Source organism: Miscanthus floridulus, chromosome 6, assembly GCF_019320115.1.
Source record: "Miscanthus floridulus cultivar M001 chromosome 6, ASM1932011v1, whole genome shotgun sequence".
Lineage (NCBI taxonomy): Eukaryota > Viridiplantae > Streptophyta > Magnoliopsida > Poales > Poaceae > Miscanthus > Miscanthus floridulus.
Genome location: NC_089585.1, coordinates 129,395,604 through 129,467,075, shown reverse-complemented (window position 1 = coordinate 129,467,075; position 71,472 = coordinate 129,395,604). Strand labels below are relative to the sequence as shown.

Below are 71,472 nucleotides of genomic sequence, written 5' to 3'. Positions count from 1 at the left end.
CATTAGCACTTTCTTTGGGAAACATCTCAAAAGAATTTAGCTTTTTAATCACAAGATGATAGCGTTCCTCACGCTCACTCTTGGTTCCCTCATGGAGCGCACAAACGTCCGACCATAGTGCATGGGCGTCTTTGTGGTTCCTTACACGATTGAACACCTCTTTGCAAAGGCCTCTAAAAATGGTGTTGCGAGCCTTTGCATTCCATTTTTCATAATTTACTTCATCGCCTTGAAGTTGGGCGGCATTCCTAGGTGCGGGGAACCCTTGGGAGGCGGCTCTAAGAATTCCAACATCTAGAGCTTCTAAGTATGCCTCCATGCGGATTTTCCAATATGGAAAATCATCTCCCTCAAAGATAGGAGGAGGACCATCCCCGTGAGACATCTTGCTCTAAGCGTTTAAGCTTAAAAACGTGAGCACGAGGCTCTGATACCAATTGAAAGGATCAAGATGCCCAAGAGGGGGGGTGAATTGGGCTAATTCGAAATTCTCTTGCAATAAACAAATCCTACGGATAGCCCAATTAACCCCTTGTGCCTAGAAAAGTATTTCTATCAAACTAATGCACAACGAACTCACCACCTATGTACCAACCTTACTCAAGCAAGCAATTCTATGGATGTAAAACAAGTATTGAATTGCTTAAAGTAAATACTCAAAGTAAGTGCTCAAAGTAAATAGGGAGAGAAAGGAACGCGGCGATGTTTTGCCGAGGTATCGAAGAGTCGCCACTCTCCACTAGTCCTCGTTGGAGCACCCGCGCAAGGGTGTAGCTCCCCCTTGATCCGCGCAAGGATCAAGTGCTCTTTACGGGTTGATTCTTCGACACTCCGTCGCGGCGAATCACCCAAAGCCGCTCACAACTTTGAGTTGGGTCACCCACAAGCTCCGCCGGGTGAACACCAAACTCCCAATCACCACCAAGCCGTCTAGGTGATGGCGATCACCAAGAGTAACAAGCACGAACTCTCACTTGACCACGCGAAGCCTAATGAGACGATGGATGCACACTTGGCTACTCTTGATTTGCTAGTGAGGCTACTCTCTTGGATTCTCAACTCACAAACACCTCACTAGGAACTTGCTCTTCTTGGCACTCACAAACGTGTTTCTCAGCTGTTGGAATGAGCAAAAGTTACTCCACTCACGAGTGGAGCTTCTATTTATAAGGCAGCCTGAAAAACTATCCGTTATGAGCTTCTGCGGGGTGACCGGACGCTCCGGTCGTGATGACCGGACGCTCCGGTCAGTTCTACCCGCGAACCAGTATTTAAAGAGTCGACCGGACGCTGGCAGGGTCCGGTCAGCACTGACCGGACGCGTCCGGTCGCATAAAACCCTTACTGGAACCTTACTGGACTCGACCGGACGCTGAACCCTCAGGGTCCGGTCTCACTGACCGGACGCGTCCGGTCACACTTTTCCAAGTCTGGACCCTTACTGGAGTCGACCGGACGCTAGCTCTCAGCGTCCGGTCACACGACCCTCCAGCGTCCGGTCACAACAGACTTAACCACCTCAGTCAAACGAACTGACCGGACCCTGCGGCCAGCGTCCGGTCGCACCGGAGCCAGCGTCCGGTCAGTGTTTGACCCTCCATTCACTTTCAACTCTCGATCATATGTGAATGAAGTTTGCTCCAAAGGATCTTAGGCATTCATAGGAGCTACCTAGAGCTAGTTTTAACAAGTGTGCACCACACCTAACTCACTAGACTCAACTAGGTCAAGCTACCCGTTCATACCCCCCTTCATAGTACGGCCAAAGGAAAAACAAAGTCCTAAACTACTCTAAGTGTCTCTCCAACTCCAATCGACACTTAGAACTAGTTATCCTTAACCTTGTCGTCCATCCTCTGAAAACCGAAACGATTTCCATCGTAGGGGCATGACAACCTCGATTGCCCAATCGATTTCCATTACCATGACCTAACTTAATTGCCTCTGCAAAACACACGTTAGTCATAGTAATCTTGTATTGACATTAATCACCGAAATCCAACTAGGGGCCTAGATGCTTTCATAGGTATCTTTACTCTTGCTCGTACTCCTAGCGGCGGCGTACTTCTTCTTCATGGCGACCAAAGTGGCATTCATCGATACGTCGTCGTGCATCTCAGAGATAGTTGAGGTGCACTCGGACATCCTAGTCGACCTCCTAGTCAGGTTGGCGGTGATGTTCAATGTGGTTGCCCCTAGCTCTGCCCTAGTGCTGGTCGGTGAAGTGACTTGGGCGGCAATTGGATCTTGTGGCGACTGATCGACGAATCGATGTTGTGGAGTAAGAGGGTCTTTGATCCTAGCAGATCTCATTGACCTAGCAATGCGCTGCTTTAAGCATTGCGGTGACCTTGGTGACCTTCGATGTCTGCGGGAGCCAAGCGAGCTCGTTGGCAGCCACGGCCAGGTTGGCGCTTGGGGTCTTATAGACATCATGGCCATCAACATGGACAAACTCATTGTTGAGGTTGCGTTGGAGTGGTCTTCCTTGCGAGTCAAGCTGCTGCTCGGCCCTCGCAAGGACAATCTCATTTGTGCGGCACTATGCATGGTTGACATTTTGGTTCTCGTGGGTGGCGCGTTCCTCTTCGGTTTTGCTGTTCCGAGGGGGGCTGTCGGTGCTGACATTGAAGGGGGAAGAAGTAGCTCGGTGGTCATTTTAGCGATGGTCTCCATAGAGACCTAGGACTTAGAGTCCGGATTCTCCTCTGGGATGGTCTAGAGGGACGCTCTGGAGCGTCGGCCAACGTGGAGCATGTTAACGACGGACGAAGGCTGGTTGGCAATCTGGTCAGCGGAAGGATGGACATCTCTAGCCTAGTCGGCAAATCTACCCCTTAGGGCATCTTGGTAAGCAGCGACGGCATTGGTGAACCCAAAGGGTAGGGCCATAGCCTCTAGAGTTTCTTGAGCAGCCTCCGATAGATCTAGATCGGAGGGTGGTCGGCATTGAACTAGAGTGTCTAGAGCCGATTCGGCAATGGAAAGACAATCGGTGACCTTTAGACCAACCTGATCGATAGATGCAATCAGATTGTCATTGTTGATCTGCCTCCTCTGGTAGCGAGAAAGCGGACGGTGGGTTGTCAATGAAGGTGACCTCAGAGGTGGTTCTGAGATCGGATCTGCAATTGCAGGTACGGGGGTGATCAGCATAGAACTGATCTACACCGGTTTGAGGAGCTCTCTGACTCTATCAACGTTGATGATCCATGAGATCGAACTGACCGTGAAGATCTAGTTGAGCTACGGGAGGGACGAAGAGCCTGCAAAAAAAGCCATCTTGTTCGACAAGGGAAACAGCACGCAATCCCCTACCTGGTACGCCAACTGTCGATAGAATATCATCGGTAGTCCTCCGAGGGGTATCCTACGAAGGTAGATTAATTGGTAGAAAAGCGTGTGATCAAGAACAAGAAGGCAACAAAAACACATGAGTTAGATAGGTTCAGGCCGTCAATATGACGTAATACCCTACTCCTATGGTCTGTTGGTTTGTATTAGTTATTGTATGATATTACATGAGTTTAGAGGGGGTCCCTGTCCGCCTTATATAGTCCGGGGAGCAGTGTTACAAGTCGGTTAGATCTGAGAGATAACCAAAAAGTAATAATAGATTACAGAAATCATGGAATCATATGTATCCTAATAGATCTCATAGTATCTTCAGGATATCTTTCCGGTGTCTTGCGGGAGGCGCTGAGTAGAGTCATGCCCCGCAAGGCTTTATCCTGTGGGCTGGGCCACCCCTAGGGGCGCAGCCCATCTGGTCTGCCATGGGTATCCGGGGTCGTACCCCCCATAGGTTGAGAAATCTATGAAGTGTTGACTGACAGTGTCGCATGAATAACTTGAACAAACTACGGAGCTAAAGGAAGAGGAAACACATGATATGCATGATGGATTTTTTCTATGACAAGTCTACTAAAATTTAAGGAATGGTAGTCTACTACCTACATGCACGCAGGCGGCCATGCATATGCACTACCAGAAATAGTAGATTTGCCGAGTGCAAAAATATTTGCCGAGTGCATTCCATCGGGCACTCGGCAAAAAAGTTGTTTGGCGAGTGCTGCAAAAATCACACTCGACAAAATAATGGCACTCGGTAAACAATCTCTTTGCCGAGTGCTTAAAAATCACTCGGCAAACCAGGAAAAAATACTCGGCAAAAGAGAGACACTCGGCAACAAACCGTCATGTGGACATCCATCAGTTAGTGTGTCGGTCGTTAGGAGTTTGCCGAGTGTCCGTTAGTGGCACTCGACAAAGAAGTAAGTTTGCCGAGTGTTTTTCTTTAGCACTCGACAAAGAAATAAGTTTGTCGAGTGTTTTTTTGCACTGAACAAATAAATAAGGTTTTTTTTCTCTTTTGACCTTGAAACTTTTTCTACTCTCCACATACAACATGTGGTACTCCATGTTAAGATTTGGTACATTTCTAGATCTGTTTGCTATATTTAATTTATTTATTACATTTCAAGGAATTTTTTGGTACAAGTCAAATTTGAACCGCAAGTGATTCAAATAATAGAATAAAATGAGTAGAAAAATGATATTCATGTTATTGAGTCTAGTGTGAGGCCTTACCTAGGAAATAAAAAGAAATTTCGAACATCTTGTTCAGGAAACACGACCACTAATGTGTGGCCGAATTGAGAACAAACAAAGTCTAAAAATCATGAGATTTGTCAAGATCTCATGATATCATACATGGAGGTTGTGGTAAAAAAATTGAGAAGGTTTCGCATAATCTATCATGTATGATGTTTACAAACCGAAGCATCTCAGAAGAAGAATCGTAGCGTTGAGAAGGATTCGGTAAGATTTGGAGTCAAAGTGACGGTCAAATTAGGGTTTGGCTTCAAAACTTTTTGCATAGGCAATAGAGAACATAGATTGTTTTATGTGAAATTTTGGTAATTTTTTGGACCCATTTGATAATTTTAATTTATTAAGTGCAATTATAGAATTTTAATTGATATAAATTAAATTCGAGCTGTAACTGCATAAAATAATGGAATAATAGTCCTAGAAAACTCAAATATATATTGTTGAGTCAATTTGACAAGGTATTTTCAAAGTACATCGGAACAAATTGAGAAAAACACGTCCTAAAAAAGAAGGAAAATAAAAAAATAGGTTTATCGAGTGCCCATTATCTGGCACTCAGCAAATCTGGCATTTGCCGAGTGCCAACGTGGGACACTCAACAAACCCCCTCACCCAGCCCCACACATGCATAGTAGTCTAGGCTTTGCCGAGTGCTGGATCATGGGCACTCGGCAAACACATTTTTTTTATTTTTTAACCCTAAACTACTGTGCGTGTGTGGGCCAGGTGAGGGGTTTACCGAGTGTCCCACGTCTGGCACTCGGCAAGCACCAGCTTTGTCCAGTGCCAGATCATGGGCACTCGGCAAAGTGTCTTAATTTAGTAATAAGCGTCGTCACTCACACGCACCTTCACACACACGTGCGCGCACTACCTTGGTCGCACCCGCCGCTCCCTCAGCTGCACCGTGCCCCTATGCTGCTGACACCTCCCGCGCCCCTGCGTCGCCCCATGCCCTGATAGCCCCAGCGCTGCCCCATGCGCCACCCATGTGCCCTCCCCCCGACACCCTGCCCCATGGTCACCGACCCCTACGCCGCACCCGCTGCCGCCTCGCCATGGCCACCAGCCCCCTGCCCTAGCCCCGCCGCCCCCTGCGCCTCGATTAGGTAAGCACCCTAGGATTCTAGAATGACTAATCATTACAACATTATTTTGTAAGCACCCTGTTTAGCAACATAACCTTATCTAGTAACACTAACATAGCAATGTGCCAATGTTAGTACCCCATAATAGTTGCTGGAAACATAAATATGTTATTGCTCTTAAGGCACTGCTTTCGCACTTTGCAGCCAATTGAATGCACTGGAATTTGATATCGTTGTGTGAGCATCATTTATTTAGCACAACTCCATCTGTTTTCACGTGAAAAAGTTACATGTTTTGGATCATATGATGTGTCAAATGAGGATGATGCTATATAGCAAATGCTAACATGATTTTGTCTACTGGGATACACAATCTCCCTGCCAAGATATGTTGTTCTTCGGATACACAATCTCCCTACTAGGACGTGTATTTGGAGAACAATGGGGAGGTGCTGCCGAAATTCTATCTCGGATAGGAGTAGAGCATGGAAACTAACCCTATCTACACATCCTCGGGTGGGATTAGGACCTATCTTCACCTATTAGACCGCCATGTAGGAATCTGTAGATGCAATTGATTTATATATTACTTGCTGATATGTTAGATGATGGATGACCATGAGTGGATGTACACGGGCCGCTCTAGTCAGGGTTCGTTCACCAATGAATGGATTGAGAACACCGATGCTTTCTTAAAACTAGCATTTGCAAGGGTTAAAGGAGCATGTGCCACTTGGTGTCCCTACAGCATTTGTGCAAACACGCATCGACAAACAAAGGTGGTCATGGGTAAACATCTTTGCAAGAATAGATTTATGGTAGACTATACCCGATGGATCTACCATGGTGAATCCGATCATGTGAGAGACGAGGTAGTAAGACAACGCATCGAGGATTATGATGCCGATGCAGGGGTAGGAGACATGTTAAATGACTATCATGAAGCACACTTTGATGAAGAACTAGGGAGGAGGAGCCAGAGGCAACCGCAAAGGCGTATTACTATATGTTGTCTACGGCACAACAAAACCTTCATGGGCATACCAAGGTTTCTCAACTGGATGCCATTGCACGCCTAATGGCTGTAAAGTTCCAATTTAGCTTGAGTAGAGAAGCCTTTGATGTTATGCTAATAGTTTTTGGTAGCCTACTCCTGGATGGTCACATCCTACCAAAGAGCATCTATGAGGCACAAAAACTTTTTCATGCACTTAAGATGCCATATGAGCAGATACATGCTTGTCCGAAGGGATGCATCTTATTTAGAAAAGAACATGCGGAAGCAAAGTATTGTGTGAAGTGTAAATCCTCTAGGTTCCTGGAGGTAGACTCTAGTGATGGTCAGAAGAGGTAGCTCACCGTCCCCATGAAGATCCTACGGTACCTTCCATTCAAACCGAGGATCCAACAGCTTTATATGACTGAGGAATCCACAAAATAGTTGACATGTCATAAATATGGACGTCGATACAATCCTAAGAAGCTAGTGCATCCATCCAAGGCATACATTCTGGAGGAGGTGTCAAACTTCACAACAAAATACTATGCTGACAACCTTCCTAACGTGCATAATCCACCCACTCGTTATAATGCTGGTGAAGATGAATCAAACCTTGCATTTTCTGAGGGCAACTAGGAAGTGCAAGTGGTGCGACTAACAAGACCTTGAAACATGAAGAGTGACGCACTATTATGCTATATGTGTTGACCAACCTATCCGAAGTGGAGCCGTACATGATGTAAGTTCTCAACAAACTTTTTCTCAAGTAGTCACAATTCTGTGTCCAACTTCCTTGTTTCTCATTGGTATAGGGAATTTCATGAACAATTCTGGTGTGAATCAAGGGAACCTACCATGCAGGAAACTTCGACCCTCCTTAGAGAGGGTGTAGGAAATGGAATACCCGATTTCATTTCTTGGTTCAAACAGAAGGTACTATCCAATTTGGCTCGTACTTAGTTTGACATTACAAGTTGCTCGTATGTGTGACTAATATAATGAACTACCCTACTTGAACTTGTAGGGACAAACCGACGCGTCTATAAGTGCTGAGTTGAGACAGGTTGCCGATGGTTGTGCTTATAGGGTCAGGTCATTTACCGGTTATGACGTGAATGGATATCACTTTCACACAACAAGCCGCGAGCAGAGTCAGCCCAATCGAAGAACCACAAATACTGGAGTCTTTACGCAAGGCTTAGATGGAGTTGAGTATTACGGAAGAATTGAAGAAATATATGAACTCATGTTTCATGGTTGCAAACCTCTTAATTCCATTATATTCAAATGACATTGGTTTGATCCTAAAGTAGTGAGGCAGACCCCTAATCTTGGGCTAATCGAAATTCGATAATCACCCGCCTTACCAAGAGACGATGTTAATATTGTGGTTCAACAGGCCATGCAATTTTATTATCTCTCATACCCATGCCAAACCATAGACCGTCTTAAGGGTTGGGATGTTGTGTATAAGGTATCGCCACATGGTAAACTACCTATCCCAAACAATCAAGATTACAACATAGACCCCAAAACATATGATGGAGAGTTCTTTCAAGAAGATGGTCTTGAAGGGAGTTTTGAGATAGACTTAACCGAAGCTCATGGTATGGAAGTAGATAATGAAAGTGGTGCTGACGAGGACACCGGAGATGAGGTTCAAAATGTGAAGGACTTAGAATTACTTCAACGATTACATCTAAGTAATGACAGCGATGACGACATTCCTCCTTCGGAGCACGGGGATGATTATATCGACATGCGTGATAATGATGATGAGACTTATGATCTAGCTAATCCTGATCATGATGATTATTTCTAATACATGTATGATTCATACTAATTGATTTATTATTTGTCATACCATGTTATTTTCTAAGTATGTTTTGTTTATTTTGCATCTATTTCAATGTATTATCTGTGCTAATTGGTTTACTCTTTTTAATTGCAGGTGATTGAACAATGGTGGGCGGTATGAAGAGGATAACGTCGCTTTACTCAAAAGCAACAGCGACGCGTAAAGGGTCCAATGCAGCTGTAGGGTCCGATGTAGCTAAGGGGTCCGAGAAGAGACCTCAGGGTAGACCTAGGGGTCAAGGGAAGGGTGGAGGCAAGACGAGGCCACCATCGCCTATACCTTTATTGTCGTCTGAGTTACCTTTCGCTCACTCATCCTCTGAGGAGGAGGAGGTATAGGTGGAGGAGGAGGTAGGGGTGGAGGAGGAGGAGGCAGGGGTAGAGGAGGAGGCAGGGGTGGAGGAGGAGATAGGGGTACCTCTTCCTCTACTTCATCGCGTGTGTGGTTGTGAGGTCCCTCGACCCTCCCGAGGTGACCGATACCTCTTGAGAGACGCCCGCTGATTCGACCCGATGGAGACAAGTAAGTAACTTTAGATGTTATCACTATTTTTCATTTGATATGTTCAAAATTATAATAGAAACTAATAATTTATCTTAATCACTTGGGTAGGGGTTGGAGGAAGGTCGGTGGGGGTGATCACACACGCTATGTGAACGGCATCCTTGGTCTTTTGATCAAGGAAAATTTCCCTGGCCTGGTGCAGTTCAGCGAAACTATCGAGCCGGCCTACACATGGGCCCACTATGCCGCCGTCCTCGATGCCCCTGATTGGGATGGCAGGGTATTCACCGACAAGGCGCAGCGTGTCAAGACCGAGCTTTAGGTAAGTCTTTCTCGCACTACATTGCTTAATACTTCGTATTAATTGGACATTCTTGAAATAATGACTGGATACATCGTGTCTATATGTAGGATTTCTTTAGATGCGAGGAGCGATACGAGGCCAAGGCGGATGTTGTGGCTAACAAAGCCACCAAGAAACTCGTCAAGGACATGCACTATGAGGCGCACATCCAGGCCATGATCCAATACCATACAGAAATTCTTAGAGTGAGGCTCCCTAAAAGTGCGGCAAGAACCATGGGGCTGACCCCGGAACAATACCTGAAGGTAAATATAGAACATTAATACTTATTTTTTCTGAGATTAATTACGCTTAATTTCATCTTCTTATATGTCATATACTTGATGACGTAGGTGCCTCCGTGGTGGTGCGCCTACGATTTGTAGTGCTGGGCCTAGATGGTGGACAGGTGGTGCGACCCCACGTGGGAGGAGAATCACAACGCTTACCGAGAGCGGCGTTTGCTGATGCTGGGTGCACCACACCATCAAGGCAACCTCAACCTCTCAGAATACACGGCTAGATGGGTACGCGAATTTATTTCTTTATTCTAACACTCAATTCTGCATAATTTCTAATCATATTTTTTTTTGTAGACGGCGACACATGGTGGCGAGCCTTGCTCTAGGTTCATGGCATATGCTTTTGCCCACAAGGGCAAGACGACGACCGACGTCGCCTACAACCCAGAGGATCACCCTCAACATATAGCAACGAGTCCATCCACAGCCGCATCGATGGATACACATTGATGGCAAGAGCGGTCCATGGCGCAGAGTACGATCAGAGCACCCATGACCTTGGTGGAGAAGTGGTCATGAGGGCGGGAGGAGACAAGAAGCATGGCCGGTTCTGGATTGACGACGACACAATCGACACAGCCAATACTCCCACTCTCTCCTAGATTTGAGCATGGAGCACGAGTTTTAGCCCGACGATACGCCCACGACCGGACTCTACACGGTTCCAGATAAACGCACTCCAGGTTATTTCTGTTTTATTCATCATTTATTGATTTTTACATACTTTTGCATTGCATTATAACATTGGGATGAAATATTGTAGGCTCGGCTAGAACAAGAAACGAGGCGCCGGGAGAAGCTAGAGGCGAAGATGGAGGCAGAGCGGTAGAGGATGGAGGCAGAGTGACTGCAGATGTTTGAATATAAGAGGGGTGTTTGCGCTGCAATCAGTCAACCTCCGCCACCGATGCCAGTCCCTCCTCCTCAACCTACTCCAAATACTGTTTCAGGCACTATGAGTCACTTCACAACCTTATAATCACCGTTTCTAGTTTATGCAGAATCAATCTTACAAAGATGCCCAAACACTAGAAACTAGAAACTAGAAATAAATTAAAAACTAGAAACTAGAATGATTTATCTCTTTTTCTTTATGCAGAATCAATCAGCGACATCGAATGAGCCTCATGACCTAGCATGGTCACAGTGGACACCGTGGCCTCCTCAGTGACTACTTGTAATTTTATTTGCATTTGGATTTATGGATTACTTGTGACTACTCAGTGACTACTCAGTGGACACCATTACACTTAGTGAATTTTATTTGCATTTGTGATTGTGAATGAATCTACTTGTGATTCTGAAGTTTATTTGCATTTATGTGTTGTTGATATATCTATATGAACTATCGATGATACTTATTATGAACTATGTGTGATGCCTCTAATATTTATTTGAGTGGGATACGTTATACGTGGCCGAACCATAAAAATTGGAAATATATGGTCGATTTGCCGAGTGTTACACTCGGTAAAGAGACCTTTTGCCGAGTGCCAAGGTAAAAACACTCGGGAAAGAGAATACATGGCCAAAATCTGTACATTCTGGGCCAGTCTTTGTCGAGTGTCCAAAATTTAACCCTCGGCAAAACAACCATATTTGCCGAGTGTCTAGAATTTGACACTCGGCAAATCAGCCATGTTTACCGAGTGTCAGTGCCTGGACACTCGGCAAACCAGGGCATATTTGCCGAGTGTCAGGGCTTGGGCACTTGGCAAACGTGACTGCTTTGCCGAGTGTCAAATCCTAGACACTCGGCAAACGTGCCGTGACCGTCTCTACGCCGTCACGTTACTTTTTTTTGCCGAGCGTCGGTTTCAGCTCTCGGCAAAGTATTTGCCAAGTGCTCGATAAAAAACACTCGGTAAATAGATGTTTGCCGGCACTGTAGATGCCATGTGTCGTTTGCCGAGTGTTTTTTAGGCTATGGCACATGATAAAGCTACTGTTTCCGGTAGTGATGGGTCATGGATGCATACCTTGCTTAGGGCGAATAATGTGGTTAACCAAAGGTAGTGCTGATCAATTCCAGCAATTAACAGGTCGTGCTAACATCATTTCTAGAACTTCCGTCCACTGGTCTTGCTCATTTCTAGGATCGGAGTACCTATATATCCGAAATCAAACTAGGAAATTATGGTAAGTCTGGCAATGGCTATTTATATAATGAGTAAAATGCATCGGAGGTCTATTAATTTTTGTTGGGATATCATATAGGTCTATTAACTTTGAAACCGTATTTTTAGGTTCATAAACTTTTAAAATGGTTCACTACATGTCTATGTCATTTATTTAACCTTAAATCCAACGTACATTTGCAGAAAACCCTCCTACCTTTCTTTATCTTCAGAACCCGCCGCCTCCTACTGGCGCAGGCGCGCAGCAGAGCAGAAACGCTCATTGGTGTGGTGGCTGGCTACAGTGCGACCATCTATAAGCAGGCCACGAGCGCGCGCTGAGTTGTCGAGCCATCACCACCACCGCAACCGACAGCTCGCCACACTCTTGCTCACCCCACCCATCTCCCGTCCATCTCTCCCATCTGATGCAGCTATGGCGTCGCCTCCGCCCCACGTGGACCTGGGTTTTCTACAAATGTACGTTGAATTTAAGGTTAAATAAATGGGTATGAACCTGCAGTGAACCATTTTAAAAGTTCATGAACCTAAAAATACAGTTTTAAAGTTGATGGATCTATATGACACTCCAACGAAAGATAATGGACTTCTGGTGCATTTTACTCTTATATAATCATCAACATAAACTTTATGCACCGAATGTGTAAGGCACGCATACATAATTTAGTGCTGCGCAAGTACTACTAGTTGATGCCTCTCCTTTCCTAGAGGGCTCGATGGATTCAGCTTGCCATTTCGCCACAAAGCTCTCTACAATGCAAAGCACATCGTCATCCTGGACCTGGAGACCTGGAGTGTTTCAAGAAGCAGCTTGCTCGTATTGCAAGGCTCGCTGCAACTTTAGAACCTTTATCTATTTTGAGACGACGGCGTACGTGATCTCGGCCTCTCAGGTCCATCGGGACCAAAAGACATCTTGTTTCAACCTCCAAGAAAAAGAAATGCAGGGGGTGGTGGCACATGGATTCATGTTCAGGTCACCAGTGCAATGACTGCGACATGCAGGGCATGTTGAAATGAGGCGTGTCAACACTTTGATTTCGACAGAAGATATATGCTCCAGTTTCAAGCACAGTTACAGAACCCCGTTGATATCTGTCCTGCTTTCAAAACCCTGTGACAGTATTATTTTCCTTTATTGCAAAAAAAAAAAAACTCACTCCATCCAAAAAATAACTACATACTCGCTTTTTAAGGAGTATTTTTTCAGAAAAATAGATTTATAAAAATATTATCAACATCTTTATCTTCTAATAGTTTTTTCTAAAATATGTATTATATTATTAATCTAATGATAATTATTGCATATCGTAAATATATTAATATATTTTTGTATGTATTTAGTTAAACTTCATTTTTTTACTTCTAAAAAAACAAGCGATTTCTCAAAAAACGAGAGGTGCAACTATTTTAGGACTTAGAGAGTATATCTAAGGTGGTGTTTGGTTGCCCTTACTAAATTTTAGTCGTTGTCCCATTGAATATTTAGACACATGCATGAAGTATTAAATATAGACTAATTATGAAACTAATTGCATAGTTTACGACTAATTTACGAGACGAATCTTTTAAGCGTAATTAGTCCATGATTTGACAATGTGGTGCTACAATAACATATGCTAATGACGAATTAATTAGGCTTAAAAAATTCGTCTCGTACAGTACTGATGGATTATGTAATTTATTTTTTATTAGTATCGAGAACAATTCTCCTAAATTTTAGGCACGGTATCCAAACACCATCTGAGTATAGCACATGACAAGTCATGGTTCGACAAGACACCTCAACAGGACACCTGGCAGTAGTTTCACTGCACTTGACATCCTTTAGCCTGGATTGGGGGCCACATGAATGTAATAATGGAGAGGTCAATTGCATCCACCCAACCTTTGCCTGAATCTTGCATAAACTTCCTCCGTTGCTCAGGAAAGAGTCCATTGCTATGAATAGGTGCATGATGTGTGAAGGAATGGACCTTTGTGCTAGGAGATGGACAAGGACCCCGGCCTCCACCTCCCAGCCCTACCCAATTTTTGGGCGCATGTGGGTCATCTGATGCAGTGTGCTCTGTCCGAATTAGCAACTCCATCGGGCAAGTAAAGCTTTCCAAATCAATTACCTTTTGCTTATCTAGAGAGTAGCAAACGCAAAACAGTACTACATGGGCAAGATATATTGTGACATCATATGTGTATGACACTCCAGGTTTCCATGCCCTTCCATCAGGAAAACATGTACGTTATTATAAGCCAAGTAAAAACAAGTTAATAGTTTTTTTATAACCACTGAATAATTGGGCAATAAATAATGAGGATGGAAGTGCAACACCTGCAAACGCAAGACAAAAAAGGGCAAAGAAATTGGTGACACAGAGTCATCTGGATGGAGGCTTTGCTTTCAGGTTGCCATTGGCGAGGGATGGGCAGACCTCCAATGAATGCTTCCTTTCAACAAGTGAATCAGCAGGTTCGTTGGTTGTTTTTTAAGCTAATAAGTTCGGCTGATGCTGATTTATTATGAGAGAAAAACACTGTTGGTTGACTGATAAGTCTTGACTGAAATCAATAAGCAAACACACTGAATGAATGCATGAACGTGCGGGCTTGCTCTTAAAAGTGAATGGCACACACTGCAAATTTATCTGAGAGAAAACACTATTTGTGATTGAGTTCTTGTTACGCAGAGATGAAAGTTGCACTTGGTAGTACGAGGTTGAGAGACAAATAATTAACATTAATTAAGGAGGACCTCCTATTTAATTAATTCAGACATTCGGTTATGTTAGTTCTGGCAAATTGATCGTAACTCAGTTGGTTGGGTTCCTTGTGGTGGAACCTGTCTACCCGGGTTTAAGTCTTCGACGGCATGGGTGTTTGCATTTTACTGGATTTAACGGTGCTATGCTTTCAGTGGTAGACGACGTCCCTATCGACAGCGAGGCGTCTGTGATGATTTTGTGAATCTCGAGATCTTGTTCACATTGTACTGTGTAATGCTAAAAAAATTGTGAGCTTCATCAGATTAATAAACACTATATAAAGTATATAGCATGTCTTAAGCAGTTGGTCCCGTAGCTCAGTCGGTCAGAGCGTGGCTCTTCGAAGGTCGCGGGTTTGAACCATCTGCTCTTTGTCTATTTTTTTTTCTTTTCACCATTCTTATTTGCCTGCACACCATCTGCTCTTTGTCTATTTTTTTCTTTTTTTTCTTTTCACCATTCTTATTTGCCTGCACACCATCTGTTCTTTGTCTATTTTTTTCTTTTCACCATTCTTGTTTGCCTGCACACCATCTATTTTTTTTCCTTCTCACCATTCTTATTGGCATGCACACCATCTGCTCTTTCTCTATTTTTTTTATTTTTATTTTACTTTTCACCATTCTTATTTGCCTGCACACCATCTGCTCTTTGTCTATTTTTTTCTTTTCATCACTTGCATTTGGTCCATTCTCTGCACACCATCTGTTCTTTGTTTATTTTTTCCTTTTTTTTCTTTTCATCACTTGCATTTGGTCTATGCACACCATCTGTTTCTTTGTTTATTTTTTTCTTTTTATCACTTGTATTTGGTCTGTTCTTATTTGCCTGCACAACATCATGTTATTTGCTCTTTTTCCATATGTGCTTTGTCTATTTTTTTCTTCTTTTCATCACTTGCATTTGTTTTATTATTATTTGCCTGCACCGTTCGGCCTGCTAAATTTTGACTGAAACTGACTGAAAAATACTGTTCTGGCTGAATTGTTGTGAGAAAAAAAACACTGTTCCGGCTAAAAAAAGAAGCCGAACAAGTCGGCTTCTGGGTAAGCCGAACAGGGCCGATCATGTTATTTGTTATTTTTTTCTTTTTTAATCATCACTCGCATTTGGTCTATTATTATTTGCCTGCACACCGTCCCAATTCTTTTCTTTTTTAAGGAAATATCTAATACATCTGGTCTATTCTTAGATGCATAAAAGCAATGCGTAATATTTCCCTGAACGACACTTAGTTCGTGGTAATGGACATTATTTTCATTTTTGGAAGAAGACATCCGAAGGCATTTGGTCTATTCTTACCATGTAAAAGCAATGAGTTATGAGATTTAGGTAGTCACTATTACAATGAGACTACAAAGCCAGCTAGGGGACTATTAAGTATTAACCAATCTATCTATCATCTTAAATTATAAATAGCTTCCAAAGAAGAACTTAAACTGATACATTTTATGATAATTTAATAACTTAGATTAAACCATTGAATTAATGGTAAATATAATTAATAAATAGTAAGATCTAGAAAAGTACAAGATTACAAAAGAAGAAATATACATCTGAATTTTCTAATGTTCTAGCAGTTTATGCTAAACCAAATCAATGATCTAAAGGCTCGGGTGAAGCCGTGTAGTTCATACCTACAGTTAATAAATAATAAATTTGAAATAGGAGAAACAACTTAATGAAAAATAACACCTAGATAAAAGAGTACATGTAAAACAAAATAAGTAAATGCAAATTGAATACAAACTATGAAAGTTTGATCTCTCCAAATGAATAGTAAAAAATGAAATAAACACTCCATATAAATTATAATTAATAAATAGCTAAGTTCAAATTTTAAATTATAGAAAAATGGTAATTTGATTCCATTAGAATATGTAAATAAAAATTTAGTGTATTACAAGTTAAAGAGAATAACATGTGCTCTCATGAGATAAAAACTACGACATTTATCATATAGACCCTTTCTCGTTCTTATTAAGCGGAGGGGCTGTAGCCCGGTTGGTAGCATCCCAGCGGTGAGAAGTCTCATGTTGGGAGTTCGACTCCCCAGCAGAGGTCCAGGTCCGGGTCAGTCTTACGCGAGCTACGGTGTACCTGTGTATAGGTGGGACAAGGAGTTCGGGTGTTTTTTAGGTTTTCGTGAGAAGATCATGTTCTATCTTAGGCTACTTTGGAAACCGGAATCCTATTGGAAAAAAGGGTGGAAAATATATGGAATATCATTTGAATAACTCATTTAGTTTTGTGTCTCCCCTTGCTTCTAAATTAGGCCTTAAGCAGAATGCCTAGGAATTGTTTACCCCGCGGATCTGGGTTTATTTTCATTCTTATTAAGGGCTTAGTTCGTCTAGCCCTCATTTCACCTGGATTCATTCAATGTGATCAAATATAGCATATATTAACACAACATTCCTGGTTGGAATCATTCCGAGCTCCATTCCGAACATGCCCTAATTGATTATTAATTGGAATAGCATAATCGGTAAACCACATAGGGACCCAGTGCTTGCGTGTTTATTTCCACTCCGGATCCGAACTTCCGAAGTCCGGACGCCGTCCCAGTGTCCCACCCACCGGCCTCCACGCAGCCACGGGCATGTGGGCCCTCAACCTGAAGGCCGGTGGGCCTTGCCTCACGCCGAGGCATCCCCAGCCGGCGGCGCGGTCCCCGCTGGCCGCCGGTATCGGCTCGCTGGCTGTGGGGCCGACGAGGTGGCCGAGGTTGGCGGTGAGCGCGTCGGGGAGGAAGGGCAACAACGGCCGAGAGGACGGCGACGAGCCCAGGAAGAAGGCCTCCTCTTCTGGTAGGTCCTCTTGGCCGAGCTCCTGATGCTTTGTCGATCTGTGCGATTGGAGCAGGATCTAGGTGATTCGCATGTGGGAAGCGGTCAACGTTTGTGGATTGGGTGCGGATTGAAATTATTGGCGCTCGGTGATGAAATTGTTTATGTGGCCTTTGCATCGAGGTCCTGTTGGTTACTGTACGATTTGTGATGTAAAGGTGTACATGTCTCACTGGATTTCTAGTTGTTATGGTGATATGGAATTTGGGTATGTTTTGAGCTCGATGGTTATTCTTCAGGGTCCATTTGGAGTTTGAGACACTTTTGGTGCACTTCATAATTGAAAACTACTTTACTGCAGTAGCTGTACTGATCTCGAATTCTGTATATAGAAATCGTGGGGTTCCCATTGCTGCATTTGAATTTTCCAGCCGCAGTGTTTCATTCATGTGTCAATTGCTTAATCAGAATTTTAAGGATTTGATATCTCTACATTTCAGTAGAAAGTACATCACCAAGTGCTACTTCTATGTAATGCATAATTATTAACTTTTGGCTATGCACTGTTGGCATTTTCCATGTTTTGTCTACATCAGATATATAAATTTATTAAGATACTACATAGTTCTTTGTTGATGTGTCTTAAAATGTTGGGTACAAAGGCTGTATTTGAATTTCCCTGTAGTATGTGTTGCGCTGGTGAATTCTGACACCTCATTTCTGCATGCAGGAAAAGGTGATGCATCTACTCCCAGTGGAGATGCTGCAAATGGAACAAGCCAAAATCAGGATGAACCAAAATCAAGTGACACGATGTATATACCTAGCAACTTGTCATATTGGCGAGATGTGAGAGCAAGCTTCGTGATTCCAAAGTTGGTAAGACCAAACTTTCTGGTCTTTGCTATTTCATCTGTACTAGAAAGTTTGACAAAAGATTTTGACAGGCACCTTCAGTATAGCTTATTTAGCGATTATGTAGGAATGCCGTTAGAATCTAAAATGAAATTTCATAAAAGCTCGGGCTACCATTTTTCCTCAGTTACTTTCATTTGTTAGTGTCATAAAGGAAAGAAGACAATGGGTCAATTTCTGAAGATTGACTTGCACTTTATAATCCCCTAACATTGTACCTACATGTTACAACCTCTGAAACGAACACATGAGACTTTGGAAACTTAAGACTGTCCATGGTACAAAATGTGTTTTATTCCACAGTCAGTTTTTCAACTTAATGAATATAATTCTTCTCTGCTGTTCTGGTGTTTCCCTCCTTTTTGGAGAAAGTTGAAATTTGAGACTTGGCCATCCTCAACTCCTCAGTTAATTGAAACATTTTTTCTCACTATCATCTATGTGCTGATCCTGTACTTCTATTTAGGACTTCTTTATGGTTCTCGCTGCAAGTATTCACTATTCCACATTACGTTAATCCTCTTATCTAGCGTTGTATATAGATAGACAAAAATGTGAATTTCTTCACCTCAAACAACATCAAACTGCTAGACTGTCTCCATCATGTAGTGTAACAAGATCTTCAATGCCCTGTTTCTAATACATCCCAATGTCTTATGCACATTTTTGTTGTCCCAATTACATTTGACCAATTTACAGATCAGATCCCTTTTTATTCTCCTTTAGCAAAGAGTAGCATGTCTCTGCCTGAAGCTAATTGGTGTTTTTGTTAAGAAACTCTCATTGACCTGGTCCTAATTATTTTTCCCTAACTTGTTATTTATCATGCATCCAAACAAGGAGCAAACAGATGCAAATAGTCCACAACAGACAGCTCAGGATGGAGCAGCATATCATCTTCCCCGGAAGTGGGCTCATTCTATTCCTATGCCAGAGTCTGGATGTGTGTTGGTCGCCACTGAAGAGCTTGATGGCAATGGAACCTTTGAGAGGACTGTCATCCTTCTCCTAAGACTAGGTTCAAGAGATGCCTACGATGGCCCGTTCGGTATCATCCTGAACCGTCCACTGTACACTAAGATGAAGCATGTGAACCCATCCTTCGGCGAGCAAGCGACCCTTTTTGGTGATTGTTCCCTCTTGTTCGGAGGCCCTGTCGACATGAGTATATTCCTGATGAGGACGGCTGAGGGAAGACCGATCAAGGGGTTCGAAGAGGTGGTACCTGGCATCTGCTTTGGCTTCAGGACTGACCTGGAGAAGGCTGGTGGTCTGATGAAGAATGGCACGGTTAAGCCTGAAGACCTGAAGTTCTATGTTGGGTACTCTGCTTGGGAACATGACCAGCTGCTGAGTGAGATCGATGCAGGATATTGGGTGGTGACTTCCTGCAGCTCAGGCCTGATAACCGACGCGTTGACGATGGACCCCTCCTGCTTGTGGACCGAGATTTTGCAGCTGATGGGTGGCCAGTACTCAGAGCTGAGCCAAAAGCCGAAGCAAGATGGAATGTAAACTTTGTTCGTTTGCATCCTAGCCATTTGGGATGGTCTCCCTGTGGCCAATCTTGTACATAATTTGAGTAATCCTCGGCTGCTTGTAGCCAGTGTGGTTGCTCTGCTCGATGTAATTGCGTGTGTGGACTGCTTTGACTTGTTTTTACCTAGTGAAAGAACGATGCAGTACTTGAGCATGGCAACGCCTGCCTGCCTACCTGCTGTGCCCAAAGCTGAAACTTTATCTGGTGCGCGTGCTGGCATCTGATGAGACGTTTGATATTATTATGTACAGTACGTATGATTCGGCTTGTGCATGGTCCAGAAACAGATGTTTCAGGCATGCAGCATGCTTAGTGGCAAGCAGCCAACTGATACAGTTCTGAGTACCGGTACGATATGATCCGAGCGACCGTGTGCTCACCATTCACCGAAAAGGGATTTGCCTTTGTTTGGTCAACCATGAAGGCACTTCGTTTGAGCCCATGGCATGCTGACTTGCTGAGCGCGTAAGGCCGGGTGCTCGGGAGATCAGATGGCGACATCCGACATCGGCCGGAGTTCAGAAAGGCACCCGGATGCGTTTTTGTGTTCGTGACCTGCGTGCCGGTATGCGCGTGCAAGTCTTGATGACTGTTCAATTCAACGCTTCTTGATGACTGTTACTGCATCCTCTGTGTCACTGTGCTCCAAATAAGTCCACACCCAGGTTGATGCAGCAGGATACTGTGATGATACATACACCACGCAGTCAGGATTCCAATCGTCGACTTGCCTTCTCTAGAAACTGCAACGCAGCCTGCGGTCGTTTCACAGTCACGACCGAGTCAAGGACCAGAAGTCCAAAACTACGGCAGCCGCCACGAGTATGTCACCGTCACCGTCAGTACATCGCCGGGGACGGTAAACAAGTATGTCAAGGCTGCACCAGCCACCAGCCAAGTCAAAATTTACCGTCGTCAGTTGGGGTTAAATCCTTTTCCGCCTGCCAACGAACTGTTGCATTTGGTCTCGATGGGTTCGTTTCAGACTCCACCGTTGATAACACTGCATTTGCTGACTTGTATTTGCATTGCACGCCAGGCTCAGCAAAGAGCGAGCCACAAGTTATTTGTTTGACTGATAAGCCATGGCTGAAAGTACTTTTGACTAATTTGTTGTGAGAGAAAATACCATTCGTTAATTTAAAAAGTATGGCTTATAAATCAAACGAACAGGACGATTGCTGGGTCTCTGCGGCTCTGCCATTGGCAATGGCACTGTTCGTTAAAAAAGATGTTTTATTGCATCCGCTAATTTCAGTACTACCATCTTCTTCTTTTTTTGCGGGCAGTACTATCAATTTTTTTGTTATATTAGTTACATCAGAATCTCCATGTCATCCACGCTAATCTCCCCGGAGACAGCAGGTTGCTCCCTTCCCGCGCCCGTACTGTGAAGGCTAGCGTGCGCACGGCCGGTGTACGCGTCACCAGCATCCTGATCGCGCGGCCGGGCGCTGACGCCACCGCCGTGCGCGCTGCCGATGATGCCAATGCCGGTGCGATGGGCGTGCGCCAGCGCGGGCGCGGGCGCGCTCTCCCGCGCCGCCACGAGCTGCGCGTCGGCGGCCATGCCGGCGTCGGACGCCACGCGCTGCACGGACCGCGGCGACAGCCGGCCCCCGGCTCCGGCGCCGTCGCCGTACGCCGCGGCCGCGCGCTCGGGGTAGTTGAGCGCCGCGACGTCGCCGGTGCCGCCGCGGAGGAAGTAGACGGCCGTGTCGTGGGCGACGGCGGCGGCCTCGGGCGTGGCGTACGAGCCGAGCCACAGGCGCTCCCGCGTGCCGGGCACCCGGATCTCCGACACCCACTTCCCCCACCGCCGCCGCCGCACGCCCTTGTAGCTGCGCCGCCGCTCCGCGTCCGCCTCGCCGACCGCCTCCGCGCGCCTCATCACGGCGCGCCCCGCGCGCGTGCTGTCCCGAAGCTCTTCGCTTCGGCCTCGAGCCACCTAGCTAGGCGGCCCGCCCAGCCTCGTGGCTCCGGTCCTCCCTGCTGAGATGGCTCTCAGCTGACCTCTCTTGAATGAATGAAGGCTTCAAGTTCAAGCAAGGCTCGTGACTGGCGTTCGCCCTCGAGGAGATGGCAGTGGCACCGGCACGGGCACGGGCTGACCTTGGCGGTGCACGGACTGCGCGCGTATTTATAGGTATGGGGATGGGACCATGGAGGTCACCCCCGGAGCAGAGTTGGCCTCGCCCGATATGGTTTTGGTTTTGAGTTTTGACCGCGAATAAAAAAACCACTAAAAAGAAGAGAAGCAGCTGGAGAGTGGAGGAAGGCCGGCGCGGTGACATTTCTCATTTCTGGTGGTGGTGGGCGGTGTCCGGTATGCAATTGCATGGCAGGCAGGTCGGTAGAGGAGTAACGCCAACGCTGCAGACTGCAGTGGGGTCAAAACTTTCAGATGCCCGCCCGGCCGGCCCAGTCAAACTGTGTGCCTCGCGGATCTAACGGTCAGTCGTTTTTTCCGGCTTGTTTTTTGTCCTAGGATTTTCTGAATTCGCATTACTGATGAACTTGGAAACAAGGGGAATTACCGTGCTGATTGTTGGCATCCAACAACACAGTACTTTCTTACAAGTTGTTTGATCGATGGTTTCTGCGGCTGATAAGTCAGCTGAAGCTGATTTGTTGTGGGACACTATACCATGGCCGATAAGTTTAAGCGAACAGATACGTTGGAAGAAGCCTTGTGATATGGGCGGATGGAGAGTAGAGAATTATCGATGTTACTAGTGTTAAGTTCATAATTATTATTATATTTGCCTTCTCTTAGATCGTCAACAACAATTTAGATTTGGGTTTTAAAATCCATTGAGAGCATCAAAATGTCCCTGCTGCGCCCTGCTATGCTAGTTTCTGTTTTCGTTTCGACGACTGCATCCTCTCAAAAGCGGACGATCCTTTGAGGGTTTGACCACCGTTATCTTGGTGCCCTGACGATCCTTTGACCACCGTTATCTTGCTTTGGTGCTGCAGCAATCTTCCAGACCGCCGAGAGTGCATCTTGGACCCCGTAACCGTCTGGTTTGCCGTGTGGGTGATCCGTGTCTCTTTCACTTTCAGTGACAACTGACAAAAGGGACGCAGCAAACGCACTACGACGGGCCCCAAAGGGCCACGTTCATTTCATTCAGGCAAGCGCCATTCACATGACCATACTGCATATCTGAAGCATGGTCTGATTGGCCATCACCAACTTTATTTCCGTGCCACGTACACGAAACGTGTGCAAGTGCAAATAAAACGAAACACCGTGCTGTGCATGGTCAGTTCTGAGCTATAGCTAGGTCCTCTGGGAAAGCCGGTCAATTTTCGTTTGTAAGAAGATATGGCGTATGTACTCGACGGGACGACACCGTCCATTTCGGCTCCGGCCAGTCGTGCCTTCGAATATATATATATATATATACTCTGCAGCTGGCTACAAAATAACTTATTCTGTAGCCACTTTGAGTTACGATAATTACTATGTTAATTTACGATATTACAGTAACTCCATACTAAGTGGTTTACAATAACGTTATGGTAAATATCTCCATGTGTTATAGCAACCCAACTATCGTAAATATGTATTGACATTATCGTAAATTAGTATATAAAATTATCGTAAATGAAGGTGGCTACAGAATAACTTATTTTGTAGCTGGCTACTGAATATACTCTCCCTATATATATATATATAACTTTCTGTAGCCACTTTGAGTTACGATAATTACTATGTTAATTTACGAGATTATAGTAACTCCTTACTAAGTGGTTTACTATAACGTTATGGTAAATATCCTCATGTGTTATAGTAACCCAACTATCGTAAATATGTATTGACATTATCGTAAATGGAGGTGGCTACAGAATAACTTATTTTGTAGCTGGCTACTGAATATACTGAGCTACTGAGTATAGAAAATGCACCATATATATATAGTTTTCCATTTCTTTTTCCTATTCCGCTCTTTTTAGTTGACTTTCCTCGGTCGTCTTCTTCTGAGCTATCGTTTCGTTAATTCTTCAGGTTAATTGTCGTTAATTTAAAACTATAGTTTACAAATTACTCTCTCTATTTAAAATATAAACCGTTTTAGTTTTATCCTGTATATGTCAAACTTCTCAAATTTTGACCTAGCTATTGAAAAAAAAGTACACAAAGATCAACCCAATCAAGCTAAATTCATTAAATACTCCATGAAATATATTTTGATAGTGCATTTATTTGATATTATAGATATTAATATAGAATATTGGATCATAGTTGGACAAGTTTGTCACATGACAAAGCTAAACCAACTTACAGTTTCAAAAGTAGGAAGTATTTGTTATGTGCTTACTTTAGATATTTGAAGTTTGAACAATAACTTTGTATCAAATATGTCATATAAATATCTTATGAGCAAAAGTATCGGGTCACTTATCTGTGATGAGAGAGAGAGAGAGAGAGAGAGAGAGAGAGAGAGATAGTAAGACAGAAAAATGCTATAACAGCTACAACTTAGACAAGTTCATGTATTTGTGTCAAATGTTCTGTATAAAACGGGTGAAGATGGACTTTTGTGTTATAACCAGCGGTATAGGGAAGATATTTGTTGTGCAACTTTTATATAACCTAGAAAAAAGGACCAATGTTGTAACTCGCCACAAGTCCACAACCCTTGGGCAGCTAGCGTCATGGTTAGAGGGAAAAGCACCCTCAAGGTTTAAAATTTCACAAATTTCGTAATTTCAGGGGTGTCCGCAAGAAAATTCTGAAATTTTGTATTACACTAACACTTATGTTATATTGTAAATATATAACTCCTCTAAACTCATTTTTTCTATTGTTTATGTTACATATTTTTCTACCCAATAGACATTTAGTTCTATATCATGCTAATATTTTGTTTAGATCTAAAAAATTAAAAAAATCATATCTTTTGTTGAAATCTCAAAAGAAGATGACAAAGTTTCATGAATTTCTCGGTAGTTTTGATGGTGGTTGGAAAATTTCAAATACTGGAACCAAAATATGTCTGAGGACATAGCTTAGTCTTTGACCGAAGCTCGTTAGAAAGAACCATTCATTCCAAGCCCATTGCCTAGTTATGCTTGTACTCTCTCTGTCCTATAAAGAAACGTCATTCTCATTTTCTGAGAAATCAAAAATTTTAAACTTTAACCAAATATATAAGAAAATATTAATATTTATGTTGCATAATCAGTATCATTAGATAATAGCTGAATATAGTTTCGTAATAAAAATTATTTGGATATAAATGTTGCTAATATTTATTTTCTATAAACCATCGGTCAAAAATTATTTTCTATAAATATAGTTAGACTTAAATTTTATTTTTCGACGGAGGTAGTATCATGATCCAATATATCCGGCTCTTCCGTCAGTGTGCACGCGCCGACGCGGCTAAAGTCGGCAGCATATTTGAAGAGTAGATTGGCGCCCTCCAAATTCTGCCAGACATATGTTCGTTTCTGGCACCAACCCGTAGATACTGATATATACTCCACGAGATCGATATGATGGCTTGTTGACCGTTTGTTGTTATGTTCTTCTGCTGTTGCAATTTCTAGGATCCAGGCATCAGCCAACACACGAGATACCAGAAGGGCGAGAAGATATCAAACTTCAGCTGTCACGTGTTGAGCTGACCACACGTCTTGGAAGAAAGTTTCCTGTTGACTTGCACTAGGGTTCCTTGGGATATAGCCATATAGGACTAGATGTTTTTTTTCTTCTTTTTTTATTTCAAAGACCACTTGATGGTTAACGACGGCCTGATGTCGGTCTCAGGGCCGGCAGTTTCTAGGCTGGATGCCGGTGACTATTATTGTGCCACGTAAATTTCTCTCTTGTGTGACGAAATATATGCTACGATTGCACACAAAAAAAAGTGCCAAGTAAGTCTTTATAAAAAACTTTTCCTGAAAAAATAAGGATTTTTTCTCATATATTTGTGACGAAAAGGATATATATTCCTCTTTATTTTTAATAGTGCACATATGGTGAACTTCTTTTTTACAAAAAAAAATATTCTTTGTGTCAAATAATGTACTTGTAGTAATCCACAAGCGTGCGGCTTTGATCTCTGTCCCTCTGCACGCTATCGATCTAAACAACTTCGCAGGACATCTACAGGAAACCCTTTGGTCTCTTTAATCCAATTGTTAAAGCTTTCTAATATATTGTTATTCACATAATCAATCTTGCACTTCCCTGAGAACTTAGCTAAACCTGCAATTTCTTTGCTCCCAAGTCTGGGCTGACCTTAAGTACCTCCTTGGCCCTGTCAGCAACTCAAGCTTTGCTGGCCTCCTTTCCCCTGACTTGGCTGGTGCTAGCACAAGTATGGCTAGAACCAGCTGACACAACCTAAAAATAAACAAAAGATATTAGATATTAATTTAGTGTTCAAATATAGAGAGAACACGAAAAACAATGCATGATGTACATTCTAAAAATAATATAGAGAAAAATAATACATGTTGTACATTCTAAAAATAATAGAAAGAACAATAATACATGTTGTATATTCTAAAAATGATACAAAGAAAAATAATACATGTTGTACATTCTAAAAATAATACAAAGAACAATAATACATGTTGTACATTCTAAAATTATGGGTAGAACATGAAAACAACAATTAGTATACCATAAAAGTGGGGCAACCAAGAAGTTTCTTTGCATGAACTTTCCATCCACACTCTGAATCTGCACATCTTGCCCTATATCTTGATTTATCGCTATGCTCTACAAATGTTTGAAACTCTTTTTTATGGCATATTGCTTAATCATCAGTATGAATGCCTTTTTGTCAGTAAATGTCGAACCTTCCTTTATACCAGGGTTGTCTCTGTCATATGTAGTGTGTGCAACATATGGAGCATCTCGCATCATGGTGGCTTCATCACCTGGTACAGCCTCAGGATCTGTAGTTTCAGTTACATTCTTGCTGCTCTCTGTTTTCTTCTTTTCTTGCTGCACTTTCTCATTGCTTTCTACTTCAGGTACCTTCCGAAATACCTCCACTCTTCATCCACTTTAATCGGATCATCTCCCTCATGGTCAACACCTGGCTCCATATATTGGTCACCTTCCTCCTCCGCCTCTACTCTAGAAGGACCGTAACACCAAGTTGAGGTTCCATGGCCCATTCTAGACCATCCAATTTTGCACTCACATATATCTCCTTGAACTTTTCATTGACCTGAAGTTGTAGGTCATTCTCTTCATCTGTCACTTGTCCTTCATTCTCACTCAAAACCATATCAGCATGCTCACATCTATCTACAGTCATGATAAACTCCACCATTTTTTAGGCTCGCAGCAAAGTTAGAAGCTCTTGGTCCGTACCAAGACGAATTGTTAGATTATTCTAACCCACAAACCAAAAATTTGCCTCCTGATAACTAGCCCAACTGAAGTGCTTGAACACATCTTTCTCCATATCAATGATGGAGTACTCTTCTGCATCCACCCACCAGTCAAGCATTTGCCCTTTTTGTACACAGATCGACCATCCTCATCAGTTAAGTAGGAAGAAACATCAATCACTACTCGACATGCATTGTTTGGATCGATCCTGAAATAGTAGCAGTGCAAAAAAATAGCACTGCTGCCAAATGTCCTTTCTCATTGGTGACCATCCTCGTACCAGGTGAAATCGCACACACAAATGAACCGGATAACATAGAAACAATCACAATTCGTAACTAATTTCAGCTGTACTACGAACCATGAACAAGTAGATAGCTAGGGTTTCATTCTTACCCGTCAGGGATCTCATATCGATGCATTGTTCCACCACATGTGCACTAGAGGAGGAGGAGGAGGCGGCGGCCGACGGAGGCGCCGCAGTTTCAGCGTGAGGAGCAGCCTGCGACGGACGGCGCGGGCAACGCAGCCTTCGCACAAGGAGCAGCCTGCGGTGGATGGCATGGCCTCCACGCGGGGAGAGGCCTGCGCGCAGGGAGCAACCCGCGGCTGCCGGCACAAGAGGCCTTCGGAGCTCGGTGGCCGACGGAGTCGGAGCGCGGCGCGGCTGCTCCTGTGCGTGCGACCCTTTCCTAGGTGCCTGAGTCCCTTTCACGTATGAGGATAAGGCAAGGGCAAAAAGGTCACCAAAATTTTGGAGTTTATGTCAAATTAACGCTTCTGTGTGTAAAAATTGACGGAGTGGTATTTTCAGTTCACGGTGGCAACTTTCAGTGCTATTTTACGGGGCTCAAATCTTTCAGTGGTATTTTACGGAAGTCGCAACCTTTCGATGCTACAGAACCAATTTTCCCTCTGGTTTTTGGTGTGCTGGAAAAATCCAACAGCAAAAAAAAAAACAGTTTTGAAGTCAAATTAAAAGCCCAAAGCTGTAGCTCAAACAAACATGCCTTAAGTGTAAACTCAAATTTATAATTGTCAAGTAGCAGGCTACTCCACTGATATCATTGTCTTTGAGCAACAAATTGCTTAAGTCAGATTTGTATATATATAACTCAAATCCTTAAAACCCCAGCAAAGCTATGGATGAGGACATTGGCAACCTTCCTTAGTTATAAAAAAAAAAAACTTCCTTAGAGCGTCAAGTCAAAGAAATGTTGGATGCTGAGTTAATTACACAGAGCCATAGTTCATTTGCATCCCAGTAGTCTTGGTCAAAAACAAAGATGGGACTCGATAGTTTTGCATTGATTACATGAAGCTCAATGATGTTACGATGAAGAATATGTTATCTATGCCTGTGATTGATGAATTGTCTGGTGCAGAGTACTTTGCAAAATTGGATATGAAGTTTGGATTTTACCAAATCAGAATGCTGCCTACGGATGAGTTCAGACAACATTTAAAACACCCATGGCTATTTCCAATTCAGAGTCATGTCTTCTGGATTGACCTATGCGGCTATGCCCCCAACCACATTTCAGTGTTTAATGAACTCTATTTTTGGGCCATATTATAAGGAAGCTTGTATTGATATTGATAGATGGTAAGTATTTTCATTTACAGTCCTACCTTGTATGTTGTTCCCTCATACAAAGCATCTCAAACTGATGTTTTACATATTATAGAAACACAAAATGGTGGCCAAGTAAAGCTAATGCACGATTTGCTCAAATAGTTCGAATACTGAGGCTACATTATATTGTTCAAAAAAGATGTGGCAGTTGATCCAGCAAAGATCGATGCTTTGCTCAGGGCACCTGTTCCTACAAATTTCAGTAACTCGAGGGGAATTCTTGGACTTACCCAGATGCTATAGGAAGTTTGTAAGGAATTAGGGAATCATAGCAAAACCGCGGAATATGTTACTACAATAAAATCAATCCAAGTGGTTTGAATCAGCGCAAGTAACTTTTGGAATCTTGAAATAAACTATGGCCACTACAACTGTTTTGCAACAAAATCAGTTCAAGTGGACTGAATCAGCACAGGTAACTTTTGAAGTCTTCAAAATAAGCTGTATGACCACTACTATATTGTTTTGTCACTACCTAGCTTTCATGAACCATCAGAGATTGAAACTGATTCCTATGACCACAACCACCTAGCTTTCAGGAACAGAGACTCTTGGACCACGTTACTCTTCATCTCACTCAATTGATCAAACGATATATAATATAACAGGACCGTAATTAAGACACAAACAAAACTTGTTTCTACTGACGACAACGATTACTTATAAGTAGTAACAGGGAAAGCTATATATCTTGATGGGTAGGCAGCACCCAGAAAGGATTCCGAAGAAGCTCCGGAATGTCTGGGCACGGCCGCACAGCCTCCAAGCTCTGCTCATCCAGGTCGTAGGTGCAAAGCAGCCCACCGTCCCTCTCCTTCAATACATTGTGACTGAAGTAGACGCGGTTCCCCTTGATTCCGTACTTGCTCGCTGACACAAGCAGCTGAAAGTTGGGGCAGCTCAGCAGGAACGCCCTATCGCCCAGGTCCTTCACCTCACGCGGAGTCGCGGCCCCTGCCTCTGCCCCTGACAGGTCGACTCTATAGACACACACCGTCAGGACCTCGGGGCTGAATTCCTTGTGGCATATGTAGACGTCGAACAGCTCGCCACGTGACGCCACTAGGTTCCCCCGGCGGCAGTTGCATCCCTCCGGGAACTCGGGTTCCGGGTAGTCGATGAAGCTCAACTCCGGCGTCGCCTGCGACAAGTCGACGACCCCCAGCTTCCCGCCTCCGCTTCGAAATAGAACTTGCCACCCACGGCGGCCATCTGCAGGATGACCAACGACCCCGGCGGCGCGTAATCGGGCGACGGCAGGATCCGGTCGCCGATGTCGTAGTCGTGCGACTTCCACCCGCCGCTGTCGTCGTCTCCAACACGGCAGTATTGGAAACTGGGCTTGCGGATATCCAGTACGAGAACGTGGCACGACGCAGCGGTGGGAGATAGCACTTCCAGTCGTCGCCGTACTTCGGTAGCTCGCCCTCCATGGCAGGCAGGGAGACGCGCTCGCCGGTGCGAGGGTCCCACAGGCGGGTAGTGCGCGGCGACGGCCCGGGCGCCACCAGGAGGCGTCACGTAGTAGTAGTTTGCCAGCTCCGGCACCACGCCTGTGTGGAGGCTCTGGTCGCCGATGGCCAACGCCGTCTGCCTGTTATTCGGGTCCAGCCCATGATCGTACACGAGCACCGGCAGGGTGCCAAGCGACGGGCGGCGTCGGCTGCCACCTTGGTGCTATCCTCCATCGCTGATTTATTTGGCCGCGTCGCTTCTTTCTTTCCAACCGGAAGGCGATTGGAACGAGCGGTAGCGTTTTGTAGATGCGTGCGTAACCTGCTCTGCTTCACCCGACCGGCCCGAACTCAAACTCTTGTGCCTTGGAAAAAAATTTCACCAAAAAGAAAAGATACTTTCTTCTGTCCCGCCCTCTCGTGTCTCCTGTCCTCTGATTCTCTGAATGCCGACTCCAGGTGCAACTCTTTGCGCGTCCCGTAGCAAGGATCCTTTTAGGCCCCCGTTTGGAACGAAGAAAAAACGAAGGAAAAAGTGAAGGATTAAGTTCCGGAGGGAAGGATTGTCTGCGCATGTTTGGAACGAAGGAAGCGGCACGAACCTTTCCAGAGGAACGGCAACGAAGCTTGTACTTTTGGAGGAAAGAGAAAATAAGGTCAGATCAAGGGAAAATTTCCTACGGTGCTTGCGCTCACGCTTAGCGCACTAAAACCAATCTTTGCCCCTGCAATTTTCCTCTTTCGCAGCACTACAAGCAACCACCTTGGAACGAATCGGCATCACCTGCATCGCTCGGAACAAATGTGCAGGACGTGCGACGGCTGTGGCTAAGCAGTCGGAGGCGGTGCACGCAGCTAGCGGTGTGCAGGGCGGCGCGCGGGCGGAGGACGTTGCTGTGTTGCAGCGCGGCGCGCGGAGGCTGGAGCATCGGCCGTCCAACCAAGCCACCAGAAAGGCAGAAAGAATGGCGATTGGAAGATGAACAGCGGCACGGCAGCTAGACGCACGAATAAGGCTTGAGCAAATTAATAAACAAGTCCCTATGTTCTCCTTATTTTATATTTTTCATTAGACACAACTTAATTAAACTAGATCCACATGGTTACCGTAATTGATTTGTAAAATCATGTGTTATAATTCCTACGATCCAAACACTCCTATCTATGTCTTTCCTGTGTTTTCCCATTCCTCTGTTTTCCCACAACACCTACACCCTATTTCTATGTTTTTTTTCCTTTCCTCTATTTTGCGAGGCCCTTTGCTGCGTATCCAAGACTTGTGGAGGAGTCTTGAGTTCTGGGCGCTCCTTGTTAGTAGAAGAAGGAATTTACTGGACACGGGTGACGGCAACTTAAGCAGTCCCAGGTACTCTGTAGCAACAGTATTTTCACGGGTACTGTTCATACTGTAGCGTTAGAATTTAGATCCGGTCGGTTCGTGTGAAGCATGGATGGCTGAGATTACATGCATTCTTTAACCTCCGGTCACAGTTATGACTGCACCGGATCTTGGTGGGGAATTTACAGTAGCTTCGAGATGGACAAAGGTGAGGGGATGAAAGAGGAATGCCGAATAGTTATTTTTGGTCATCAACTAGTTTCGTCACTAAATTTTCATAGTGGCCATTTTAGTCTTTAAATGTTTTTTTTTTTTTGCTCAGTTTCGTGCTACAACTACCAAGGCGACCATTTTAGTCCTTATACTTAATTTGGGAACAATCTCAACCATTAACTAGCAAAGTACTTTAACCCCTTGTCCTATGTGGAACACCTCGATGCGCACCTGGACAACTATAGAACCATCCACTATTTGAGATGGACGGTCATTGTTACGTATCAATTATCCCTGACGTCGTCACCAGACCCCAGCTATCTAATCGGATAGCACACTTTTGAAATTTATCTCCATATTTTAAAATGGATATAAATATTGGTTTGAATTTCATCGAATGTGAATAATCATATCGGTGTTCAATTATAATTATATTTTTTATTTCAATGACTAAATATCATTTTTAGCTTATGGACAGAATCATATTATTTCTATTCGCAATTAGTTATTAGTTGAGCCTAATGCTAGAAATTCATCGAAGTGTTCTCAAGGTACTAAATAACGTTTGTAGCATCTATAATTACTCCCACAAAATCAATACAGTAGGAATATATGTTACATATAAACAGTACCGTTACAAGGGAACATTTAAAATAACATATTAGAATTATAAATGGCCGCTAAATATAATTTTGTGTTGTCCATTGATGATGTTTTATCCAAAAAAAAAAGTGTCTCCAATCGCGGGCTGTGTTGGAGCTTACCAGACCTGATGGAGCAGTGCAGTGTTCCTCGTAGAAAGAGGAATAAAATTAAGCTGAAAAGAAAAGTTCGAAGGCCGAAACACATTTTGATGATTCATTAATGAAATTGAGATCAAAATGCAAGGACTGAGGGCTGAAATAGTCACCTTGTGCCGCCTCGAAAACCTTCCCGGATTTTGAGGCCCCAAACCGGGAAATCGTCCACCCGCGGTTTTGAGGACGAAACCAACAAAACGAGCTGGAGTCACGTATCCGCTACGCTTCCTCCACGATCTCGACAAGTGTCACCACTTGTCCTCAACTGCCCAATCACCAAGTCCTTGTGCCTCCGCTTGACTTGGTCAACCATTGCCTGGACTTGGTCGACACGATATACCCCTCATTCACATATACACTTGCTTGTCGATGTCCCAAGTGTCAGTCCTTCGACCCTCGGTCCCTCGATCCAAGCCTATAGGACGAATTCGTCCTGCACCGCTCCTAGTCCGTCGGCACAAACTCGCTTGACTATCTCCATTGTCGTGGACCGTCTCAGTGCTCCACATATGTACACCACAAGTTAAGAGACATGTTGCACAGCACAACCCTCACGCTAAGTTAGTCCAAACACTAAACCAAAGCTTGATCATCTCTTGACAACCACTCATCACTTATCACTCATCACACATGGGCACATCTTAACCATGTGTCCACATTTTGTTCCCTAACTCCCCCAAAACCGAGCCAAGCCAACTACCGATTATAAAGATTTGAAACACAAACCATGTCTTAGGCAACAACTTAACATGTATATGTCCTCATGAACACCTCCTACTATACTACAAGAGCTCCTTCGTGAAAGGGCGTCTAGCCTAGTGGTTAGGATGTCTTAGTAGTGAGTAGCATGCCTCAGGTCCTAGGTTCAACTCCTCGTGGGAGCGAATTTCAGGTTGAGGTAAAAAAAAAATCATCTCGTCCCTCCCATAAACCAAAGCACAGGTTTAAAGCCCGCCCCAATTCTCACTTGGGCAACGGATTCTGCTGTGTAGCGGTGGGGTGGGGGTTCAAGGTTTTTTCTCGGCCTCGTGAGAAGGTCTTTTTCTTATTGGAATGTTGTGGGGGGCAATCACATATACCCCCTCAGGCTGAGTTTTTACAAGTGCTCCTCCATTGGATTCATAGCTCAATATGATATAGAGCCGGGTCATTAGGTTTCTGTTCACAGCGAAAATGTGCCAACAAGAGTATGTAAACCAAGTTTCTAGCGTTAAGACAACGAAGAAAAGTATTTGGAGCAACAAAATTGGAGTTCAAATAAAGAAAAAAAAACGGTTTTGGGCTTAACCTGCCAAAATCGCCCTGGTCGAGTTCCCAAACGGACGATTTTCCTGTGCCCTGTTTGGTCATGGGAAACTTGAAGATTGCGTCTTGGAGATGTTTTTTACTGGGACAAGACCACCTCCCTCTATATATACGAGAGGATCACGGGCGATTGATGAATCAAACTTCCAACTGTCAAAAAAACATATCTACTACTTTTTTCCATAACTCTTCCAACCCCGGCTATTCGTCACGTCTCTCAACGAGATATGACAGTATTATATGTGGCCTTATAAATCCTAGAGCAACTTCGTTGTGCTCCTCCCCAACGAATCTTTCCGGGAGGTGTCCACAAGTCTACTAGTCAAAGAATGTCGAATCGGTCTGACCGGCTTGCTAGTCAATCTCGTTGATTTTATCATGTTCTTGCTACGTGCTAGGTCGTGTATGACCTCAGGCGCGCTAGCCCTTACTAGTCCGTGACCTGAGTCAACGTCAGTAGTTTCCTTCGGCTTGGACCCATCCGTTGCATACACTTTTGTTCGTGATTACGCGCCATCCTTTCTCCCTCTGCCAAAACTCTCTAACTCTGTCTCTCGTCCGTGCCAAAGTGAGCACTAAATAATGACACAATATGCTACCAAGAGTCAGTCTAAAATTAATACAACCTCCTATGCTAGATCGACAACGAGTATGCCTTTTTTTTTTCCTTGCCATGCACCCCACCTTCCATGTTTTTGAACTGAGCTCAGCAATTAGAAGGATCATGTATGTAAGTGCAGCCACTTGACAAGTTGTTGAACTGAGTTGAGCAATTATAGAGATAATGTATCTAAGTGCACCCACTTGCCAAGTTTATGTACTAAATATGCGTTTTACTCTCTTTTTTTTAAAAAAAAAGAATGAACAAAGACACCAATCATACACCTATCATCCAGAAAAATTATGGCTCCACCCTCCCTGCTTGTAATACACATCTTCTGGTAATGTCAGTGCCTCCCCTCAGATTGTCACTGGATCAATTAAGGTTTGATCCTCTTGCATTCCTCTTATAGTAGAATCGATTCGGAAGTGCCTCCCCTCATATTGTCACTGGATCAATTAAGGTTTGATCCTCAGTCTTGCATTCCTCTTATAGTAGTTTCGATTCGGAAGGTTGACGACAGAATTCTAAAGAGACCATCTGGGTTGTCTGCATGAACCTGGAAGGAAACATGCAAATAATCAAATCTTTTGGTTTGCAGCTTTATAGTATAAAAGAATTAAAAAAAAAGGCGGATGCCAAAATACCCAGTGTCCAGCATCTTCAAGCACATGCATTTCAACTCCTCCACCCTCATCTGCAGCTAATTCCTCCGCGGTATGAATTCTTTGGAGGTCTTCAAGAGCCCATCTATGCAAACTTCGTTCAGCTTTTAGAAAATTAATATGAACACCCCTTGGTACATTCTCTACAATCCTCCTGAATGGAGCAGCATTCCATTAGTCACACAACATACTTTCTTTAGATGATCTCAACTGGCATCGCAGAAGATTTACCATAAGTTAGTATCCTCATAAGACTTGTACATCTCAGAGATGCCATTTAGGTCAAAAGTCCATGAGAAGCTTGAAGATGATCGCTGACCCAATGGACTGGTTCGATGTAGATTTGTGGCCACCCACTGAAACAAAGAAACAACACAAAAAAGGAATACCTGTTGACTGTTGTTTCATTGGAGACAACAAGACAGAGTAGCCTGAAAGGGCATCTCAATAAGCTGTTAACCATACCCGTGCAACATCAACAGAAAATTGTCCTTTAACAAGAGCATCGACAACCTCCTGTTTTGAAGAAACCTGAATTTCAACAATAAAATGCAAAAGAAAAATGAATCGTAAAGCTGTGACAGGGCACCAAAATGTATTGCCCAGTACAAGTTTTTAAGATACTTCTTAAAGTCCAACCTGCTCAGGCATTCTTCTGAGAAACTCAATAAGTTCAGCAGGGTGATCTTCACCATCTCCCCCAGCACGAACTTTGCCAGGAGTAGCATCAAGAACCCATACCTTTTAAGGAACAGAATACTGAGAAAATAAGCATAAAAGAGAAGAACTAATCAATGCAAACACATTTCAATCACACCAACAACATTCAAAACAAGAAGTAGAGCTCACTCTAACAGGACGAGCAAGTGGTTTTGCAGCTTGTTCTACCATACTCAAGGCCACTGCAAAACTCATATATGAGTACCAGTACACATTTTAATTACTTTTGTTGCAAAGCATGGCATTTATAAAAGGTAAAGACATATATTAATAAAAACCTTTTCCGCCAAAGCTGTGACCAACCAAAACCCTAGGGGTTAGCCTGAGCTGCACTATCTGTTGGATTTTGATGAAGCAAAATATAAGTAAGCTAAAAAAGGAGTGAACAACCGAGAAATAACAAATAGCACCAAATATAACATAGAAGTTTTAAAACAGGTGTAGTGCCATGCCACGAAATCACTTCATCATTTACTTCATAGTGATGATTATTTAATTACAGGAACCTCAAATCTGCATTTTGTCATATGACACTGATGCATGTAACATAACATGAAGGGTTAGGTCTGTCTCCAAATGCATAAAGCTTGATTTGCAATAAGATGAATATGCAGATATTGCGCAAGCACATTGGACACAGATGCAGTTTGTTTTCAAACAAGCTACACATCTTGTTCTACAACAACAACAACAACAACAACAACAAAGCCTTTAAGTCCCAAACAAGTTGGGGTAGGCTAGAGTTGAAACCCAGCAGAAGCAATCAAGGTTCAGGCACGTGAATAGCTGTTTTCCAAGCACTCCTATCTAAGGCTAAGTCTTTGGGGATATTCCATCCTTTCAAGTCTCCTTTTATTGCCTCTACCCAAGTCAACTTGTTCTATTGATAAAAAATGAAGATTGAAAACATGAGAAGCCAAGGGGCAAAGACATAAATAGCTGACGCAAGAAGCTACAAACCAGCTTTAGAACATCAAGAGCAGTTGAGGCAACAATGTGTGGTCCACGCTTCTTAATTGATGCTGAGTCGCCATGGCAGCGCAAATCAACCAAGAGGAACTGCATAAAGATAAATGTCAATCATTTTTCATATATGCATTGTAGAGCAATTCAGACCATCATCAGAACGATAGATATAATGACCTGCCACATTGGGAATTCCTGAGCCAATCTCTTCGCGAAAGATCCTTCACAGACAAATGGTTTGTTAGTCACGTGGTTCACAATCAAAACATAAAAGTATCACGTATGTTCCTATAACAAAATACGAAATGGGCCAATACACTATGAAGACAAATTATAAGCGCGTATTGAGGACTCCTCATTTACCCCAGTTTTTCCTGCTCCCAAGGATTCCATGAAGAAGAACAGCTGTTGGTGGATCAGGTATTGCTTTGTCCATAAATGAATTCCACTGCACCTGAAGTTAAAGTGTTGAATTTGATTTATGTTGATTGCACAAAAATATTTCAACACAAGCTAGTGTTACAACTAATGACAGATAATTTGCGTGAATGCAAAACTTACAAGGTTCCCTTGAACCAGTTCATAGGCCTGCAGATGAACACAAAACATTTGTCAGCACAAGGGAAGAGGACTCATCCCATACAAAAATACTCTGAAAGCTTCCATACCAGAACTCCAGCATGCTTGTCAACATCAGGCTGGTAAGGAATTCTTGTGTCGGCCAAAGCCATTTGAGCACAATTGCATGGAGGGCATAGCAAAGGACTTGAATTCAGACTAGACGATGTCAACAGGCAATTATTATGGAAATTCTCCTGAAACCAAGAGGCAAAGGTATAATCACAGTGATAAGTTGAGATTTCTGCTGATGATACATAAATCAGATAAATTTGGACAACTGCATTAGCGGATGCCATCATGCAGGCAAGCCAATATTCATTTAATGTCATCTTCAACATTGTAATCTCTTCATCATAACCCTAATTTAAGTTCCAGATCTCCCTCCTATTGCATCATATGTCTGTTTTTGTTATCTCTTTTTTATTAAAAGTAGCAAGACAGAACAATAGTGGAACTAGTAAATATGAATAAAATGTGGGATCTGAAATATTTAGTTATAGTCAAAGTAAGAAATGATTTGCTGTTTAGAGCCCTCCTTAAAACTAAATAAACCACAGTGATTACTACAGCAAACACATAAAATTGCCACAGAAGAAACTAATGACTAGTCACTAGTACGGCCATAAGAAGCAATGCTAATGATTTGTGAGTCCATGATCGTCAGTTCCATTACCCCAAAATTTCCTTCATTCTAGTGCCACTAGGTGACAAAAAAAGATTTGGAGGACAGTCATACGACAAATGAAATCGAGGCAATCCATGCTATGAAATCAAAAAATCCAGCTGCCAAAATGTAAGAAATACATCGACAAACAGTTTGTACGCCTCAATAGCAATGTAATTCTACAGTGAAGTGACCCGATTGCATCTGCATTAGGCCGATCACCAGTCCACCACCCGCCACCTCACACCCTCAAAATTGCAGCGAAAACCTCGCGTTTAGCTCGAAATCCAGCAACGCGAGGCGGTATCACACATAGCCCCAGCAAGCATTAGCTCCTCCAGCAACGACCACGACGACTAAACGGAACGCAGCGTGATTCTGGGCACCCGGAGCGAGCGCAGGCAGAGCCGTACCTCGCGAGGCCGCACCGCGCGAACCCTAGCCCCGGGTCGCGGCGCAGAGAGGCTCACGGCGCCGAGCGGAGCTCTTCTCGACGGCGCGGAGAGCGCGCGCGGCGGCGGTGGCGCGCGCGCCGCCGCCGACATCAGATCACCGGGGAGGGGGGTCAGCAACGGGGGGCGAGCGAGTGGGGGCACGCGCCGAGGCCGAGACGAGCCAAATTGGTGCTTGTTTTCCTTGCAATAAAGAAATGGTCGGTTTTTTGGTTTGGTTTTGTGGTGTATAGGCGGGCGGAAAAAGGGTGGAGGCGGAGAACCCAAAGCACTAGAGGCTGGCGCGCGGGGCCACGGAGTACTGCCAGGTGGGGTCGTATACGGGAAAAGTCCGCGTGGCGGCGGTGTGTGGTCGGTGGGCGGGTGGGCTGGGAGCCTGGGACCCGCCAGTCGAGTGGCTGTGGGCCTGTGGCTCCCGTTGGCCCTCGCGTGCGTCAGCCGTCAGTGCGTGGTGGGAACGTGGCGATGGCGACCAGACCACAGCACCAGGGCCATGCTGAATGTCTGGGCCGCAGCCGGGCCTCGTCCAGTGCTGTTCAAGCGCACAAGGCCCTGCACCGTGCACAAACAGGCCCGGTCCAGTTGGTCTGAGCTCGCCTTGCAGCTGGTTATTGATCGGTCGGCATTCTGCAATTAACCAAGTCGATCCTGTAGTAGAATTTTGCATCAGCACCACATCAGGCAGCCAAGGCTCAAGAGCCGATGCCCGTACAAATGAGAACGGCCGGGCTGCCTCCAGTAGTCTCCTCTTGTTTTCCCTGTGGCGGACCGCACGGTGCAGACGATGAGACGACACAGAGGAACGGCGCAAACCAGGTAGGTTGTCGAGGTCAATCGATCTTCGTTCAGAACGTTCGAAGACGAATCACGAATGAATATGCAATGCAAAATCTTCCAGACCAGTGATTGGGCGGCGATCTAGTGGGAAGGACGAGGACGACGACGCAAGGACACACACAGAGACCCTCCGCGTCTTTTTTATTTTCTCGTCGTCCGTCGTTTTGCATGCGAGTGCAAACACGGCATCTCGCTGTCGTTCTTGGTCTACTGCGTACGATCGGTCGGTGTTACTGGTAGCTCGTACATCGCACTCGGCTCTCTGTCTTCCTACAAACAGCTGCACCTAGAGAAACAAACAATAATGCCGGACACGGATCTTGCTAGTAAGCGGCAACAAGCAAATGAAAGTCATGCTGGTCCAGAGTGCACGATCCTCCATCCGCAAGAGTCGCGCGTGTCCAACCGTCCAGGTTCAGCGATAATGGCTTGTGTGGTACACGTACACGTTTCAGGGGATCCTGATGGATCTCCATGTCTTCGGTTGCGGATATTCGATGGATAAGCAATGGGCATAGACCTCCTGTCCTGCCTGAGCTATCACTCTTCATGAATGCTTTCTCTGTGCGAACAAAGATAATCCAAGGAAGGAGAGCATTATCATCATACGAAATAATCTTGCTGTGGAGTATCAACGAAAGATACATATGTATGTTCATTTGATACACCTGTTAGGTCTTAGGAGCACACTATGTTAAAGAATATTATAAGCTATATTTGCCATCTCATCTTCAGTCTACTGATTGATCGAAGTATACTGCTGTATAAACAATTACATGACATGCATTGTGGGGCTAAGCTATGAAGCTTCCCGCATCCAGAGCAGTGCTGTACAAGGATTGCACTATCTTCTTCAAACCGCTATCTGTACGTGGCTGGCACACTGACTGTACACTGTTCTTGTTTCTAATCTCTTCCCATCCCAACTCCCGCCAACTGCAAAAGAAAGAAGCTAGCTAACTGTCCACTTCACAAACCAAAAAGGCCGATGGAACCGCTTCACCGACACATAGTTATGCTGCTTAGTCCTACTTGGAAGTGCAGCTGGGATTCCTCATAGGCATCGAAGTTGTATTTCTGCACCTAAAGTACTGGCACGCGGCACGCCGTTTAAGTCTGGTGTTCTGCTCCTGTCATCCTGTGATTCAGACCGTTCATGGCCTCTCTACATCCTAATGTGGATTAGTTCAGACTGTCCATGGTCTCTGCAGCAAGCAAATAGACGACTTGATCTGAGGTTTCAAATGGGACTTTTGAATGGAGAGATATGCTGTGACCCTCGCATGTGTGAGGAATGATGGTGCTCACCTAATCCCTATGGCAAAACGTATCTTCTTCCTGTTTTATCTTAAGATATGGCTCGAACCGTACTGGGTTATTATAGATAGACGATGGGAGGGCAAGTAGTAGAACTCAATTTCTGGTACGCAAACATATGGACCCAATTATTGACCGATGGAAAGGCAAGGCCCAACAACCTATCCCCATCCATGCTGCAGACGCCCCCATCTTCTTTTCCTTTTTCCAGGAAAAAATAGATCTGCGCCAGAATATTCCGAGGCGCCCATAAAGTGTCCCATAAAATTTATTTGGACTAATAACAAATATATTTATACATATATACTATATTTTTAATAAAACCAGTCAGGACTCTTCTGCTCGAAGTAGCAAACGCCCTCGGAAGAGAGTGTTACTGACCAAAATTTAGAGAAAGTTATTTCTCCTTTTATTTAATACTAGTATATAGGTATATACTCTCTCCTAGAATGTAATTCTAATTTTACGAGGAGTCAAACGGTTTCAAGTTCGATCAAATTTATGTAAAAAGTATTGACATTTATGTTACAAAAACAATCATCATTAAATTAATGATAAAATATATTTTCATAGTAAATCTAGTTAGAGGCATAAATGTTAATAATATTTACGATAAATTTGATCAAAATTAAGCTTGTTTGACTTGCATAAATCTTATAATTGCACCTTTTTGTGGGCAGAGGGAGTTTATGAGAAAATGGACGAGCGAAATATGGCTCATTTTGTTCTTCTTTGAGTACAACTCACAAGTTGTCCCTAAACTTGCACAACTGTGTCATATAGATCCCCAACTCTAAAAATTTGATATTTGAGTCTTTGAACTTGTATAGCGGTGTCACTCGGGTCTGAAGCTATCGAATTATTTGGTCCCAAAACTTGTACTGGAGTGGCATCTAGATCCCCAAATTGTACATTAACACAATAGATGACGCTAACATGGCATGATAATTTTGTGTTCGCTGTGAAAATATGTGGGACTAAATGACACAACTATACAAGTTTGAGGATTCAAATATCGAAAATCGAGAGTTAGGGACCTGAGAGTGACACCACAATGCATGTTTAGGGACTCAAATATCAAAATTTAATTGATGTGCAAGTTTAGATATTGCTTGCGAATTTTACTCTTTTTCTTTCGTCTCCAATGACACCCGATTTCTCTAGCAAATTCATTGCATTCGTAGGTTGGGCTAGCTCGAAAAGGAGGATGGGAGAATCTAGCGAGGCCCAGTGCAGTGATGGTAGCAGCCAACGAGCGAAATAGCCAACAGATTAGATTCCCACGGATGGAGGGTGCCTTGGCCCTGTCACGGGCTCCCCTTGCATCATGCATAGGATTGCAGGTGGCCTCCTGTGCATGGACCAAACCGATCGGAAAGCAGCAGTGATCAATGATCAGGCAGCCGCTCGTGCAGCGCAAAAGGAGAGGACGATGGCAGATCGAGAGATCAGAATGGCAGCCTCGCCCTCACACGGTCACAACACACCTCGTCCTTTGCAAAAGCGCCGCAAGGTGCAAGCCCATCCGTTCGTTCTCCTCGGTGACCCGGTGTTGGGGTTGGGCATTTGGGTCTCTACTTTCTTGGCAGCTGGAGCTGGGGTACCTGGGTCTTGTCTCGTGGCAACATAGCCTTGCATGATTTGGTTTGGCGTTCCTCCAAAGAGAGAGAGAGAGATTTGGTTTGGCGGGCACGGCCTACATGCATCTAGCAGACTAGCACGAGCGGTTGGGCGGGCAGCAGTGGCCTGTGTGAGCTGAAGCTAGCCTTGATGATTGATTGATTATTAGTTGCGTTAGTTATGAACAAACAGTACGTTCACTGGCGCTTTTTGGAAGGAGGAGCACGGTGCATGCTGTCCTGGGTCAGAAGTGACATTTAGACATGGCATCAGTCGCCGTACCAGGCCGGACTACTAATTGGTGGTTTGACCTTGGACTCTGAATTCTGGTTCCGATGACAAGGTTTGACCTTTACTAGTGGTCTGGTTCTGTTGACCTTTACTGGTCATGGTGACTGAGTGCACGCAGAAGCCATTGTTTTGTTTGGTTGATGGGAGAGGGCAAATATACTCTTGTGCTCTCGATCCCTGCCATGTGTTTTATTCGATCCTTGTTATCCCTGGTGGATCGATCGACCATCGATCCATCAGCGATCAGACATGCCTATAATAATGCGTAACAGAGTACTCCTAAGATTCCTGCAAGTGCGCGCGCGCATGTCGTCGGTCAGAACTCAGACGCATTTCTTGTTTCTTGGCTGCAAGGCCATGTGGCCTTGCAGTGCAGGGCTCCTTGCCCTTGGACGCTTCTCGCCTCCGGTTCTCCGACTCGGAGCTCATGTCCTCGGTCCTCCTGCATGCCGGCCCGCAAGCGTCCCTTTGTTGTCACTTGCATGTGGGACCGGTCTCGACATGTTGACCCTAGCCAAGGCGCGCAGGCATCCAGTGGGTGGGTGAATCGCCAGCGATGCTGCTCACACAGTCACACGTCAGATCTGACCAGCCCAACACTAGCTGCGATGCAAATGGCTTTTTTCTACTGCATGCGATGCAAGTCGGCAGGCTGTTTTACTGACTGACTGAATGAAGAAGAATAAGGCCCGGCCAGGTTGCATGTCGGCAGAACATCCTGTTCGGTTGAGCTAATTTTTCTCTTACAACATTTCAGCATAAGTATCAGCATAAGCCAAATTATAACATAAACGAACATGGTGTAATTAGTAGGAGTACAGAGTTCTGGTACGCAGCAGGCATGTGTAGTGTAGTGCCTTTGACGAGCTTTCATAATACTGTCCATGACAAACAGAAGCCGTGTTCGTTTGATCGTTTCTGTGGCTTATAAATTGGTTAATGTTGTTTTCATGTGGGAGAAAAATACTATATTAAGTACGACTGATACGTGAACGGGGTGACAGAGAAGCCGAGAACCCCAAGAGCGCGAGCCAATGGGCGACACGCCACGTTATGGGCGCGGAGTATTCCACGGACGGGCCATGTGACGTCGCGCTCATTGTACCAGACTACCAGTACCACGCTGCTGCTGCTCCGCCTCCATGATTGGGACTCGTCCTCTGCATGCATCGTCCAGACTCCAGAATACCGCATCCACTGGCACGATCGAGGCGAGTCCATCCAGGAGCACGGCGCCCCGCGACGGCGACGGCGAGCGTGCCTGCACCAAGATGATGAGATCTTCATCTTCCGCAGCGCTCCCGCCCCGCGCGCGTGCCTGCTACGCTGGCGGTAGTGGAGCACGCGGAGCCGGATCGGCGGGGTAACATGGGCGGGCGACAGCGCCTCGTGGCAGAGATGAGCGAGAGATCCATCCATCCATCCCACGGATCGGAGCTGCATGTGGCGCGCCCGGCGACGTCCTCCCGGTTCCGGTCGCGTCGCGGCTGCCTTTTCCCGTCGCTTTCTTGCTCGCTGCCTCCGTGCCTCGCTCGCTCCCGATATCGATCCAGACCAGACCCATGCGCTTTCCCCACAAGATAACCGTCACGATCACTGGATCGGCGAGCGTGAAAGCCAACCGATCTCGCGCTGCTCACGTGAGATTAGTGCGTGCATGCCGTGATGCCGGATCGGACATGGCTTGCATTGCCTTACAGTGCGACGCACGAAAAGCCTCCGCCTCTGTCGTGTCAACCCAGGCCGGGAGGGATGACGAAGAGGGACCGTTCCAATGCACCGCACCATTCATGTCGTCGTCCAATCCAATTAACCAGACGTATAAGGCACGGTTAGCTTTTAGAGTCTACCACACCAAGAGCCCTTGGTGACTTGGTGTGGTGATCCGACATTCCAGCGCTGCATCGTCTAGTGGATTACCTGCATGATACATTGATACAGCCTTATCTTGGACGTTAAAAATCTCGGGGGGCCAGCGATTGGAGTTTCGCGCCGGGGAAGTAACATGGGGACCCACCTGAATTCTGCCATGTGTTGCATTTGAAGATGATGATGGAGCATGCAGGGCATAACCACCTTCCATTTTTATCAAACAAAAAAAAACCACCTTCCATTTACCCTGGCCAAGCAAGGATCAAGGAAAGGGACAAGAGAACTGCTGGCTGGGCCAGCAAGTGCCCCCACAGCAGAAATTGACAAGGTGATGATGAAAAATTTAGGGGCTTAGGTAGGGCATGGCAATGTGGCATGACAGGGAATGGAAATGCTGAGGAAGGAAGACTCTCAAAGTGAGTTTTCTATTTGTCATTGTCTCTCTCTCCTCCCCGGCCCTAAGATTCAATAATTGGGATCCATGCTTCCTGCCCGTGTCCCTGTGCATCCTTATCCTCGACCAACGTACCTTGGCCTCTCGTGTCCTTGCATTTGCACAGCTCAGAACTGTTCGACTTAAAATTAGTACCATCAGCTTTACCAAATGCCAGTGGTAGCCTTTAGGATTTTTTAACCTTTTTTAAAAACAAATTCCAAAACCTGTTTGGCACGCTGCCGCGCCACATGCATCAGCGCCACACAATCTACCACGTCGGATAACAATTTTCTCGTGGAAATCCTCGCCGGGCTGCTCTAATTGGCGTGGCAGTACTGTAGCGCCACGCCGACTGGCGCGGCAAGATGCAACTTTAGACAAATTATATCTTTTTTATATGATCTTTGATGAAGATGATTTTTATATGAAAGTTGTAGCTCTCGATAAGATCTACAATTTTCCAGTTTTGAGTTTTTTAATTTGAGGTTATTAAGATGCTCAAAAAAATTAAACCAAATTTCAGAAGTATATTAATCGCGTACAAGTGCTTGTCGCTTTGGAAAAATCGTATCTCTCTTATATGGTGTCAAATGAAGATACTTTCTATATGAAAGTTGTAGCACTCGACGAGATCTACAATTTTCTAGTTTTGAGTTTTTTAATTTAAGGTAATTGAGATGCTCAAAAAAATTAAACAATGTTTAGCAGCATATTAATCGACTTATCGCCTTGAAAAAATCGTATCTTTCACATATGGTGTCAAATGAAGATACTATCCATATGAAAATTGTAGCTCTCGATGAGATCTACAACTTTTTAGTTTTGAGTTTTTTAATTTAATGTCACTAATATGCTCAAAAAAATTAAACAAAAATTTCAGCAGTATTTTAATCATGTATAAGTGCTTGTCGTCTTAGAAAATTGTATCTTTCTTGTATGGTGTTAAATGGAGATACTTTCTATATGAAAATTGTAACTCTTAATGTGATCTACAACTTAAAAACGGGGATGGAGATGCAGCGTTTCCCGCGCGGGCGCACGTGAAACGAAGATGGCAGCCAGGCACGGGCGTGTATCCGGTCGCCCCGGGCTCTAGTATCTCCGAAATAAAATTCCAAGCTGGCCACTTCCACAAAAAAAACTAGCAGCAGGTGGAAGTAGCATCAGATATTGATGAAACCTTTTATAAATTCGATTAACTAACTTATTCAAATTATTAATGAATTTCCATCTTAATGGAAGTTGCGCCTAAGGTGCGGCACTCAAATTCCCCTCCATACATTTAGCTAGCTTTGGCACAAATACACTAGATCATCCTCTGTTTTATTTGGCACGCCCCAAGTAGGGCATGAGCCAAATGTGTTGTGGCATGCCGCAGCAGCGTTGTAGCAAGTTGCGGCAACGAACCAAACAGGCCCTGGATACGGGATAGGAATAAAAAGATTCGAAGTTTATTAGACCTTGCCAAATTTATAATTAACGATGGCTACTGTTAGTAACTTTTTTCAACATCTTTGGATTAACCTTTTATGCAAAGCGAGGATAAAATTATAAGTGAGATTGTAATAGTGTGTGTTGGGGGAACACCTTTTATGCAAGCCGCACCGGCGAATCCTCGGCTGTCAAGAGGGACCTTCAACGGCTCTCAACGGAAGACCCCGAACAAGTAACAACCGTGGTGAAGGTTCTCCGACTAAGGTTGCCTCTATTCCATGCAACTGCAGGTCCAACGCCAGTCGTAGAGAGAAACCCCTAAATGTAAAAACTTAATTCAACACAGTAAAAAAAAGATAATGACCTCAAATGAAACAACTTAAAACTATAAAGTTGTAAATCTCATGAATAGATACAACTTTTATATAAAAGTATCTTCATTTGCCACTTTACAAATAAGATATGATTTTTCGAAGGCGAAAAAAGCTGGTACGCGATTAATATGATGCTAAAATTTTATATTATTTTTTTAACATGTTAATGATCTCAAATTGAAAAACTCAAAACTAGAAAGTTGTAGATCTCGTCGAGTGCTACAACTTTCATATAGAAAGCATTTTCATTTGACACCATATATGAGAGATACGGTTTTTCCAAGGCATCAAGCACTTGTTCGTGATTAATATACAGTTGAAACTTTGTTTAATTTTTGTGTTAATTAGGTTAAATTGGAAAACTCAAAACAAAAAAGTTATAGACCTCGTTGAGAGCTACAATTTTCATATAGACAGTATCTTCATTTGACACCATATATGAGAGTTACGATTTTTCCAAAGCGATAAGCACTTGTACGCGATTAATATATTGCTAAAGTTTTGTTTAATTTTTTTTATTATCTTAATAACCTCAAATTAAAAAACTTAAAACAAGAAAGGTGTATATCTCGTCGAGTGCTACAACTTTTATGCAGAAAGTATCTTCATTTGACGCCATATAAGGGAGATACGATTTTTTCGATGCGACAAGCACTTGTACGTGATTAATATACTGCTGAAACTTTGTTTAATTTTTTGAGCATCTTAATGACCTCAAACTAAAAACCTCAAAACTAGAAAGTTGTAGATCTCGTCGAGAGCTACAATTTTCATATAAAAACCATCTTTATCCAAGATCATATAAAAAAGATATAATTTTTCTAAATTGCACCTTACCGCGCCAGTTGGGTTGGCGCGGCGCACCTGGAGTGGCGCGTCAAGGATTTACATGTGGAAATCGTTGTTCGACGTGGCAGATCGTGCAGCGCCGATCCATGTGGCGTGGCAGCGTGTTTTGGCTACGCCACGGACTTAGACGCGGCCAAAATGGTTAGATTTGAAAATAAAAAAACAACGGTATTAAATTTAGAATTTGTTTTAGAAAAAGGTTAAAAATAAAAAAAAATCGCGTTTTGCATGTCTTGGTCAATTTGCTAGGCATCATTCGCCAGGAGTAAAAACAGTGGCATTAGGAATTCTACTTGTCACCTTAACCAAATACAACCACGCTTCTTGTCCTTTTTTTTTGACAGATTTATTTATTGGTACTATTTTCACTTTATTACTGAACAAATGTTGTTCGAAAAAATTTAGCAACAGCCAATGGTGGTACACATATAAAACCGAAGGGAGTAGTATTTAAGTGCCTTCTGCAATGTTTTCGCATTTCAAGCATGCTATAGACAAAGGTTCTGTGCTGCCCTCTATAGTATATGGCTATCATTTAATAATATTTATCTTTTTCCATGAGAACAAATGTAAAACCAACCAGGCTTGGTTCTCATCACATAACCATCCGGAATCACTCGCCCACGCCGGCGTGGGTGCGCGCCGAGCGTTACTAGCACCACTCTCGCTAGTGAGCACGCTACGAATCGCCGTGGTAATTGCTCGGCCGCGGCGGCCATTAGAAGGCGCTAATCACGCCCAGAATTTAAGAGCCCCCGCCTTGGCCTCGGCTCACGCACCTGCCTACCACCTGCGTTGTTGCTTTCTTCGCTTCGTTCCCCCTGTGGGCTGTGGCCGCACCGCAGCGGCGGCGGCGGCAGAGGTGAACAGCGACCGGCGGGCGAGTGCGCATCCCGCGGCCTTGTCTGGTCCGGACTCCGGAGCCGGAAGCGGCAGCGCAGCGGCTCGCGGGATCCCCCCGACCCCCATGCGGCGTCCTCGGTGTCAGGTAATGGAGGATTCCACCCCTGTCGTCGTTCTATCTGGTCTCTGGTTCTACTACTAGGCCGCGCTGGGTGGTGGAGGCGTGGAACGGCACGCTGCTTGGAGTTGGAGGATTTTTGGCGGCTGGTTGTGTGACGAGGAACGGGTGTTTTTGGTAGCTGGTGCGGAATTCTGCAATGTGGAGCAGTTTTGTCGGGGTCTGGTGCCTTGATGAGCGGTTCTTGGTATCCTTCCGTTTTGATCCGAGGTGCTCAGTTGGAAAGTTTGGAGATCCAGTTCAAATTTGAACAGGCCTTATATTTCGCCACGAAATGCCCCTCGTCCAAACACTTCCTTAAGTTTTGGACCAGCGACGCGTAATTTTCTCCACTTCTTCTGCGCCGGGGGTCTGGTGTTTGATCTTCTCTTTGTTCTGACGCTGCGAAGTTTCGGATTTCACAACTTGTTCGCCTGACTGTCGTTGTTCCGTAGAAGAAGTTGGAATTACGCACTGTCGTTGCTGGGCCTTCGATTCAGCTTTTGCCTGACATAAATTTTGTTTTTGAGCGCCGCAGCTCTTCAAAAGTGCTCCCCTTTCTCAGTCTCAGCTTTTTTGGGGGGTCTGTAACTGCTCGGTGGCCTCTCTTTTCTTGCCTCTGCCTTTCTTTTCTGTGGTGAAGTTTAAATTCCCGCTTTGATCGCATTTTTTAACGGATCTGACGGCTTCTGATGATTACCGACAGTTTCGCCTTTTTTGGCCTCTCTTTCCTATATATTTTTTTTCACCCCTTCCCTTTTCTGCTCCGTTCACTGTCACTGATGCAGCGGAGCTTGGTAGAACGTGTCCTGATTTCAGCTTGTGTAGGCCAGAAGCCAAGTTTCTTCTTCTTTTCCCTTGCTCCAAACAGATCGCTAGTTGTGTTCCTGTTTTGTTCTGGTAGGGCTGAAAGTTGCTGGATTCTGCATATGCAGTCCTGTGATAAATTATTAACTTCGAGAACCTCAGTTTCAGCGATAGAAAATAGACACTTTCGGTTTCGGTGCTCTAGCTGATTCTTTGGGCCACAGGAGTTTTCTTTTCTTTCTTGTTCATTTCACTTTAGTCTGTCTTCTGTTTTACTTGGCTGTACATGTTATCCTTTCCTTTGGATTGCAACTCGTTTGAGTTGTTGGCATGTGAATGGGTTGTTGAGAAGAAGACTGTCGTTCCCGGCTGTATGCCTGTATCTGGTTTCGTGCTTAGGGATCCACCTGCAGCGTGGAAGGTTGGAATTTCGTGTCTGAAACCTTTTTTTTTCTCGAATACGCAGTGTCTGAAACCTTGACCCAAAAGGAAAGGATAGGTGCTGCGATTGAGGGCTTGATGCTTCAAATAGAATTGACTCGGTGAAATTTATCATGCTATTAGCTACCACTTTCCAGTGACTGAAAATTCTTTCATATTAGTGTTCTAGAACCGTGCGCTCTTTACCACTTCTCAGGTGTGGTGTTGTGCAAAAGTTTGAGAACCTTGTGTTCCTTTGTCCTGGCTATTATTTGTAGATTTACTAATGCATTCTGAAATCTTAAGATGCACCAAACCAAACAACGCCTTTGAACTTCCTTTTCGGTTTCTGTCATTTTAGATCAAATTTCAGCTATGCTGTTATGCCTGGATTTTAAATGTTCTGGCAAATGTTTTCAGGGTTTGCCAGCAGAGTCCACCCAATTATGATGAATTAGACACTCCATACATAATGGCGACGGAAGTCAATCAAACTTATTTTTCATTGTCACAAGGAGAATCTACTGAACGGGATGGTCCTCAAGTAAGTTTTTATGGTACATTTTAGTCAATTAGCTTTGTTCAATTTATTTATGCTATGTGAAGTTAGCTCATTTTGGAAAAGAGAGAGAGAGAGAATAAGCACAATTTTGTTCTCGGCAACTATTACTGCTAGTAGTCTCACCACTCTTTTCTGTTGCATTTCTTTACTTTTGTTAGGGAGTATCTGTATCTCAGACACTTGATCATGGTTCCATTTCCTTCGGAAGATTTGAGTTAGAGTCACTATCGTGGGAGAAGTGGTCTGTATTTACTAATGACAGACGCACTGAAGAATTTGGAAAATTCAATGGTTTAGTCGCTCAGAAAAAGGCTTATTTTGAAGAGTATTTCAAGAAGATCAGGGAACTAAAGGCTTCACAGCAGCAAAACCAGCAAACTGAACTTATTCTGGAATACAGTGGTGATGGTAGTGACTCTAGCCAGACAGCAGAAGATGAGCAGGGTGCTGATCTTGAAACCCCCACTGGATCTGGAGCTGTTGTGGATGTTTATGTTGAAGCTCTGCATGAAACTACGTCAGAGCACGGACTGCAGTGCTATAATGACCAAGGAAACGAAAACTTCGATACAGAACTTTCCTCATCTAATCTTTCTTCATCAGGTGTCCTGCAGCAAACTGACCATGATGTTAGAGGAACTGTTCGTGGTAACAGTTCTACCAGTAAAATGGATGCAGGGAAGCAGAATGCCGGTTCTGTTCATGGTGATACTAGAACAACATATGAAGCTGCAAGGACTCCTAGAAGAATTATTGAGAAAGACTCCAGGCTCAAACTCAGTCCCAAGATAATACCAAAATCCATCAAAACCCTTTCAAAAAGTGCTATGGACTACACATTTGCTAGTGAGGTAATTCCATGAATTTTGTTTCTGCATTTGTTTATCTTATATATAAAATTTTGCTACTTTCTACTTCCACACACTATAACCTTCTGAGTAGACATACATACTAGCAGTACAAGTGAATTGGTGTTTATTTGATTCTGCTCTCAACTTTTCTGTTTCTCTGCTCACTAATTTGTATTCAGCTAACTAGATGAGTGCATGTTTTGTCTTGTATGCCCACCAATATGAATTGTTTATTAAGTCGTTACTCATTACACATTTTACATGAATAATTTCAGAGGCCTGGTTCAGTGAAGCCCAATACAAGTATGAACCAGAAGGCTAAGCCGGTGCAAAGGCCAAATGCAGCAGCCCAGAAGATGTTTGGCCCTACAGAAGGGAGCAAGCTTACAGGTCTCAGAAGACCTTCCTCAGCAGGTGTGCAACGGCCCTCTACTGGAGAGCGACATGCCATTGCCAGGGAGAATTCACAATTGCCTGCGGTTGTTTCCACCCCACGACGACCTTCCACTGCTGAGAGATGCCCAGTCACCCGAGATCATGCACAGAAGCAAGCCAATGTCACCACACCACGTCGACCTTCTACTTCTGAAAGACTCCCCGTCAAAAGAGAGAATGCAGCAAAGCATAATGATATTTCCGCTGTACGTCGACCCTCTACAGGAGAGAGGCGCGCTATTACTAGAGATAGTGTTCTGAGAACGGATGTGAAGACGCCTTGTAAGGCAAGAGCAACTGTGGCTCATCCGAAGGGTGAAACAACTACAGTGGTATGCTCCAGATCTTTGTTATCATATCGACTTTTTCAGCATAACAGTAACTGAAGCACCTAATGTGGCATTTGTAGTTTGAAGCATCTTTTGTTTAGGCAATCACTAGTTCATAGCATCTTCATTTGGACTGATGCATACTCACATGCTCGGTTATCATGTGAAAGCTCAACTGCAGCAAAACTTAACATTTTACTTGTTCATGCAGGGCAATACGAAAAAGGCTGTCACTCCAAATGCTGCTAGAAGTAGCAAGCTGGAAACAAAAAGGTTACTCCTACACACCAATTGATAGATTCTTGAAAGTGTTAGTTTTATGGTCGGATTTTGATTGCATTGTTTCTTTCCCTGCTTCATTGAACAGCAATAACAACAGACTGAAGGGACCTTCGGCATTGGATAGGCACTCTACTAGGTCAAAAAGAATGGACTTGCAAGTGTCTGGCAAGCAGAAATCGAGGTGCTAATCTGCATTAATATTGGAATATCTTATGATGCTTATAAAATATGATTGTAAAAGTTGTCTTTGCCATATTTCCTGATTATAACTTCTGGTTTTGTAGTTCTGTTAACCTTCCTCCAAGGAAAATTTTCAGTTCTACTGCCGGAGAACCAGCAGTTGAAACCATTTCTAGGTCAAAAAAGAAAGAGGTAATTGCTCATGATCTAGTTATGATTGTTGCCTCTTGTTTATGCATGTGTGTCGCACAAAATTGACAGTTTTAACTTTCAACTAAATGTTTACCCTGTTCACGTAAGTAGTTATAGCAGTCGCTGTTACTTTGAATAACTAGTATCTGGTAATATAGTGAACTATATCTCAATCCATTCTTTAGAAAAACAATACATTTCAATCAACAACGACAACAACAACAAAGTCTTTACGTCCCAAACAAGTTAGGGTAGGCTAGAGTTGAAACCCAGCAGAATCAATCAAGGTTCAGGCACGTGAATAGCTGTTTTCCAAGCACTCTTATCTAAGGCTAAGTTTTTGGGTATATTCCATCCAAGTCTCCTTTTATTGCCTCTACCCAAGTCAACTTCGGTCTTCCTCTGCCTCTCTTCACGTTACTATCCTGGCTTAGGATTCCACTACACACCGGTACCTCTGGAGGTCTCCGTTGGACATGTCCAAACCATCTCAACCGGTGTTGGACAAGCTTTTCTTCAGTTGGTGCTACCCATAATCTATCACGTATATCATCGTTCTGAACTCGATCCCTTCTTGTATGACCGCAAATCCAACGCAACATACGCATTTCCGCGACACTTATTTGTTGAACATGTCGTCTTTTCGTAGGCCAACATTCTGCACCATACAACATAGCAGGTTTAATCGCCGTCCTATAAAACTTGCCTTTTAGCTTCTGTGATACCCTTTTCTCACATAGGACACCAGATGCTAGGCGCCACTTCATCCACCCTGCTTTGATTCTATGGCTAACATCTTCATCAATATCCCCGTCTCTCTATAGCATTGATCCTAAATATCGAAAGGTATTCTTCCTAGGCACTACTTGACCTTCTAAACTAATATCTTCCTCCTCCCGAGTAGTAGTGCCGAAGTCACATCTCATATACTCAGTTTTAGTTCCACCGAGTCTAAAACCTTTGGACTCCAAAGTCTCTCGCCATAACTCCAGTTTCTGATTCACTCCTGTCCGACTTTCATCAACTAGCACTACATCGTCCGCGAAAAGCATACACCAAGGGATGTCCCCTTGTATGTCCCTTGTGACCTCATCCATCACTAAGGCAAACAGATAAGGGTTCAAAGCTGACCCTTGATGTAGTCCTATCCTAATCGGGAAGTCATCCGTGTCTCCATCACTTGTTCGAACACTAGTCACAACATTGTTGTACATGTCCTTAATGAGCCCGACGTACTTTGTTGGTACTTTATGTTTGTCCAAAGCCCACCACATAACATTCCTTGGTATTTTATCATAAGCCTTCTTCAAGTCAATAAAAACCATATGTAGGTCCTTCTTCTTCTCCCTATACCGCTCCATAATTTGTCTTATTAAGAAAATGGCTTCCATGGTTGACCTTCCGGGCATGAAACCAAATTGGTTCATAGAGACCCTCGTTATTGCTCTCAAGCGATGCTCGATAACTCTCTCACATAGCTTTATAGTATGGCTCATCAACTTAATTCCCCGTTAATTAGTACAACTTTGAATATCCCCTTTATTCTTGTAGATCGGTACCAATATACTTCTCCTCCACTCGTCAGGCATCTTGTTCGATCGAAAAATATGGTTAAACAACTTGGTTAGCCATACTATAGCTATGTCCCCAAGACATCTCCACACCTCGATTGGGATACCATCCGGTCCCATCGTCTTACCTCTTTTCATCCTTTTCAACGCTTCTCTGACCTCAGATTCTTGGATTCTCCGCACAAAGCGCCTATTGGTGTCATCAAAAGAGTCATCCAACTGAAAGGTTGTGTCCGTATTCTCACCATGGAACAATTTGTCAAAATACTCTTGCCATCGATGTCGGATCTCATCGTCCTTCACCAAGAGATGCTCTCTTTCATCCTTAATGCACTTAACTTAGTTGAAGTCTCTTGTCTTAATCTCACGAACCCTAGCCATCCTATAAATGTCTTTCTCTCCTTCCTTCGTACTCAAATGTTGGTAAAGATCCTCGTACGCCCTACCCTTTGCCACACTTACAACTCGCTTTGCAGTCTTCTTTACCACCCTGTACTTCTCTATATTGTCCACACTCCTGACATGGTACAAGCGTCTATAGCATTCTTTCTTCTCCTTAATAGCCCTTTGGACTTCCTCGTTCCACCACCAAGTATCTTTAGCCTGTCCTCCACTTCCTTTGGTTACTCCACACATCTCTGAGGCCACCTTCCGAATGTTGGTTGCCATCTTCTCCCACATGTTGTTTATGTCCTCTTCTTCCTTTCAAGAGCCCTCTTTGATAACTCTTTTCCTGAATATCTCTGACGTCTCCCCTTTCAGTTTCCACCACTTTGTTCTTTCAATCTGTACGCACCTGAAAACGAAAGTCTGCCACCAAAAGCTTATGTTGAGAAACAACACACTCCCCTGGTATCACCTTGCAACCCAAGCATGCTCGTTTGTCCTTTCTTCTTACGAGGACAAAGTCAATCTGGCTAGAGTGTTGTCCGCTACTGAAGGTCACTAGATGAGATTCTCTCTTTCTAAAGAAAATGTTGGCTATCATCAGGTCAAAAGCTACCGCGAAGTCCATAATTTCCTCCCCCTCCTGATTCCTACTACCATACCCAAAAACCCCAAAAACAATACATTTCAATCCAGGGGCTAATTTCTGTTGTCTGCCGGATGCTGATAAATCCTATCAGTCCAACTGTATGTTTGTTTGTAGTAGCCATAGGCCATGGCAAACACATAAGTTTGATCATTTGGCTATACTGATGTGCCCAACAGTGTTGCTGGATGTCTGGGTTTTGCATAGTTTAGGGCTCCAGGACAAAAGGTTCTAAGAATCCTTTATCATGTCATAGGTTACCACATGCCACCAAATCTTAGCAAACCATCTTTCTGGAAACAGTTATAGCTGAACTGGGGTAGTGGAAGTAGTGTAAAATCTCGCATGAACAGTAAAATCGTGCTCGCTAACAGCTGCTGGCAACTTTTATGCAGGGCGTTCAGGCAACAGTGCAATCTCGAGCATCCACTTCAAAGAGAACAATAACTCCTTTGCAGACTGGAAACTTAAAGGCGAGGGCTCCAAATGTATGAATTTCTACACATCACAGCATATTCTCATTATAACTTATTAGAATTCCAATCTATAAGATACAGAGGCTGGAGCAATATTTCATCTCGAAATAAAGCTTCCTTTATCTACAAAAAAAATGGAATTCTAAGATATTCATTTGTTGGTGAGGATGTTTTCACATCAGATTTGACCTTTTGCCATACTCACTTTTGCAGCCACCAGCACCGCCCGCGCCACCTCCACCACGTCGGCCATCACGAATGATAAGCAAACCAACTGCCAGTGCCTCATCGATTGGCAGAAGAAAGCCAAAGTATGCTACTCATCATGAACACCAAAAAAGCCATCTTACTACGTCTCACTGCAATCTTCTCAAATACGCGCTTTTCACAATCCGTGCATTCTTACCGATGCAATCTCATCTCATCCATCCGATGCAGGGCTTCAGCACCACAATGGCACTGATGCAGTGGAGAGCAGAAAGCGTTCAGCCAAGTGGCCTGCAGAACATGATGGATCTGAGCGACGTCAATACCGGCATTCTTTTGTATGGTGTATCTCAGTATATCTGTAAAAATCTCAGTACCTCCGTTGGCCCGTCTCTTCCTTTGCAGAGCAGCTAGTCCCAAGTGTAGTCTAGTGTATGTAGTCGCGCGTATCATATCCACCGGTGCCTAGTTTCGTCGTCCACAAGGAACTTAGAACAGTGTAAATACCTGGAAATAAATTTGCAGTTTAGCTAATAGCCTGTTCGGCTAGTGTTAAAGTCGGCTGATAAGCCGACTGAAACTGTTTTGTTGTAAGAGAAAAATACTGTACAAGCCAATGTATGTCATTAGCAATGGAAGCCCTCCTTTTTCAGCTTGTTATTGGCATTCTTTCTTTTCTGCTTTTTTTTTGAAAGGGTTATTGGCAACTTTGATTCTTCGATGAACCTGAGCTTCCCTGATTTCATCGGTTATTTTGGTTGCCAAAAGAATGGAAATTTCGCTGTGTGATGAAATGAAAGGAGGCACCCCCAGGGGCCAGGCCCAGTTGAAGTTCAGTGGGCAGGGAGATCTGATTGTTTGGAAGCCCAAATGCTCGATGGCTGAGGCTATGAAATTCCTGTTCCTGTGTCGCAAACTGCCAGAACCAGACGACCCCGTCCCCTTCACAGGGAAGGTCTCCCGCGTGTACAGGCAGCACAGCCGAGCCGACAGGGCACGACCGGAGCGTCAGGGCAGGAGTGGCGGAGAGGAGCGACGAGCGCTTTCCGATCAGAAAAGATGCGGGCGGGATCTGAGCGCAGGCCATATGCATCCCGCGTGCGGCGTGCGGCGTGCAGTGCAGGCGGTACGAGGTTGGGGTCGGTCGTTTCCCCAGGACGGTGGCAGGACCGCACCGCACGGCGGAGCGGAGGCATCCAATGATGCCCGCCTCGCCGCGTCGGCGCTCTCCCTCTCTCGCCAAAGTGAAAGCCGCTGGCGCGCCCTGCGCCCGCCCATGATTAACCGTGGCTCGCAAGGGCTGTGAAAGATTTGAGGGAAAAGGGTCGTGAACCGACGACGACACTAATGCCCTTGCCTGACTGCCGGCGGATCCCCCACCTCCGTCCAGTGCTGCCTCCGTCGGCGGAGCGGGGATCAAGGGCCAGGGGACGTGCGATATATACGTGCGGACGTGCCTCCATGCGTGCGGCGGTGCCGTCGCGTTGGAAGTTGGAACCCGTAGCAACCGAGCAGACCGCTCGAACCCGTAGCTCGGTATGCCTGCAGCTGCAGCTGCAGCCCGGTTGAACGGCTGAATGCTGATCTTGGTCCTGATCCGATCCTGCACGTTTGTTATCAAAGTGAGACCAAGGACTTCTACCTAGAGCCAAACAGAACTTTCAACTATATATAATTCCCAAACTAAATCATAGTAGAAGTTATGGCTACTTATGCAGCACTGAAACATAGCACCAAGCCATTCAAGAATAGTATAAACAGAGTACGGGAAAATCCGGTTGCTAACGCTTCCAGATGTGGGTTCTTCACGATTAGCATGGCTTCTATTTTACTCCATCTGTTTTAAATTATAAGATGTTTTGTCTTTTCTAAATGTATTGTCTATACATAGTGTTTATCTAATACATAGCAAAATCTATGTATAATATAGAGTTAAGGAAATAGTATAGAGATCACCACTCATTAATTGTTATGTCAGAGTCTCTTTTTTGAGTTGGTTACCGAGATCTTATTGAGCAGCGTTGTCTCGACGATCTCTGCCTAGCAGGGCTGAAATACGTGGTTACAGTGCATTGGCACACAACAAAGACAGGCTTACAGTGCAAGACATAATCAACAAAGAATGTATGCAAATAACATATTTTACCAAAACATATTACCAAGCGCATTGTGTTGTTACAATTCTTTCTATAGCGATTTCATTATTCAAATTCAAAAGGTATGTAGCATCCTAGCAAAAGTACATTATTTTACCCAATTTGAACTTAGGCCACCGGATGAAAATCAGGTTTATGCAAATCTTTTTGTTGTGCTCTTACACTTGCATGTTTGTTTTTCGCATTGACCATATATGATACTTGCATGGACATCTATATATGGCACTGCACAAATTTTCACTCTCTCCCTTTTGTTTATTATGATACATCCTAATCTATTAAGCATGCGAATATCATGTGATTCCTCTTCTCCAAGCGCTAGTGTGTATGGATATGAAGAGTTTAGAATGCTAACGACGACAGTGGGAATATAAAGGTGTAAGGATGAGCCATATTGTACTATGAACCTCTTTAGTAGTGCTTTCAAACTAGCTTCCCATGCTCTAGTGCCCTGTTTGTTTGGGCCTGTTTGGCTGATAAGCCATGGCTGAAAGTACTATTGACTGATTTAGTGTGAGAGAAAAATACTGTTTGACCTCCATGAGCCCATGAGCCCATGCCCATGTCATGGAGTAGCACATGCATCTGCTCCACCTTAGTCTCGAAGGAGATCAAGCATCAATGGGGATTACATCTAGAGGGGGCTGAAAATATGACGATCCCATGTACATTGTTGAGGGGGGTGGGGGGGTTTGAAACGCCCCTGATTTCCGCGAAGGGAAATCCACAGATAAGACCGTTGTAGATCATATTACCCAAATTCTAGTCGAATATCACATCCATACAACGATAATATCAGAGTACAAATAGTGCGGAAGTACATAAATTATTACATTGCCGCATTGGCGGAATCAAAAGTAACATTCATTCAGAACAACTTGAAGATAAGATCGCCAAACTCGAGCGTAGGCACGAACCCCTCAACCGTCAATCTCCTCGGAGCTATACTCCTCAGCAGAACCTGTGTGCCAACATTTATCAGTACGATTTGTACTGGCCACTCCCACCTTATGAGCATTGCTTTGTGGAAATTGGATGCAAGTTGGATATAATCAAAAGAAACCTATAAGGCTGGGGTTTCCTATGCAATAGCATATATAATAATAGTTGGTCAAGTTTTAACACCATTCCCCCACACATTCCACCCCCATCCCCTTTCCAGAACTAGGTTTCGATCCTGGGATCGATATACCACCATCTCCACATCATCACCACATCACCGCCATACCATCGCTCAGTCGACAGGCCAACTCCCTCCCGGCACTGTCTCAAGGCCTGTAGCCCCTGGCTACGACCGACACTCTCTCACGGGGGAAGAAGAGAAGGACTCATCTCACTATCTAGTTTAAGCGAAACCCAGGAAAGGTCCATAGCCGACAGGTCGGTACATGTATCGATCGATCAACCATACACTCTGCAGAGGTTTTACATAGCCACAAGATCTGCCTTCTTCGCTGACCGTCATCAAATGGGCTGATTCCGGCCGCTTGCTAGCCTAGGATAATGCAACTCTACCATTCAGCCCTGGTACACCCCAAGTCTAGTCTGGAGTGGCTGAAACTGTGAGTCTCCATGAAGTCTCGGAAGGGTGTGGGGAAAATCCTCCGTGCCCCGTACCTCCTTACACTGTCCGCTATCAACCTAGCAGTAGTGGCAATATCCTACCAAGTAGTCCGGCCGTCCCGCACCATATAGGGCAAGTGGTACGTAAGGCTTCCCGGTGAATCTGAGTACTAGTAAGTCCTTAGGGATGACCAAGCCAGAATGTCTTCATCAGGGTTTCCATTTACCGTGCCACCACAACACCTTCATCCTAGGCTCCTCCCATCACAGGTTCACACCCAGGATCACCTCATATACCATTTACCCACCACATGTATCCATTTCCAAGGGTGCCCAGGTAGCACCCCATGGCCAGACTTGCCCTAGGCTCGTCGTATACTCCAACTTGGTCAACACAACCCTTACCCTCCACGTACCCAAGGCACACACACAACACTCTCCTTATAGTCCAGATAACACCAGTTTCCACCACGCATCACTGTAGTACAAGCATAGTAGAAGTAATAAGCAATGAAATATAGCAGCAAGCGTGTGTCTAGCCTAATAGCAGGGTAAGCAGGGGTAAGGTTGCGTCAAGATAGAGGCCATTAAGTAAGCATACTACCATGCAAGTCCTATCATAGTATGATTATAACAGTAAGGTAAAGCAATAGCAGTTCTATTTTAGCCATGCGTAATAGGTGCTATGAGATTGGGTGGGATGTGGTACCTTCAGTGTAGTCGTCTCCGTTCTCCTCATGGTATTCACGATCCTCGTTCGTCTGATTCTCCTCCGAGTCTGCAACGATCGTATTATAGTCGTGTTAGCGACGTCTATAGAATAGCATAAAGAAGCAATGAAAATTCAAAAGAGCCAAATGCACTCAAACATGGGTTCATTGCGTAAAGCTCGATTTTAGATGAATTTTGGTCCTAGTTTCGTATTTTTCCGAGGTCGTATGAATTAGTTATGAATTTTCGATGTTTAAATCATTTCTGAAAATAGAAAAAGGCTGAATTAATCTTGGGCTGACACGTGTCACGCTGTGACTGGTCCACGTGGTGTGCTGACGTCAACATGATGTCATCGGCTTGGCTCTGAGCTGACAAGTGGGGTTCCTGCTGACGTCATCAACGTCATCGTTCCTGACAGGTGGGGCTAGGGTTGCTTAGGTCACTGACCTATGGGTCCGGTCAAAGTCAATGTCAAGTCAACGGGTCAGGGTCACTGACGTGTTGGGCCAGGGCTGCTGACGTCAGCAGCTAATGTCATCGTGATGTCAGCATGATGTCACCTCGACTGTGTTATTACTGACAGGTGGGACCCGCATGACGTCACCTACTGACAAGTGGATCCAACGGCTCTATGTCGCTGACATGTGGGCCCAGGTCAACAGTCAACGTTGATCGGTCAACGGTCAACTCGGACTGGGTCTCAAACGGGCTCTGGCGGGCTCGGGTTGGGCCGGTCTGGGCCGGGCCAACCTGGACACGTGGCATGCTGTGGCGCTGCCATGTCGTTGCCATGGGCCTCCACTAGGCTTGGCTCACAGACATGGTCCATGGTGGACGCAAGCACTGGTCTACGGTGGACCGCGTCTCCTTCTGGTGAACCGCGTCCACCCTTCCTTTCTTCTCTCTGTGGTCTACGTGTACCGGGTGTAGGCGCTTGAGGCCAACGAGGAAGGATTCCTCTGCTTCCCTCCCGGTGTGTTCCCACCGGTGGTGTGCTCATCGGCGAGTCTTCCACAGCGGCGATGGCATCCAATTGAAGTGGGAAAAAGCTTTGCCAGGCCCCGGTGAGTATGGTGGTAGGGTCATGGTGGCGGCCACGGCTTCCCAGGGCATTGGCCATGGTGGTCAGTGGCTCGGCGATGCTTGCCGGTGGTGAGGTCATGCATGTAGGCTCCCTGGTGGCTCGGCTGGACGGATATGGGCTTCTGCGGATCCGTGGGGGCACGGCGAGGGCGTCCAGGGACTCAAGGCAGGGCTTTGGGTCCCCATGTGGCTGGTAGGGGCTCCACGGCGTCCACGGTGGCATGGTGGCGACGACGAGGCACGCAGGAGCACTACGGGGCACTAGTGGGGTGGTCTCGGCGTGGTCGTGGATGTGCGCGTGAGTGCGTGTGTACCCAGAGGCCAGAGACGGCCTTGGCCTATGCGCTCCCAGTGTGGAGCGCCATGGCCGACACAGCGAGGTCCGACGGCGAGTAGGGGAAGACCGGGGCTCACCTTTGGTGTCATGGAAGGTAGGATGGTGACGCAGTGGTAGGTTGCGGCCATGTAGCTCCAGAAGCAGCGCAGTGCAGTGTAGTGTAGCATAGCGTAGCGGTGACGTGCTTGATCGGGGCGACGTCCTCCACTTCGGTGACACCGGCGACGTCACGCGGCTTTGGCGCTCCCCCTTATTCTTCCTCTTCTCCCTCTTCTCTCTTGGCTCGGGTGCGCAGTGGATGGCCACAAAGTGGCGGCGGGGCGATGAGAGAGCTCAGGGGCTCCCGAGACCAGGGCTTTTATAGCCGAGCTCCATGGCGTCCACGGCGGACGACGATCGAGCGATGGAGGCATGTGCATTGCATCCAATGGCCTGTGTGTGGTTGCGTAGGTGCGACGCAAGGGGAACAAGGCCATGCCCCGGGCGTGACCCCCTAGCCCGCTCCTGCCAGCGCTGTCGGCCTTCGGTCGCGCGGGTAGTTGAGGCGTGGGTGGAGAAGATGAACAGGAAGGCTGACGGGTGGGGTCCAGTGGCAGCGGCAGCAAGGGGAGCGGGGAGGCGTGTGGGCGTGGGCGACATGCTGGGCTGGCCGCGTGAGTTGGGCTGGCCTGCTGCTACGCGCGCTAGCTGGGCTGGCCAGCTGCTGTGCGTTGGCAGCCCGAGCAGGCCGAGCCTGCTATGGGCCTTCTTTCCTTCTTTACCTTTTTCTGTTTTATTTTTCTTCTCCTTTGTTTGAATTCAAATTTGGTTTGAAATTTGAATTCCAAATTGGTGCACCATATTCATTGGAGTTTTAGATATGAGGCCCACAACATTCTTATATAAATATTAAGAATTTATTTAGCTATTTTGTATAACAAAAATAGGTGTAGTTTTGTTATACAAAAATAGAATTAGTTTTCTCTTTAAACCTTTATTCTTTGGTTTGAGTAATACTTACTTTATGGTGTATTTCTTTAAAGGAGTTGTTAAGCATATCATAAAGCAAATAGAAATCCAAATCGCAATTTGAGTTAACAATGTATGCAACACTTTATTTGTTAGAAATTAAATAAGCATAATTAACAAATGACATGCCATGCTTATGTGTTGACTTGGGTTGGGGTTATACCTAATGCATCTCTTAGGTTGGGTTTCTATACATGACACACATCAACACATGGGAGTTTTTAGGAAAAATTTTGTAGTTGGTATTTTTGGTGTATGGATTTTTGGGTTGTTACAGGGGGGTTCAACATCATTGGCCTTGTGGTATGTGAGAGCATCTAGGCCCATAGTTAGGTTTCGATGATTAATGACTACACAAAATTATTGTGACTAACATGTGTTTTGTAGAGGCAAATTGAGTTAGGTCATGGTAATGGTGATTGATTGGACAATTATGGTTTTCATGCCCCTTATCGATGGAAATCATTTTTGGTTTTTAAAGGATGGACGACAAGGTTAAGGACGGACTAGTTCTAAGTGTCAGTTGGCGTTGAGAGACACTTAGACTAGGTTTAGAACTTTGTTTTCTCCTTTAGCTGTACTATAAAGGGGGGCATGGATGGGTACCTTCACCTAGGTGAGTCTAGTGAGAAGAATGTGGTACACATTTGTTTAATCTAGCACTAGGTAGCTAAAAGCTCTAGTTTGGTTTTGGTGAATTGATGAAACCCTAAGTGCTAACCTAGTTTATCTAAGTGATTATGAGATAAGTGACACTATTCCAAGTGGTGGAGCAATGATGAAGATCATGATAATGGTGTGACCATGGTGATGATCAAGTGCTTGGACTTGGAAAAGAAGAAAGAGAAAAACAAAAAGCTCAAGGCAAAGGTGATATTCCATAGGAGCTTTTTGGTTTGGTGAACGAGACACTTAGCGAGTGTGATCACATTTAGGATCGATAGCCGTACTATTAAGAGGGGTGAAACTCATATCGAAATGCGGTTATCAAAGTGCTACTAGATGCTCTAACTCATTGCATATGCATTTAGGATCTAGTGGAGTGCTAACACCCTTGAAAATGTTTGTGAAAATATACTAACACACGTGCACAAGGTGATACACTTGGTGGTTGGCATATTTGAGCAAAGGTGAAAAAGTTGGTGAAGTGAAGGAGGTGATTTTCACTGAGAAACAGTGACCGGACGCAGGTCATGTGGTGATCGGACTCGGAGGTGCTGTGTCCGGTCAATTATAAAATGAAGTTTGGCGCGCTCGGCCTCTGTCTGGTGCATGACCGAATGCTAGGGTAAAAGGTGACCTGACTCGACGCTGGTGCGTCTGGTCAGGCTAACGTACGCTGACATATGAGGTTTGAGTGAGTGTGGAGAAGACCTAACTCTAGGCGAGTCCGGTCAGTGAAGATCGGACACGTTAGGTCGGCATTTAGGCGCTCGGGGAGCTCTCTGGAAATGACCTAACGCGTGGGCACCGCGGTAGATCGGCACATCCGGTCGTGTGTTGTCGTGCACAGGCAAGGCTGGCACCAGCGCGTCCGATCCCATGTTGAGCGTGTCCAGCCATCACTTAACCGCGAGGGCGCTGAGAATCGACCATTGGGATTAGGCGGCTGACGTTGAATCTAGGGGACATGTGGACGAAGATCTGTGACTGGACACTAAGGGCCTACGTCCGGTCAGCGTGACCTGTGCGTCCGGTCGCTCCATGAAAGCTGAGGGCAGAGAGCCAATGGCTCTATTTTGAGAGGGCCTCTATTTAAGCCACATGGCCAGCTCAAGGTTACTCTCTTGGCCATTTGCATTGACATAGCAACCTTGTGAGCTTAGCCAAAGCCCTCCCACTCATCTCCATCATTGATTCATCATCTTTGTGAGATTGAGAGAGAATCCAAGTGCATTGCTTGAGTGATTGCATCTAGAGGCACTTGGTGTTCATGTTTTGCTACGGGATTCGCAAAAATGCATGTTGGTATTTACTAATGTAAATATAATTTGAAGGATTCCACAAGCGCATATAATACCATTGTAGCATGTTACCGAGAGTTTTCCAGGTATCGTTATTTATATTTTACCACAGAAAAATAATGGAGTAAAGACTTATTGAGTAATAAAGTAATGTCTACCTATCAACATACCAGCATAGCTAAAGCAGGGGTGAATGTAATGATAGGAATAAAGCATAATGACACTCAAAGGATAGGTCACTAAGATAATATAAATTAGTCAACTAGGGAGAACAACGGGTGAGGTAGATTCCTATGATATTCCTATTACATGGTCAAAGTATATATACATCCAACTATAGCTAAGACTAACTCTACTCTTGTGCACTTCGGGATGTCGCTTAGATGGTAGAGCATCAACAATAGATAACTTTACTGACGTGACTATGGTTCTACAATTTAAGAACCTATTTAATTCGGTGTGGACTACAAAGGGGTTAGATGGGGCTATCACCTCCTGCTGCTACCACACAATCAGAGAACAGGGTGTACTCATAGGCAGAGCATCATATAAGCACCATGCTTACACAAGGCTCGACAACTTAGCCCAATCGATAAACTATAGCAAGCTAAGCACTCTATGAACCCACACACAAAAGCAATGATAATCTTAATTAAGCAAGATATATATTCAAGGTAAGCATAGCCATGTAAATAAGAATATAATGAATTGATAATAAGTCTTACAAGATGTAGAAGTGAAGATACAAGGCTTCGCCGAGCCTCTAGGACTAGATCCAGAACTTGAGCATGAGCCTAACTCAACCCTCACTCCCGAACTACTAATCTACTACATTGGAGAGTCTAGACCTAATCCTCCTAGTGTATCTTGATCTCTAAATGAGAGATGTGAATTAGGGTTTTAGGGATGGACTAAGGAAGAGGGGTAGGGGCTGGTATATATAGGCCGGAGCGTCTATCGTGAGCCCTTGGATCAAACCGACTTAAAGGATGACGTAGATGCGTCCTAGGAGGCGGTGGAGAACCGATATTGTGATGCGGAGGCTGACAGTGGGCCCCAAGGGCTGGGCGACCGGCAGGTGGGGCTGGCTAGCCCCACATGGCAGCCACTTGCCCTCTGCTTTGGTGGTTTGCCTTCTGGAGTCTTCTAGAGTCTTCCCATGTCAGTTTCGCTGCGGATAAACATGATTTGCTTTGACGAATAGGCCCTCCTTGACGGTTTTCTGAGTAAATCCTCCTGTAAACATAGATTTACCTAAACTTGTGGAATTTATTAGTTTAAACCCCTAGACCTATGATGAACATTAACTACCATCAACATTACTCTTGGTGGTTGCCGTCACCTAGACAACTTGGAGCAGCGAGGATCGTTGAACGGAGGTTGGTGATTATCTCTGGCTCCGATCGTGGTGATTATGAGGGGTTCTTGACCTTTTCCCGATAGAGAGCCAAAAGGTACTCTAGTGGATTGCTCGTGGCTTGTGTAATCCTCATCTTGTGTTGGTTGTGCGGCACCCTATTGAGGATTTGGCATGTGATGCCAATTAGCGTATGAACCTCTAAGTGAGTGAATCGCCACAACGAGGACTAGCTTGCCGGCAAGCAAGTGAATCTTGGTAAAAAATCATTGTGTCATCATTTGATTCTGAGGTGATTGGTCTTTATTGGTATTCATTCTTGTAATTGATTGGTTCATTCCTCGACTCGGTGGTATAACCATCTTGCTCTCTCTCTCTTTATATTACCACAAACTAGTTGTCAAGCTCTTTAGTGTAGCTAGTCGTGAGAGCTTGTTAGTTTAGTTAGTGTGGCTCTTTAGTTAGCCTTTGAGAGCACACTAACTTTATGTAGTGACATAGCCATTGTGTGGATAGAGACTATAGAAACTAGAATTGTGGTAGGTGGTTTGCATTTTTAGTAGACTAGCGCAACACTCGCTTTGCCTCATATTTGTCTAACCGGTTTGCTAAGTGTTGTTGTAGAAATTTTTAATAGGCTATTTGTCCCTCTCTAGCCATTATGACCTTTCAAGTGGTATCGGAGCCATGGTCACCGTGATTTGAGGCTTAACAACCTTTGGTGTCAAAATAGCTCAAAACAACAACACCAAGAAACCATTCCAATTTGATGGCACAAATTATCCATATTGGAAGTCAAAGATGACCATACATATCAAGTCAATCAATAGAAATGTGTGGAAGGTGGTAGAAACAAAAATTAAGATTGCTGATCCGGAGAACTCCACCGCGGTCGAAGAAGTGCTTCTCCAAAACAATGACATTGCTCTAAGTGTCATTTATGATGCAATTGATGAGAGAACATTTGAGCAAATCAAGAACATCAAGATGGCTCATGAGGCTTGGAAGAAGTTGAAAAAATCATTTGAGGGCACCAAGGCAATAAAGGGTGCAAAGGCATACATTCTCAAGGAGAAATTTGCTAGCTTTAAGATGAAGAAAGATGAGAGTATGCCAAATATGTTCCATCGGATGGAAGTGCTTGTCAATGATCTTAAAGCACTTGGTGAGAAGGTGGAGGACAAGGACTTCACTCATAAGTTCTTGAGATGCTTACTCGCAAGATTTGGCATGCTGGTCACCTTGCTAGTGAGAACCAGTTTGGACACAATGACACCAAACCAAATCTTGAGAGATATCATGACCGATGATGCTTATAGAGATGATGATAAGAAGAAAGAAAAGAGGGAGAAGAAAGATGAGAAGAAGGATGATAAGAAGAAGAGTGTGACATTCAAGGCTACATCATCTAAGGGCAAGGCAAAGCAAGAATCATCAAGTGAAGATGAAGACTTGAGCTTTGATGAGATGGATGATAAGAAGATGGCTCTCTTTGTCAAGAGATTTAGTAAGTTCATGATGAAGAAGGGCTACCGTGCTAGAAGAAAAAAGTCTTCATCCAAGAAAAAGGAAGAGTTAAGAAGGTGCTTCAATTGTGGAAGCAAAGATCATCTTGCTGCTCAATGCTCATACAATAGCGACAACGATGATGACAATAAGAAGAGCAAGAAAGACAAGAAGGACAGGAGGGAAAATAAAAAGAAGGACAAGATGACCATCAAGAAGAAGAAAAAGGGTGGTTCATATATGGTCACTAGGGATAGTGATGCTTCCTCAAGTGATGATGATGATAGTGATGATGACAAGACCACCAAGAAGAAAGCTCTTGCAAGCATTGCTATCAATGAGAAGCCTTCTCTCTTCAACACTCCATCATGCTTCCTGGCTAAGGCCACAAAGGTACAAACTTGTGATGATGGGTATGATGAGGACCATGATAATGAAAGTGAAAGTGAAAGTGACAATGATGATGAACCCACTAAAGATGAATTAATTGACATGTTAGAAGATGCTAAAGAATATTTTGACATTAAGAGAAGGGAATGCAAAGACTTATGAAATGAACTAAAAGCCCTTAAGCAAGCCTTTGATGAGCTCAATGCATCTCATAAAAGGCTAGAGAAAGCCCATGAGAAGCTTGGCAAGGCTCACAAGAAGCTTGAAAAAGCTCATTCCTCTTTACTTAATGAGCAAAATGAGAAGGAGCATATTGTAACATGTGACAAAGGCTTAACTTATGATATAATTGATGAATCATTTCATAAGCCTATCATTATTGCTCCCACTAACCCTTCTTGTAGCACATCTACTTCTACCTCATTTAGTAGTGATGGTTTCACTTATGATGCCTCACTAATGGTTAAGAATGAGACCCTCAAGAAGGAGGTCAATGAGCTCACTCGCGCCTTAGGCAAAGCCTATGGTGGTGAGGACCGCTTGCTTATGTGCTTGGGTAGACAAAGAGCTTCTCTCTGTAAAGAGGGATTGGGCTATACCTCCAAGAAAGGCAAGGCAGCATTTGCTCCTCACAAGACTAGTTTTGTGAAAAACAATGGTCGATTTTGCACTAATTACAAGCAAGTTGGTCATGTAGAGCAAAAATACATGAACAAGAAGTCTCAAGCCAATGTATCCTCAATTAAGCTTGATTCTTTCTATGTGCTTACTAAGGGTGCAAATAGTATGAAGGCTAAGTTCATTGGTGCACCATGGATGGGCTCAATGAAGAAAGCCATTTGGGTGCCAAAGAGCTTGGTCACTAACCTTCAAGGACCCAAGCAAGTTTAGGCACCTAAAAAGAATTGATCTTCTTTTATAGGTCAATTACAAAGCCAGAGGAAGGTATTGGTTTCTTGATAGTGGGTGCACTCAACACATGACTGGTGATATAAGAATGTTCAACTCAATCAATACCAATGGCAATGATAGTTATAATAGTACCACATTTGGTGACAATGGCAAAGGCAAGGTCAAAGGGCTTGGTAAGATTTCAGTATCCAATGATATGAGCATTTCCAATGTGTTGCTTGTTGAGAGCTTGAAATTTAATTTGCTATCCGTGGCTCAATTGTGTGATCTTAGATTCAAATGCATATTTGGGGTAGATGATGTAGAGATCATAAGTGTAGATGGCTCTAACTTGATCTTCAAAGGCTTTAGATATGAGAATCTATACTTGGTTGATTTCAATGCTAGTGAAGCTCAATTGTCAACATGCTTGTTCACTAAGTCTAGTATGGGTTAGTTATGGCATAGAAGGCTTGGTCATGTTGGAATAAAACAATTGAATAGATTGGTTAAGCATGACTTGGTTAGAGGCTTGAAAGATGTTGTGTTTGAGAAGGATAAGCTTTATAGCTCTTGTCAAGCCGACAAACAAGTTGGAAATACCCATCCTAAGAAAAGCATGATGAGCACTAGTAAAGTATTTGAGTTATTGCACATGGATTTATTTGGGCCAACACAATACACTAGCATCGGTGGAAACAAATATGGCTTTGTGATAGTAGATGACTATACAAGATATACTTGGGTATTCTTTCTAGTGGACAAGAGTGATGTGTTTACAACATTTAAATCATTTGTCAAGGGTATTCACAATGAGTTTGAAACAACCATCAAGAGAGTTAGAAGTGACAATGGTAACGAGTTCAAGAACACTAGAATTGATGAGTTGTGTGAAGAATTTGGAATTAGACATCAATTCTCGGTCAAGTACACTCTACAATCAAATAGCCTTGTTGAGAGGAAGAATATAACCTTGATTGACATGGCAAGATCAATGTTGAGTGAGTACAATGTGAGTCAATCTTTTTGGGCCAAAGCAATCAACACGACTTGCTATTGTAGCAACCACTTGTATTGTCACCCATTAAAAAAGAAGACACCTTATGAGCTCTTGAATGGTAGAAAGCCCAACATTACATATTTTTGGGTCTTTGGTTGCAAATGCTCTATTTTGAAGAAAGGCACTAGATTAGGCAGGTTTGACAAGAAATATGATGAAGATTTTTTGCTTGGATACTCAACCACTAGCAAAGCATATAGAGTTTGGAATTTGGCAAGTGGTACTCTTAAAGAGGTTCATGATGTTGAATTTGATGAAACCAAGGGTTTCCAAGATGAGAATGAGAACTTGGAAGATGTGTAAGGAAAATGGACCCTAGACCCATTTACTTTGGATTTTGGTGTTTGATGACCAACACAACCAAATTGGACTAATGAATTTGCAAGTAATTATTTTGTAGCTCAATAGGGTGCAAGACGTGACTTGGATGAAGGCGACATGATGATCCCATAATCAACACCATAAGCAAGACACTAGAAGCACAAGAGAAGACTCAAGATATTAAGCAAAGTCTAAAGACGAAGATGGGAACCAAGCCAGACGCAAGATCGCGAAGAAACGAGCTCGGTAGAGGTGACCGAACGCGGCTATGAGGACCGGACGCGTCTGATCAGTTGCTCGGCAATAGCATGCGTTAGCAGCAGCGACCGGACGCTGAGCGAGACAGTGACCTGACACACGGACTTCACTGTTCATCGTCAATGGCAACGCTCTCAGTGTGACCAGACACGACGGTAGGACGACTAGATGCACCAAGAAGTAGCGTCCGATCATGTCCAGAAAGGTTCCAGAGCGACACTAGCGCGACCGGACACATCCGATCGAGTGAGACCGGGCTCGGCCTAGAGTCCGATCAACGCGTGCGCTCCAACGGTCGGTAGGACCGGACGCATCCGATCAGGTCGTGATCAGCATCCGGTCACTAGCAGAAAGTTGGGTCTCGGATCCAACGGCTCGTTCTCACTTGTGGGGCTATAAATAGTCCCCCAACCGACCATTTGAGACATGGAGAGCTGAGGAAACATACCAAGGGTATTGATACACTATTTTAGTGATCTCAACTTGCATAGTGCTTAGTGATTCATTAGGTGATTAGTGTAGGTGCTTTGTGAAGTGCTTAGGTTGATTAGACCACTGCTTATGCGCTTGCTCTAGGTTTAGGCCTAGTGTTTAGTGAGGTTTGCACACCTCTTATCACTCGGTGCTTGCGCGCACCATTGTTGTACATCGGAGGGGCTTGTAGTCTTGTGAAATCACACCAACTATGTTTGTGGTGTGGCCACCATCATGTACCGAAGGGAACAAGGCCCATGACGGTTTGGCCAGAAGCTTGATAGTGAAGATGGTGGGGAGCATCTAAGAGAGGCTTACTGAAAGGCACGTTGAAGATCCACTTACGCGTGGGAAAGGCCCGAG

The 71,472-nt window shown here is 44.4% G+C and overlaps 4 protein-coding genes across 4 annotated transcripts; 2 read left to right on the top strand and 2 right to left on the bottom strand.

Moving 5' to 3' along the window:
* The first annotated feature begins 17,109 nt into the window (after window positions 1–17,109).
* On the top strand, window positions 17,110–20,050 carry LOC136459592 (uncharacterized). The gene is made up of 3 exons (XM_066459434.1): window positions 17,110–17,416; window positions 18,126–18,274; window positions 19,151–20,050. Exons 1-3 carry the CDS (start codon window positions 17,209–17,211, stop codon window positions 19,823–19,825), a joined length of 1,032 nt encoding a protein of 343 aa, XP_066315531.1. The 5' UTR covers window positions 17,110–17,208; the 3' UTR covers window positions 19,826–20,050.
* Window positions 20,051–21,165: 1,115 nt separating this feature from the next.
* Window positions 21,166–21,940, bottom strand: LOC136459591 (ethylene-responsive transcription factor ERF020-like). Its single transcript, XM_066459433.1, has one exon. It carries the CDS (start codon window positions 21,739–21,741, stop codon window positions 21,166–21,168), a length of 576 nt encoding a protein of 191 aa, XP_066315530.1. The 5' UTR covers window positions 21,742–21,940.
* Window positions 21,941–34,690: 12,750 nt separating this feature from the next.
* Window positions 34,691–38,843, bottom strand: LOC136459590 (abhydrolase domain-containing protein C22H12.03-like). Its single transcript, XM_066459432.1, has 13 exons — window positions 38,614–38,843; window positions 37,584–37,730; window positions 37,477–37,503; window positions 37,279–37,369; window positions 37,093–37,136; window positions 36,910–37,008; window positions 36,228–36,285; window positions 36,079–36,131; window positions 35,869–35,970; window positions 35,695–35,760; window positions 35,461–35,585; window positions 35,212–35,383; window positions 34,691–35,123 (listed from the first exon to the last, which is right to left on the bottom strand). The coding sequence occupies exons 1-13, from the start codon at window positions 38,743–38,745 to the stop codon at window positions 35,037–35,039; spliced, it is 1,203 nt and encodes a 400-aa protein (XP_066315529.1). The 5' UTR covers window positions 38,746–38,843; the 3' UTR covers window positions 34,691–35,036.
* Window positions 38,844–48,273: 9,430 nt separating this feature from the next.
* LOC136456957 (protein WVD2-like 7) lies at window positions 48,274–56,682 on the top strand. Its single transcript, XM_066456973.1, has 10 exons — window positions 48,274–48,670; window positions 50,330–50,453; window positions 50,630–51,322; window positions 51,598–52,089; window positions 52,298–52,359; window positions 52,454–52,549; window positions 52,653–52,740; window positions 55,740–55,832; window positions 56,034–56,131; window positions 56,259–56,682. The coding sequence occupies exons 2-10, from the start codon at window positions 50,382–50,384 to the stop codon at window positions 56,281–56,283; spliced, it is 1,719 nt and encodes a 572-aa protein (XP_066313070.1). The 5' UTR covers window positions 48,274–48,670; window positions 50,330–50,381; the 3' UTR covers window positions 56,284–56,682.
* Window positions 56,683–71,472: the final 14,790 nt, after the last annotated feature.

What these genes read in the sequence shown, in the direction of transcription:
- LOC136459591 (XM_066459433.1), bottom strand. Translation starts at nt 21,741, where the DNA reads ATGAGGCGCGCGGAGGCGGTCGGCGAGGCGGACGCGGAGCGGCGGCGC.
- LOC136459590 (XM_066459432.1), bottom strand. Translation starts at nt 38,745, where the DNA reads ATGTCGGCGGCGGCGCGCGCGCCACCGCCGCCGCGCGCGCTCTCCGCG. An exon ending in ACAAGCATGCTGGAGTTCTG is followed by an intron (nt 37,504 to 37,583) that starts GTATGGAAGCTT and finishes GTTCATCTGCAG; the next exon opens with GCCTATGAACTGGTTCAAGG. An exon ending in AGGAATTCCCAATGTGGCAG is followed by an intron (nt 37,009 to 37,092) that starts GTCATTATATCT and finishes ATCTTTATGCAG; the next exon opens with TTCCTCTTGGTTGATTTGCG.
- LOC136459592 (XM_066459434.1), top strand. Translation starts at nt 17,209, where the DNA reads ATGTGGGCCCTCAACCTGAAGGCCGGTGGGCCTTGCCTCACGCCGAGG. An exon ending in GAAGAAGGCCTCCTCTTCTG is followed by an intron (nt 17,417 to 18,125) that starts GTAGGTCCTCTT and finishes TTCTGCATGCAG; the next exon opens with GAAAAGGTGATGCATCTACT. An exon ending in GCTTCGTGATTCCAAAGTTG is followed by an intron (nt 18,275 to 19,150) that starts GTAAGACCAAAC and finishes CATCCAAACAAG; the next exon opens with GAGCAAACAGATGCAAATAG.
- LOC136456957 (XM_066456973.1), top strand. Translation starts at nt 50,382, where the DNA reads ATGGCGACGGAAGTCAATCAAACTTATTTTTCATTGTCACAAGGAGAA. An exon ending in CTAGGTCAAAAAAGAAAGAG is followed by an intron (nt 52,741 to 55,739) that starts GTAATTGCTCAT and finishes ACTTTTATGCAG; the next exon opens with GGCGTTCAGGCAACAGTGCA. An exon ending in TAAAGGCGAGGGCTCCAAAT is followed by an intron (nt 55,833 to 56,033) that starts GTATGAATTTCT and finishes TCACTTTTGCAG; the next exon opens with CCACCAGCACCGCCCGCGCC.